This window comes from Pongo abelii, chromosome 4, assembly GCF_028885655.2.
Source record: "Pongo abelii isolate AG06213 chromosome 4, NHGRI_mPonAbe1-v2.0_pri, whole genome shotgun sequence".
NCBI classification, from domain to species: Eukaryota; Metazoa; Chordata; class Mammalia; order Primates; family Hominidae; genus Pongo; species Pongo abelii.
The window spans coordinates 185436677-185490855 of record NC_071989.2 but is presented as its reverse complement, the minus strand read 5'-3'; the positions used below and the strand labels follow the sequence as shown (position 1 = coordinate 185490855).

At 53.0% G+C, this 54179-nt stretch overlaps 2 protein-coding genes and 1 pseudogene across 5 annotated transcripts; 2 read left to right on the top strand and 1 right to left on the bottom strand.

The window, feature by feature from the left end:
- Positions 1 to 1633: 1633 nt before the first annotated feature.
- Positions 1634 to 21343, bottom strand: LMAN2 (lectin, mannose binding 2). 3 transcript variants are annotated; one of them, XM_024247153.3, is made up of 8 exons: positions 20906 to 21343; positions 20627 to 20745; positions 8381 to 8498; positions 7603 to 7682; positions 7260 to 7421; positions 7033 to 7147; positions 4346 to 4465; positions 1634 to 3785 (listed from the first exon to the last, which is right to left on the bottom strand). In XM_024247153.3, the coding sequence occupies exons 1-8, from the start codon at positions 21099 to 21101 to the stop codon at positions 3781 to 3783; spliced, it is 915 nt and encodes a 304-aa protein (XP_024102921.1). In that variant the 5' UTR covers positions 21102 to 21343; the 3' UTR covers positions 1634 to 3780. The 3 variants fall into 3 exon arrangements, with proteins under 3 accessions (XP_024102921.1, XP_024102919.1, XP_009239597.2); XM_024247151.3 differs by having other exon boundaries at positions 1634 to 2339; XM_009241322.4 differs by having other exon boundaries at positions 1634 to 2316.
- On the top strand, positions 15522 to 15870 carry LOC112133410 (small ribosomal subunit protein uS10-like; annotated as a pseudogene).
- Positions 21344 to 27821: 6478 nt separating the features above from the next.
- On the top strand, positions 27822 to 42570 carry RGS14 (regulator of G protein signaling 14). Of its 2 annotated transcripts, XM_024247663.3 has the most exons (15): positions 27822 to 27967; positions 35896 to 35917; positions 36112 to 36290; positions 36639 to 36731; positions 36822 to 36965; positions 37345 to 37488; positions 37645 to 37756; positions 38088 to 38197; positions 38653 to 38856; positions 40539 to 40615; positions 40858 to 40984; positions 41140 to 41221; positions 41325 to 41371; positions 41450 to 41564; positions 41848 to 42570. In XM_024247663.3, exons 1-15 carry the CDS (start codon positions 27923 to 27925, stop codon positions 42048 to 42050), a joined length of 1704 nt encoding a protein of 567 aa, XP_024103431.3. In that variant the 5' UTR covers positions 27822 to 27922; the 3' UTR covers positions 42051 to 42570. The 2 variants fall into 2 exon arrangements, with proteins under 2 accessions (XP_024103431.3, XP_054412263.1); XM_054556288.1 differs by lacking the exons at positions 27822 to 27967; positions 35896 to 35917; positions 36112 to 36290 and having other exon boundaries at positions 36345 to 36731.
- The last annotated feature ends 11609 nt before the right edge of the window (positions 42571 to 54179 follow it).

Below are 54179 nucleotides of genomic sequence, written 5' to 3'. Positions count from 1 at the left end.
ACAGATTATGGCATCACGGTCCTGCGTGTGTGAAATGCGGATGTAAGAATACATATCGATTGTTCTAGGGAAGCACCTCTAGGTATGAATTTTGAAACAATCAACTTTTCTTGGGTACAACAAGGCTACGTTCCAATGGAAAGGGGTGCCCACCGTGACAGCCAAGTAGAGACCGGCATGATCACTTTAACACCTGCTGCCACAGCATGGGGCCTAACTCCGTCTTGTGCTCAAGCTTGGGTACCTGTTAAAACCACTGCAGGGGCTTTTGAAACCACCCTTGCCCCGGCTCAACCTGACTTACTCAGCCAGAACTGGAGAACAAGGCAGGCTCTTTTCAGTTCTCCAGGGAACTCCAATACACAGCCAAGGCTAAGAACCATCTAGTACTGGACACTAATTTGCCTAGTAATTCAGGAATTCGGTGAAGACCAAGTTAGAGCCAAAAATTAAAGGTGAAGCCTGGCGAGTGTGGTGCCGATGACGTGATTGTAGCAGCTGTGGAGAGCTCGTCTCTGGGCCTCGGCCCTACACACCTGGCGAAAAGCCCTCCAGCACCTGAGAGGTGAGCGTTGTGGATGAAATGAGTTACGTGTCTCAATCGCTCCAAAGCAGGGCCTGTCATAAACACACGATCTGCTACCTTTTCAAGGAAAGGAACTGTTTTGGGGAAAGTGTTAATAAAATACTTCAATAAGGAGGATCATGATTACTCTTCAGGCTTCATGAACAGGATCCCAAACCCATGAGGGAAGCACAAACTCGAACCTCTCAGTCACTGTGTGGAATCTCTAGATGTCTAACCTGTTGAAGGAGGAAACACAGAGGACACGAGAGGTGGGTGACAGTGGACCAGTGAAGAGCTCTGGAGAATGAGAGACAGAGGGTAAAATCCTTACTCTCACTCATGTCTCTCTATATTTTTTGCAATGACAATCTATTTGATAGTGTTAATTACCAAAAGCCTGGCTGCTGAAGGATGGGAGGGCTAGCTTTTAAGGTAGGAGATTCAAATGCAACTGAATGGGGAGTGGGAAGGGGACGAGGAAGACAAGATCATCGGCTCAGCAAGGTGTCCAAGGAGGGCTAGAGTTGGGATCAGAGCCAGAGGGGTGGCTTGGGAGGGGACGGGACACGCTGCTCCACGGCGCAAGGTGGAGGCAGCCACAGCCAGGGGCGGTGCCATGCCTTCAGCTGCTGCCTTTCCTCCACTCCCCGTTACCATCTTTTTCCCCCGAGGTGCCCCAAAGGGACTGCCGCAACCACCCCCACCATCCTCCAGCCCCTTGCACATCATCCCAAAGCCCCCCAGAGTTCCCCGTCAGTGTACCCGCCTGCCCAGCCAAGCCTCCACGTGGTGCCCCTTGCCACCCATCCTTTTACCCAGAGGCCCAGAGCATGTGGGAGACAGCACAGGGCCCCATCCCCAAAACATCACTTGCCAGGTGACACTGGGCAAGTTGTACTTGACCTCTGAGAGCCGTGTGTCCCCAGCTGGGAAACAGGGCAACCCATCCCATCCTCCTGGGCCTCTGCAGGCCAGAGCAGACGAGCTGAAAGCTCTAAAGCACTGGCGGGCTGGAAATCATTAGAAAAGAAAGTAAAGCAAGCCCCTCAAGGACAGTCACACGGCTGAGGTTGGGTATTTCACTTTATTTAGCAAACGGTCACACTCGGCCCCCCCACACCGCCCCTGCAGCCTCACTTGAGCATGTGTCTCAGGAAGCAGCTCAGGGTGAACAGGAAGGCCTGGGATTCCCAGTTCAGGCCTTATCCGTCGCCACACGTGCCACACACCACAAAACAAAATCACTTCCCCACGTCCTCAGGAGCCCACCCCAGTGTGGTCCGGGGGACCCTCCAGTGTTCAACAGCTGCCTGCTGGGGCCACAGCCCAGCTCTAGGCACAGACCCCTGCTCCTGAGACACCAGCCCCAGGAGAGCCTCCGTCTCCAGCTGTGGGGGTGCCAGACCCTAAGCCTCAGCCCTGCCACCTGTCCCTGCTGGGCAAGAAGCAAAATGTATGAAAATACTTTAATCATTTATTTGAAACAGTTAAGAAATAAGGTCATCTTGTTGTTCTTTTATAATCCCAGTAAAAAAAAAGTTCACATTGGCTCCTGGGCCGAGGGGCAGGCCCCGCCGGCGGCACCGCTCAGTAGAAGCGCTTGTTCCGCTCCTGCCGCTTCTGGAACACCACGGCCCCCACCACGGCGCAGACAACGATGCCCAGGAGAGCGCACAGCAGCAGCAGGAAGACCCGCCACCCCGTCAGGGGCCCGCTGCGGAAGTTCCCCGTGGGGTCGTCCACGTTGTCTGGGGGAGAAGAAACGGGGGAGCTGAAACGGCAGCGCGGGCCGGGGATCAGGGGGCTGCAGGAGGGCAGTGGGGATGGAATAGGACAGCCGGCCACGGTGGGCAGGCCGGTCGCACTCACCCCCCTCACCAGGGAGGGGCAGAGGTCAGGTGAAGCCCATCCCAGCCAGCTCTGCAGTCCCCAGGGCAGGGCAGGGCAGAGAGAGGATCAAGCCCACTGGGCCCTGGGACCCCAGCGACAAGCCTGGGCTGCCTTCTGCTGCAGGAAGCTGGTTAAAACCAGACTCCTGGCCTCCCGAGTCCAACTCTGGATAAGGGGAGGCCCAGGAGGCCGCATATCCAAGCCCCACCCCCACGCTGGGGTCTGAGGGCCCTATCTGGAGCAGCGCGGCCCTGGTCACAGGCTCTCCTAGCCCACAGCCAGATGCTCTCGGCAGCCCCCCAGGAGGGTCTCCCAGGACCTGAGTCCCACACTCCACCCCGGCCCACAGCCTCTCTCCTCCACACAAGGTTCTCACAGGTCCTGCCCATCCTGGGATGGGACCCTCTGGTGCATTCCATTATACAGGCTGAGAGAAGACACTGACTTTCCCAAGCTCTCCAGGCTGTGGGTGGAGGAGCTGGGGTCTGGCTGGGCCGTTTCTGCCACTCTGCCTCCCTCCGACCGCGGCCCCCTGACTCCACATGTGCAGTCTCCTCAGGGGTCCCCACACCCAGGCCTCGGGCCCAGGCCCTGCCTTTCAGCGATGCGCATGCCGCCCTCTTGCCAGCCACAAGGCAACCTCCATCCTCCCTTCCTGCACAAGCTACCACCGGCAGGCCTGCTGAGCACTCTCGCCCCAGCCTCTGCTCTGCGCACCGACAGCAGCGGCCACTGACTGAACGGGGAGGTCCCTAGGGATGGCGCTTCCCCAGAAAGCCACTCAGCCTCCAGGCACCCACGGCTCCCTCTGTCTCCCTGTCTGCCTCAGCCCCTAGAATGAGCCCCAGGGACAGGGCCTGCCTGATCTCCGTGTCTGTGGCACCCAGCCCATAGCTAGGCACAGAGGGCAGCTTCGGTCACATCTGAAGGAACAAATGGATTGAATCTAATAACGAGTTCATCCTGCCTCGCCAGCTGCACGGGATGCTGGGTGGGCAAGGCAGGTGTCACCTCTGAAAACACCCAGTGGCTGGCAGTCCTCTGACCAAAGGTTGCAGCAAGGTTTGTGTGGCCCCCAAAACATTTCAAAATAATCTGAATCTTTAAAAAGTGAATTGTCACATGAAACACTGGATCCTGGCCTCTCCTGAAAAGCAGAAACCCGCAGCCAAACTGGCCACGGGGCATGGGGACCCAGGGCTGGGCTAGGACAGAGCCCGCGCTGCGCACTTCCATCACTGGCTGGACCCCCAGGCACGCATCTGTGGCTCTTAGGGTGGACTTCTCCACACACAGATGCCTCATTCCTCCAACCACAACGTTCACTCTGTGAGGGAAGGGGTAGCTAATTAGTGCCATGGAAAGAACCCAGGCTTCAGGTTTTGTAGAAACCCAATTTCCAATCTTGCCTTCTCTCTCCTTCTAGCTAAGGAATCCACCCCCTTGGCCAGCAGCACGACTTCTTCCAGGTGGCTCACAGAAGGGACACGGGGGCCAACATACCCAGCCCCCTGGCTCTGCTGGCCACTGCCCCAGCACCTAGTGAGGGAGGATGCTGGCCCACCACTCACATGTTTGTTGATCAGCCACTGCTTGCTGCCACAGCACTCACGTGGCTAGGATGTCCTCAGGGACTGACTCTCTGCAGACTTCTCTTCCGCCTCATTCATTTACTCAAAAACTTGCCAGAGTTGACATGACCCAAGCCCAATCCTCTAGGAGCTCGGGCAGGGCCAGCCAGTGCCGCTTGCCAAGACAGGGCTGATCCAAGAGCCCAGACCACAACCACCACAACCACGACTGGACCACAAGACCCGCCAGGCTGGCTTCACCCCATTCTGGGTCAGGCCGCCCAGGCGCAGGCAGGGCGGGGCTGTGCACACACACCTTTAGGCGACTTGAGGAAGTTGACGCTGGGCTCGATCTTGGTCCAGTCGATGCTCTCCTCGTCAGGCGTGTGCTCCACCATCAGCTGGAACAGCTTCATGGAGATGATGTCATGATTGTCTGTAGGACCAAGAATAAACCTGTGACAGCCTGCAGGCCAGCCTCAGGGCATGTGGCCCAAGACCCTCCCACAAAGAAAGCTGCTGCTGCAGCCAGTAAACCTGCCAGGCCCCCGGGGAAGAGCGCTGCCCCGCCCGTCTAGGGCCTGTTTTCTTCCCAGCTCCCTCCAGTCACCAGCAATCAAAAACAGAGAGGAGGCAGAGTGGAGAGAAAACAGTAAGGGCTTCACAAGCAGAATCATCTGGGTCTGAATCCTGAGGTCTGCTGCCCTCTTTGAGGCTCAGGTTCCTCACATGTAAAGGAGTGATGATCTCCATCTATATGGTTGCCATGGCAAGTACATGAGAAGGTCTACACCACACAGAAGATGGCCTGCCTGCAGAGTATGTGCTCAAAAACAGACCCGGGAAGGACCAACAGTCGCTGTGTAACTGGCTGAGAAGCCTGAGGCTCCCAAAGGCAGGAGCCACCAGACATTCTTGTCACAGAGACCCACATACAGGCTGCAGGGGAACAACTCGGCAACCAGCTAAGAGCCTGAGCCTAACGCAGGTCAGCGGCTGTGCCTGAGGAGACGGGAAAGGCTCTGTCCAACGGCATGGGCAAGGAAGAGCGCCAGCTTGACGCTGATGGATCACCCCATTGTAGAGATGAGGAGGCTGAGGCTCAAAGACGACACATGGGTCCTGGCCAGCCTGGGACTAGAATCTGAGGAAAGGCCTTGTTGAAGGGAGCAGGAATCTCTGGAGCCAAGGGAGGACCTACTGAGCAAGAGCTCGGCCAGGCACACAGTGTGAGAGCCGAGCACGCACAGCCCTTGGAGACGGCGAGCGGCCCTGCAGGACAAGGACCGGCCCTGGAGTCAGGCCCCAGTTCCCATCTGGGCTCTGCTGCTTCCTGCTCGTATCTTAGGAAAAATCCTTTCAGTTCTCAAACTCCCAATGGTTGAGTAAAAAGGGAACGAGACGGTCATCTGCCTAAAAATACATCAGGTGACATCACCCATAAGGTGCCTGGCACTGATGACCCCCGACCAGCGGTCAGACACGGCTCCCCTCATGGCGCCTCCTCCACTCTGTGCTGGGCTCTCCTAACAGCTGTGAGAGCTGCCACTGGCCACAGCCCTGGTGCTGCTCTGCTCCTATCAAAAACCCTCTGAAGACAAGGGCTGAAACAGTGTGATGAAGTTCCAGGCAACCCGGGGCAGGAGGGGAACCGGCCAGGCGCTAGCTGGAAATGATGAAAGCTGGTTGGCAGGAGGGGTGCTTACTAGACCTCTCTCCTCTGCTGGGTATATGACTGAAAAACCCCCAAACAATGGATGTCCTGGAGTCTGAGTGGACCCAAGCACTTCCATGCTGAGAGGGGAGGCTCCTGGGCAGTGGGCAGACTACAGGCCCTGGAATGGGTCATCCTGAGGATAAACCATCCATGTCAGGTCCCCCATGTCACATGCCAGTTCTGGTCAGGAGCTGGCCCTGGGCCTGGCACCTGCTCAGGGCCCCAAAGAGAGACCGAGAACCACAGCCAAGGGCCACCACGGCCTAGTGATCAGTGAGGCCTCAGCAGGTTAGAGGCACCCCAGTGCTCGCTGAGCACCTGCCCTGGGCCAAACAGCCATTTATAGAGCTTACAATTGAGCAGGAGGGCCAGAGACAATAAAATTAATTACTCGGTAGATTCAAAGATGGTAAATATTATGACGAAAAATAAGGCCAGCAAAGGTGATGGGGAGTGGGCTGGGGGCTACAGGAGGGGGCACAACATTCCACGAGGGAATCAGGGAAGGCCGCACTGAGGAGGTAACATCTGAGCAAGGTCCTAGGAGACAAGGGTGAAACAGCCGGGGCAGGAGGGCACAGGTGCACCCAGGGAGCAGCTGGAAGCCACAGTAGGCAGGGGGAGCAGTAAGCGAGGAGCCAGAGGGGGCAGGGCTGGCACAGAGGCCCTGGTGCCCCCTGGAGAGCTCTGAGCAGAGCAGCAGGAGGCCTCACACGGGCTGAAGGCGATTACTCGGCTGCTGTGCTCAGGAGACTGTTGGGGGCTGGTGAAGGAGGGACCACCTGGGAGGCTCCTGTGAGAGACACGGGTGGCCTGAAGCCGCCAGGTAGTCAGGGAAGGGTGGGAAGTGGTGGGACGTGCTGTGAAAATAAAGCCACAGGGACTGTTGATGGACCAGAGGTGCCATGTGAGAGAAAGAAGGGTCCAGAAAGACAGCAAGCAAATAGAGGGGCAGAGATGCCACTGACATCCCGATGGGCAAGATGTGGCCTCAGCTGTGGGCACAAGGGCTGAGCAGGTCCAGAGCGGTCTGGGCTGGAGATAAATCTGGGAATCTACATTGCCCAAATCTAATTGACCCGCTGCCTCCTGTTGATGGGGAAGGTTGCCAAGGGACTGTTCAAGGACTGAGGAGCAGACAGGCCATGTACAGAAGAAAGGAAGAGGAGGGACACAGCCAGCTGAGTCCAGAAACCACATGAAGGCAGGCAATCAACTGCATGGAAAGCTCCCAGTCCCTCAGGGTGAGTCGGGCTGGGAACCAACGCCTGGCCCGGCCCACTCACCAGACAGGTCGCCAGTGCCGGCGGAGGCCCCGAAGTAGTAGCCGGTGGGCAGGCGCACTCCCGTGATATCAATGCAGTTCTTCCACTCGTTCTTGTCCTCCAGGTCGGTCATCACCTGTGGGGCCCAGCATGCTAAGCACCTGGCAGGACGGCAGCCTGCCCTCCTAAGCCTCTGTGGGACTGGCACAGGCCCACCAGCTGCCACCCCCACCGCCCAGCCTGCTCACCGTCAGACGGCCCCGGGAGTAGCGCACAGCCAGGAAGGTGTCGTGATCGCGGTTGCGGAAGTCAGCCGTGCAGCCCGCCAGCTCGGTCCAGCGCCCATCCTTGCTGTGGTCGTAGGACAGGGAGCCATTGTTCACCATCACCGAGATGTACGGGAACACGCGCTGGGACCAAGACACCAGTTACTCCACAAGCAGCCCAGCCTGTGGAGTGAGCAGGGACACCCACCACCCCAATCCCTGGAGGCTCCTCTTGTGCTGGGACCATGGAAGTCCCAGGGCCCCCTCCTCTAGCCGACTGCCCAGTCCTTCCTTTCCTGCTCAGCAGGAGAGAGCAGGGGCCTACCTCAGTGGTCTCATCATTGGGGTAGGTGTCCAAGAAGATGGCTAAGCCGTGGAAGTTATCTTTGCTTCCAAACACAGGCCCTAGAATTATAAGGAGATGCTCTCAGAATGGGAGAAACGGGAGCTGTCCCATGGGTACCTAAAAGGCAAGCAATGCCAACATGGGTGGGGGCAAGAGAGCCCAACCCACTGGCCATTCACCGAGAGAGAAGGGATCGTGAAAGGAGAAAGCTGAGGCTTTCTCCTCAGAAGTGGGGGGTCTAGGCATATGACAGAGGACTCAAGTTTGAAGGCTGAACTGTGAGGGGACTGAGGCAGGTGGCAGGTGTCAAGGGGGTACCTGGCCTACAAAAAACAGTGGGCTGCAGGATAGCCCTACCCAGGAGGCTCTACCCTCTATACCAGGGGCAGCAAACATTCTGCGAAGAGCTACCGAGGAAACGCCTCAGGGTCTGTGGGCCACATGTAGTCACAGCCACACAGCCTTCATGTTTTGGCTTTTTTACAACAATAACTGTTTAAAATGATAAAACCAGGCCAATGAGGGTGTAGGGCTGAGCTGCAGGACCCAGCTGCTCCTCTCCCCTCAGTGACCTTCCTTCCAGAGCCAGGCTCCTTCCGGAGGCGCAGGACTTTATCCATGGAGCAGCACTTTCCGAACAGGAGAGGAGACGCTGGGCCCCACGAGCCACAGGCAGCCCCACCCCACCTCCCTAGGGGGCCAGCAGCCATGCCCGCGCCCACCCCCACAGGGCTCAGCGGAGCGAGTGCCGGCCCACCTGGCACGAGGCGGTCCCGGGTGTACCACAGGGCGATGCCGTCTCCATGGAGGTTCTTCTTCCCCGTGCCGTGGACTTTGAAGTGGACGTGCATTTCCCAGTCCTTGAGGAAGCAGGGCTGGAGGGAGAGCAGAATGGGCTGCTCCGAGCTCCCCGGGGCCTTCCGGCAAGCTGGAGGCAACCCCAGCACGGCCCTGCCCCACAGACCTCTCTTCCCTCCTCAGCTAAGACTGGGCACTCCTTGGCACAGGGCCACAAGTGCCACTGACCACAGACCCCTAAATGTTCTGGGTGTGAAGGGAAGAGACAGTTGGACACCAGGTGAGGTGGGGGAGGCCAGTGTCCCAAGGCTGCCTGAGGCCCAGACCCTGTCAGCAGACCTCAGGCAGCTCCTGAGTAGGTTTAGGTGGCTGCCACACTGTTCACCCTCATTACCAGCCAAGCCCACCAGCCATTTCCTCTCCATCCACTGCTCTTGCCCTGGAACCTTGCGCAGAGGTTACGACTCCTATTTGAGTGACGTATTTTACAGGAAAACAAATTCAGAGGTGTAACAACTTGTCCAGAGCAGCTCAGTGGACTGTCTGGATTCAGGCGCAGGGCTTTCTGACTCCGAGAGCTCTGCTCAGCAGACTGTCTGGATTCACGCGAGGGGCTTTCTGACTCCGAGAGCTCTGCTCTGCCTTCGGTACTTCCCGCGGCCTGCAGGCCTTTCACATAAATTGCACCAGCCCCTTTCTAGTCACCCACATCCACTGCCACATCCACCCTGCTAACCAACCTTCCCAAGTGAGGAAAATCACGCCGGGTCAGTGCTGCTGGACCTCAAGCCCAGGTCTGGCTGACTCCAAAACCCAGCCCTTCACCAGTTCACCTCCCTAGCCCAGCCTAAGTGTGGTACCAGCGCTGGGGATGACAGCTGGTCAGGGTCGTGCTCTGGGACTCAAGGGCACCACCATGTGAGCTGGGGCAGGGATGGGCACCGCCTACGGCAAGGAAGAAAGCCTGGCCTTACCCATCAGGAAGTCACTTGTGAAAACTAAGGTGTCAACACACATGGTGACACAAATCCACTTGCAGGAAGTCTGCAGATGGGTATGTAAGCGATTAAACAAAGACCCATCAGAAAGGCAAACCCAAACAGGATGTCGACCTGTCAGACTGGCAACTGTGAAAAAGACCATTAATGTCCAATGCAGATGAGGATGAAGAGAAATGAATACAGGAGTAAAGGAACATGAACCAGTATTAATGATGGGTAATTCTGGGAGGGGGATTATGGCGACTGTTTACCATGTTTGAATAATGTATAATAAACATATTACTTCTGTGATCACACAAAAATAAAAAACACTGTACCCCAATGTGAACAATATGCTTCATGCATTCATTGATGCCACAGACTCACTGCTCCCACTCTGGGCACCAGGAACCCAGGTAACAAAACCTAGGCCAAGTCCCCGAGAGCACAAAAGAATGGAAGATATAGAATTGTGGGTAAGAGACACAGCAAACAGTGAGAGAGGCTAAGACTCATATAATTGGGATTTCCGAGTAAGATGTGAGAGATTAGGGCAAAGGAATATTTAAAGACGTCTAAGCACTTACTAAAACTGATTCAAAACATGCCACAAACTTTAAAAGTCCTACAAACCAAAGGAGATGACTAAAAAGAAAACCATATTTAGGCACAAAAAAAGAAGGGAGGGATAGAGGAAACAACAACAACAACAAAAACAGTTTTTTTTAACATGAAACTATTTTTTTATAATTTTTTTCCCTGTGGTACAGCCCCAGGCAATCCTGAGAACGTGTGCCACAAAAGCTTTTTTTCTTTCAATTTCAACTTTTATTTTAGATACAGGGGCTACATGTGCAGGTTACATGGGTATACTGCACCCAGGCAGGGAGAACAGTACCCAATAGGTAGTTTTTCAACCCACGTCCTCCCCCATCTAGTCTGGAGTGTCTATTGTTCTCCTTAAAAACAGATAATCTTGGCCGGGTGCAGTGGCTCATCCCTGTAATCTCAGCACTTTGGGAGGCTGAGGCAGGTGGATCACTTGAGGTTGAGACCAGCTTGGCCAACATGGTGAAACCTCATCTCTACTAAAAATACAAAAATTAGCTAGGCGTGGTGGTGCGTGCCTGTAATCCCAGCTACTTGGGAGGCTGAGGCGGGAGAACTGCTTGAATCTGGGAGGTGGAGGTTGCAATGAGCCGAGAGTGTGCCACTGCACTCCAGCCTGGGAAATAGAGTGAGACTCTGTCTCAAAAAAAATCACAGTCTCACTCTGTTGCCCAGGCTGGAGTGCAGTGGCACAATCTTGGCTCACTGCCAGCTCTGCCTCCCAGGCTCACGCCATTCTACTGCCTCAGCCTCCCCAGTAGCTGGGACTACAGGCGCCCGCCACCACGCCCAGCTAATTTTATTGTATTTTTAGTAGAGACGGGGTTTCACCGTGTTAGCCAGGATGGTCTCGATTTCCTGACCTCGTGATCTGCCCACCTCAGCCTCCCAAGGTACTGAGATTACAGATGTGAGCCACCATGCCCAGCCCCTTTTTTTTTTTTTTTTTTTTTTTTTTTTTGAGATGGAGTTTCGCTCTTGTTGCCCAGGCTGGAGTGCAATGGCATGATCTTGGCTCACTGCAACCTCTGCCTCCCAGGTTCAAGCGATTCTCCTGCCTCAGCCTCCTGAGGAGCTGGGATTACAGGCATGCACCATCACGCCCGGCCAATTTTGTATTTTTAGTAGAGATGGGGTTTCTCCATGTTGGTCAGGCTGGTCTTGAACTCCCGACCTGAGGTGATCCGCCCGTCTCGGCCTCCCAAAGTGCTGGGATTACAGGCGTGAGCCACCGCACCCAGCCATAAAAAAAATAATAATCTTAAAGAAAAAGGAACCAGAGGGAAAAAAGAGATGACTCTCAAAAGAGCAATAATTAGCCTGATACCTGGCTTCACAGCGGAAACAGTGGGAGCAAGAAGGCAGATGACTGATATGTCTGGAGATACAGGAAGGTAACAGCCAGCATGGGATTCTCTACTCAGCAAATGTATCCTTCAAGAATGAAGGTAAAATAAAGATATTTTGAGACACACAAAAACCAAAAGAATTCATTAGCAGACTCACGCTTTCATTCTTCAGGGAGAAAGAAAATGATCCCCATCCAGATGTAAAGTCAGATTCCAGAAGGAATGAAGAACAACAAATACAGTGACTAAAAGGGTGAAAATCTAAATATCTGACTGCACAAAACAATGGGTTGTGTGATTTAAAACAGAAATAATTAAAACAAATGACAACAATAAATGGAGTTAAAGTGTGTTAGGATCCTTGCACTGTCCAGGAAGAAGGTAAAGTATACATTATCATTAGTCTTTGGTACAACATGAATGCCTGCTTTAAATTCTAGGGTGACCACTTAAAACTGAGAAAAGAGCATATAACTTTCAAGCTAATAGAAGAGGAAAAATAGGATAATAAAAATTAACCTAAAAGAAGACTAGAGAGAAAAATGAACAGAGAATAGGCAATTTGAATGTAAAGAGTAAGATAGCAGATTAAACCCAAATGTATCATATTTCATTAAATGTAAATGGACTAAATGCTAAATAAAAAAACAAAACCTAAGGGCACCTAGGATCTCTGTATTATTTCCTGCAACTGCATGTGAATTTATAATTATGTCAAAATAAAAAGTTTAATTTGAAAAGTAAAGAGGCCAGGTGCAGTAGCTCATACCTGTAGTCCCAGCACCTTGGGAGGCCATCATGGGAGGTTTGCTTGAGCCAAGGAGTTCAAGACCAGCCTGGGCAACACAGCAAGACTCCATCTCTATAAAAAAAATAATAATAAGTATATAAAGATCAGAGATCTAAAACTTAAGAGCTAAAACCTGGCCGGTTGCGGTGGCTCACACCTGTAATCTGAAACACTTTGGGAGGCTGAGGCAGGTGGATCACCAGAGCGCAGAAGTTCAAGACAAGCCCAGGCAACATGGTGAAAACCCATCTCTACAAAAAAATACGAAAATTAGCTGGGCCTGACTGCGTGTGCCTGTAGTCCCAGCTACTTGTGGGGCTGAGGCAGGAGGATCACTTGAGCTGGAGAGGTCAAGGCTGCAGTGAGCCGTGTTCACGCCACTGCACTCCAGCCTGGGCAACAAAGTGAGACCCTGCCTCAAAAAACAATAAACAAACCAACAAAAAAACCCTTTAAAACTCTTAGAAGAAAATCTAGGGAAAAAATGTTCATGACACTGGATTTAGTAATGATTTCTTGGATATAGCACCAAAAGCACAGACAAAAAAAAAAAAAAAAAGATAAATTGTACTTCATCAAAACTAAAATTTTTGTACATCAAAGAGCATGATAAAGAGGGTGAAAAACAACCCACAGAATAGGAGAAAATATTTGCAAATCACATATCTGATAAGGGATTAATATCTAGAATATATAAAGAAACCCTAGGCCGGGCGCGGTGGCTCATGCCTGTAGTCCCAGCACTTTGGGAGGCCAAGGCGGGCAGATCACGAGGTCAAGAGATGGAGACCGTCCTGGCTAACATGGTGAAACCCCGTCTCTACTAAAAATACAAAAAAAAATTAGCTGGGCATGGTGGCGGGCACCTGTAGTCCCAGCTACTCGGGAGGCTGAGGCAGGAGAATCACGTGAACCCGGGAGGCAGAGGTTCCAGTGAGCCGAGATCGCGCCACTGCACTCCAGCCTGGTGACAGGGCGAGACTTCATCTCAATAAATAAATAAATAATAACAAATGTTGGCAAGGATGTGGAGAAATTGGAATCCTTGTGCATTGCCGGTGGGAATATAAAATGGTGCAGTTGCTATAGAAGACAGTTTGGTAGTCCTCAAAAAATTAAAAATAGAATGACCATATGATCCAGAGATTGTACTTCCTCGGTATATACCCAAAAGAACTGAAAGTAGGATTCAAACAGATACTTGTACACCAATGTTCACTGCAGCACTGTTCACAATGGCAACAGAGGTAAACAACCCAAGTGTCCATTACAAACAGATGAATACATGGAATGTGGTCTAGACACACACACACACACACACACACACACACACACACACACACACACGAATATTACTCAGCAACAAAAAGGAATGCAGTACTGATATATACTACAGTATGGAGGAACCTTCAAGATATGCTCAGTAAAATAAGTCAGCCAAAGAAGACAAATACTGTATGCCTGCATTTATATGAGATGCCTAGAATAGTCAAATTTACAGAGATGAGGTAGAATGGTGGTTACCAGGGACTGTGGGGATGGGAGTGATTGTTAAATGGGTAGAGAGTTTCAGTTGGGATGAGGAAAGAGTTCTGGAGACGGACGGTGGTGATGGCTACACAGCAATGTGAATGCACTTAATGCCACTGACCTGTACGTTTAAAAATGGTTAAAATGGGCCAGGCGCAGTAGCTCACGCCTGTAATCCCAGCACTTTGGGAGGCCAAGGCAGGAGGATTGCTTGAGGCCAGGAGTTCGAGACCAGCCCGGGGCAGCATAGTGAGACCCCAGCTCTACAAAAAATTAAAAAAAAAAAAAAATTAGTCAGGCACGGTAGCACATGCCTTGTAATCCCAGCTACTCAGGACACTAAGCAGGAGGATCACTGGAGTCCAGGAGTTCGAGGCTGCAATGAGCTAGGATTGCGCCACTGCACTCCAACCTCAGTGACAAAGTGAGACCCACCCTGTCTCTAAAAAAAAAATTTTTTTTTAATTTTAAAAACTGGTTAAAATGGTACACTTTGTTACATACTCTTTTTTTTTTTTTTTGCGAGACAGAGTCTTGCTCTGTCGCCAGGCTGGAGTGCAGTGGCGTGATCTCAGCTCACTGCAACCTCTGCCTCCCTGGTTCAACAGATTCCCCTGCCTCAGCCTCCTGAGTAGCTGGGACTACAGGCACACGCCACCACGGCCAGCTAATTTTTTGTATTTTTAGCAGAGACGGGGTTTCACCATGTTGGCCAGGATGGTCTTGATCTCCTGACCTCGTGATCCACCAACCTCGGCCTCCCAAAGTGCTGGGATTATAGGCGTGAGCCACTGCACCCAGCCTGTGTTACATACATTTTATCACAATAGAAATATTTGAGAAATTTGACCGGATGCAGTGGCTCACACCTGTAATCCCAGCACTTTGGGGGGCCGAGGCAGGCGGATCACCTGAGGTCAGGAGCTCAAGACCAAGCCTGGCCAACATGGTGAAACCTCGTCCTACTAAAAATACAAAAATTAGCCGGGTGCGGTGGCGGGCACCTGTAGTCCCAGCTACTAGGGAGGCTGAGGCAGGAGAATCACTTGAACCCGGGAGGCAGAGCTTGTGGTGAGCTGAGATCACGCCACTGCACTCCAGCCTGGGTAACAGAGTGAGACCCTGTCTCAAAAAAAAAAAAAAAAAAAGAAGCCACTGTTTCAATGTCAATGTGTAGCCTACTGAAGAAAACAGTTTCATAAATTAATGGATGTAAAGGTAAAAAGGGTTAAAATGGTAAATTTTATGTTATATGTATTTACAACAATAAAAATAACACCCCTGAAGCCTAGTAATATACTATTTATAAGAGAAAACACTAAAACATAAAGAAATGGGAAAAAGTAAAAGGACAGAAAAAATGTATTATGCAAACACTAACCAAAAGCAAGTTTCTGCTCCTTGAGGAAGACACGGTCACAGGTGGTGCAGAGCTGTGGTCCACCCGCTCCTGCTCCTGCCTCACCACTGTTTGCTCTGGCTGAGGAACAAGTTGATCAGGAAGCCTCGCAGCAGCCATGGCATTTATTTGTTTATTTATGTTTAAATTTTTTTTTTTGAGACAGTCTCGCTCTGTCACCAAGGCTGGAGTGCAGTGGCATAATCTCAGCTCACTGCTACTTCTGCCTCCCAGGTTCAAGCAATTCTCCTGCCTCAGCCTCCAGAGTAACTGGAACTACAAGCACCCGCCACCACACCCAGCTAATTTTTGTATTTTTAATAGAGACAGGGTTTCATCATGTTGGCCAGGATGGTCTCGAACTCCTGACCTCAGGTAATCTGCCTGCTCTGGCCTCCCAAAGTGCTGAGATTACAGGCGTGAGCCACAGCACCTGGCCTACCCATGGCTTTAAAGATACCGGAAGAAAATCTGTGGAGCCAGAGGTGACAATTCACTGAATCTGAATCACTTTAATGAGCTGCAATGTAAAATCCCCAGAAAAGGTGTGTCCTGACTTGATCAGAGAAGCAAAGGAAAAGAATCTCAAAGTGAAAGGACCAGCTGGAATGCCTACCAAGGCTTCGAGAATCACAAGAAAAACTCCTTGTGAAGGTCCTAACACACGGGATCATTTCCAGATGAGAACACAAGCGGCTCACTGACCTGCACAGTCCTTCTGAGATTAAGCAGATTACTTCCATCAGTATTGAGCCAGGAGTTGAGGTGGAAGTCGCCATTGCAGATATTTAAAGTTGATTATTTTAATAAATTGATTACCGGTTGTTTTTGTTTTTTTTTTTAAAAAAAGCAAGCTTCTATAGCTATACCCATAACAAAATGTAAAAAGGGGTTCTTCTTAATGATAAAAGATTCCATTTACCTACAGATATAATAAATCTAAGTTTTTATATGTACCTAATTTGGCCTCAAAACATATAAAACAGAAACTGACAGAACTACAAAGATGCAGACAAATCCATACGCAGAAATTTTTTTAACACTTTTTTTTTTTTTTTTGAGATGCGGTCTTACTATGTTGCCTGGGCTGGTTTTGAACTCCTTGACTCAAGCAATCCTCTGCCTCAGCCTCCCCAGTAGCTGAGACTTATAGGCACATGTCACCTTGCCCAGCCATACACAGAAATTTTTAACAAAGCTCTCTTAGTAACTTATAAAAGCGAGCAGACAAAAACGTGAGGAAAGCTAGAGAAGATCTGAACTCAATCTTAACCCTGGCTGCACAGCAGACCCACCTGGGAAGCTCAGAAAGCAAGTTTGACCTAAAGAACCTACGTGGCACACTGTAGTCAACAAGTAGAGAATCCACATTCATAAGCACAAACAGAACGCGTCCAAAAAATCTGACCATGATGCAATTCCATCAGCTATCTAACAATAATAAACAATTTTAAAAGATAACTAAAACAGCCCTCATATATTTGAAAACTTTAAAAAAATAAATCTCACATGTACAAAAGTCAGCCCAGAAACCAGATTTCAAATGGTCTCTTTGGTGCCCAGGAGTTTTCTGCACCTGGGGACAACACCCTGAAGACCAGGCTGCTGGGAGGCTGACCTCAGAGCAGAAGGGCAACTGAGTGAGGGAGGTGGGAAAGGAAAACCCACACAACCATTCCCAGCATGTTCACGGGGAGGCTGGTTTCAGGAATGAGCACATGAGACAGTGGAGGACCTGGAAACTGACTCCTCCAGGACTACGCAGGCCTTAGAAAGTCTCCATGACCCCAGATTAAAACTGCAGATTAGTAGAGACATACTATGATACAGACAACAGAAGGCCTCTGGAGGATCTTAAGCAGGCAAGGCACAGGCTGGAAATGATTCAGAAGCTGCTTTTGGGGACAAACATGACATGACCACAGTTCTTAACCCACAGCAAACCCACCTGGGCAGCTCAGAAAGATTAATGCCTTGGTCCTACACCAGGCCAACTATATCAGAATCACCTGGCAATAAGAGGCTATTTTACAGTTAAGCAGTTTCCACATCTCTGCTTGCAACAAAACGGAATGCAGATGTAATCAACAGTCAGCCGAAACATCATCAAAAATTTTGATAAAAGATCACTGCATGACGTTGGGTTTATAAACCAAAAGAAGATCAAAGTATTCAGTGATGCTGCCCTACCAAAACTCTCTCTGTGCCAGGCACAGTGGTGGTGAGCACCTGTGTCCCAGATACTCAGAGGCTGAGGTGGGAAGATTGTTTGAGTCCAAGAGTTCAATATAAGACTGGGCAACACAGTAAGATCCCATCTCTAATAGAAATTTAAAATTTTAAAAATAACCCCATCTCCAACCACTATTTAAAGAAAACACAGTTTCTCAGAATTCATGTACATAAAAACAAAAAGTAGAAGTGGTACTGAACTTGTCTTATTCTGACAGTAGTATCCATCCAGATGGGGGTGGGGGGTGACATCCTACTAAGAGCTCATGTTTCAAAAAATGTTTACTTTTGTATAATAATTATTCAAAAACTGTAATGCATTTACTTTTATCAAGTGTGTACAGATAATTATAATAATCTCAAATAAAATATTAAAAGTTTCAGTCTCAACAAAATTAAAAAGTTTAAGTTATTATATTTATTTTACTTGCAGAAGAATATGGTAGGCTAATGAATAACATTTTCAAGCATTAAATATATTGCATTAGGATAATATTCTGTGTGGAAATGAAAATACAAGTTCAATTAAAAAACTGACATAATGGCCAGGCACAGTGGCTCACACCTGTAATCCTAGCACTTTGGGAGGCCAAGGTGGGCAGATCACTTGAGGCCAGGAGTTGGAGACCAGCCTCACAAACGTGGCAAAACCTCATCTCTACTAAAAATACAAAAAATTAGCTGGACATTGCAGTGCATGCCTGTAATCCCAGCTACTGGGGAGGCTGAGGCAGAAGAATCGCTTGAACTCGTGAGGTGGAGGTTGCAGTGAGCTGAGATCGCACCACTACACTCCAGCCTGGGCGACAGAGCATGACTCTGTCTCAAAAAAACAAAACAAAACAAAACAAAAAACCTCTACTAAAAATACAAAAACTAGCTGGGCGTGGTGGTGCACACCTGTAATTCCAGCTACTCAGGGGGCTGAGGCAGGAGAATCACTTGAATCAGGGAGACGGAGGTTGCAGTGAGCCAAGACTGCGACACTGCCCTCCAGCCTGGGTGACAGAACAAGACTCCATCTCAAAAAAAAAAAAAAAAAGTGGATATCAAATTGCAATATTTAGATTCTACTGAATGTTTAAAATACTGAAGTTTTATTTTAAAATGTCAATATTTAAACTATGCTGTCATCCTTTGCAAATACTTAAACCTAATGACAAACAATTTTTGATGCCAACTTTAAAAAAGGTTGCTACAACAGCAAAAAAAAGCTTAAAGACCATTGCCACAGCCTCCGCACAAGACCCCCAAAAGGATAGGGCCTGAGCAGCCTCCCCAGGTCCCATGCTGCAGCCACCAGGCACTTAAGAGTTCTAGTCACCTCTGAGCCACTCCTTCACCTAGACCACCCCACCCCCGCACCACAGCAGGAGCTATTTTATGGCTGCTCGGAAGACAGCAGGTGTTCAGGGAATGTTCACCTGAGTGCGTGCCTCTCCCAGATGGAGTGAACGAAGGAGATAAAAAAGGGAAAAGTTTAGGAAGCATCTCTCCAGCTCATTAAAGGAAGAGGCAGTTCTTGGGAAACACTGAACAGAAAATTCTGATTTCCAAGCAATTTCTTTCTGGAATTTATAGGAAGTACTCCAAATGTTTCAGGAATATCAGCAGAGCCAAATAGAAAGGTGAAGGAAGGAAGGCAAAACAATTGTACTCCAGACTGAAAATTCGATGAAGGCAAGTGCAGAAGCCTCTCAGTCCTGTGACATCCTCAAGCCACTGATGATGCCAACTATCAGCTATCTACAACCAAAATTTAAGCCACTGTCTTAGATGTGTCTATTACTTGTGGCTAATCCTGATTTCTACAGTTCCAGCACTATTTGGACCTTGCTTAAAAAATAATAATAATAATGCTATACTGAACTCATTTCCATGAAAAATATAAGGCTGCATTATCATTTCTTTAAAATATCTAAAAGCCCTAAGACAGAATAATGTGACAGAATGTGACTCGGGGGAGATAGGGTGGTTAATGAAGAAATGTCTGCGTGGGTGGCACTTGAATTGAGACTTAACAGATGAGAAGGAACCAAGCAGGTATGAGGAGCCAGGAGGCAGTGTCCCAGACAGAGGGAACAACAGACGCAAAGGTCCTGAGGCAAGAAGGCAGCCAGGGAGGCTGGAACAAAATTAACACAGAGAATGACTGGAGATGCACCAGGGGCCAGATTGTGCAGACATAATGCATGCTTACCCCTTCACAGGGGACTCCACGCTCTGAGGATCGGAGTGAAAGCTGAAGAAAGTATCCCCAGATGCCACTAACAGCAGTGTGGAGGCTCGGGGCAGGAAGGGGAGGAGGAGCTGAGGGGACGGGCAGACCAGGCAACACAAGGACAGTGTGGGTTCCCAGAACTAAACAAGAAGGTCAACCAGCAGGGACCAGAGAACAGGGTGATGGAGAAAACTAGAACACTGGCCAACAGCTTTGGCCATGGGAAGGGCTGAGATCAGGCAAGCTGGGGCAGGGGCAGGTCCCGCTCCAAGCTGTAACCCAGCCCCAAATTATTCTTCTTTCCCCTTTTTCCTCACCTTGACTGCCTCAGCGTGGATTCTGTGTAGCAGCTGTTATTGGCCACTGCTCACATACTACATACTACATACTCTGAGGCAAAGGTCGCAGACACTAAAACTGCCCACAGGTCCAGTCCCTCCACACTACTGATGACAAGACCCTCAACCAAGCATTGGAAAAAGGGTTCTAAGGGGTTCCTCCACTGTCCAGGTGAAAAGAGTCAAGTACATCGAGTGAACTGCTGGGCTTAGAGATCAGACAAATCAGAGTTTAAATACTGTTTATGCCATTTGCTAGCTGTGTTATCTTTGTATAGTCATGAAAGCCATCTATTTCAAACAGCTTGTTTGAAAATCAAATGCAATAAGGCATGGCAAGGTCAGTGCCTAATACACAGCAAAACACCCAATAAAGATCCAGTTCGCTCGGTTCTTCCCACTATTGAGGGGGTTCAAGTCAGACAGCCTGACAGTTCCACTACTTTCTGGCTATGTAACTTTGGGTAAGGCACTTTCAAACCTGAGTCTTAGCTTCTCAGTGGGTAAAATAGAGATAACATTACTCATCTCGCATGGCTTTTAAAGTGAGGAGGATGTAAAGTGTCAAGCGCAGCTCGTGACACATAGTAAGTACCCAATACACATCGCCTCTTATTATTGGTGGGTGTGACCAAGATGAGGAAAAGGCCAGGGACGGAGGTGCAAACCTATAAACCAAGCTCGGGTCTCAGCTGCTCGGGAGGCAGGGACTAGCAGCCAAAGGAACAGTACGCCTATCCTCTTGAGAACCACTCACCTGGTGGTTCCAGATAGAGCCCTCTTTGCTGCGCTCGTCAGGGGTCAGACGTACGTACTGGCTCGTAAGCATAGTGCTGCCCTGGAAGTCCCAGAGGGGCATAGAGCTGGAACCGACCCCTGTGGGAAGAGACAGGTGCTAAGAGGCCACGCCAGGACTGGCCTCACCGGAGGCAGGAAACCCACAGAAGTGCTCTGCTCAGGAGAAAGGGCACGCCTTCCCCCAGCCCTGTTCAGCCTCGCCCTCACCCTTCACTCATTCCCTCCCCAAGGGCTTCACCTTGGTAGGGCTTAATGAGCGAATGCTCCCGCTTGAGATGTTCACTGTTGCCGTCAGTTATATCCGCAGTCACAGACCCCAACAACAAAAGAAGAAAGAGAGGTGTAGTGGGGCCAGGGCCGGGGCCGGGAAGCCCAGGCCTTCCCAGGCACCGCCGGCCCCAGCCCCAACGGCAAATCCAGCCTTCCGCCGCCATTCTCCTCTCCTCTCGGCCACTTCCGCCCTAGAATTTCCGCCTTCCGGGTCTCCCATATAATGGCCTCCGGCCGGAAGCTCTTCAACTTTAGTGTCGCCAGGGAGTCAAAAAGGAAAGCCTCCGCAGCAGACGGGGTGGCAGCTGCATTGGCCGGGCAGCCTCTCATCCTGGTTGAGTGCAGTTCCATCTCCTTAGAGGCTCCAAGGCACACGCCGGCCAGCCCCAGCAATGGGTTCTTTCGAGCGACAAGAGCTGTAACCAGTCACGGAACAGCACGTTAGGCTTGCGAGCCAATGAGGAGCAGAGGGATGGTTGGAGCCGGCGGGAGCGCGAGGGCCGTCCGCGACTCGGGGCATGCTGGAATTTGTAGTTTTTGTCGGTCGCTCTAATGGGGCGGATTCGCGAAGACTAGGATGTCTTGGGCTTCTGGCCGCAAGTCCCGTCTCTGGAATAACCTTTTCTAGTCCTGGAGAAAGGAGATCTGAATTGAAGGCGGAGTCCTGAATTCCAACCCTTGTCCTCCCCGGGCCCTGGGTAAGCCTTTAAGCGGTGCCTGCCGTCAGGCGCCCCAGCTTCGCGCCTTTGGAGACTCAGAATTACCAGTTATTTGAGGGCCTCCACTACCCTCAACTCCTCAGGCCTAGTCGGGTTGAAGCAAGAGGAACAGACACAGATCCTGGCCTGGGACCCCAGTGATGTCTGGAACGCATCCCTATGCAAAAGAGCTCAGTGCCTGGTACAGCAAGTAGTGTCCATGGAAGGCCCAGGAAAGCTGTGAATCAGAGGTCGAAAACTGGTGGCCTGCAGCTGAACAGAGCTCTGTTTTACCTGCTAATATTCTAATAAATGGCTTAACTACCAGTATTTTAAAGTCAGAATATAGAGGCTGGGAGCGGTGGCTCACGCCTGTAATCCCAGAACTTTGGGAGGCTGAGGCCGGCAGATCACGAGATCGGGAGATCGAGACCATCCTGGCTAGCACGGTGAAACCCCGTCTCTAGTAAAAAATACAAAAAATTAGCCGGGCGTGGTGGCAGGTGTGTGTAGTCCCAGCTACTCGGGAGGCTGAGACAGGAGAATGGCTTGAACCCGGGAGGCGGAGCTTGCAGTGAGCCGAAATCGCGCCACTGCACTCCAGCCTGGGCGACAGAGCGAGACTCTGTCACAAAAAAAAAAAAAAAAAAAAAGTCGGAATATGTACATTCACATCAGAAATCCAGACTTCCGGCTGAGCTCAGTGGCTCAGGCCTGTAATCCTAGCACTTTGGGAGGCTGAGGCGGGCAGATTACCTGAACTCGGGAGTTTCAGACCAGCCTGGGCAACACGGTGAGACCCCGTCTCTACTAAAATACGAAAGAAATTAACGGCGTGGTGGCGGGCGCCTGTAGTCCCAGCTACTCTGGAGGCTGAGGCAGGAGAATTGCTTGAACCCGGGAGGCAGAGGTTGCAGTGAGCAGAGATCGCGCCATTGCATTCCAGCCGGGGCGACAGAGCAAGACTCCGTCTCTACCAAAAAAAAAAAAAAAAAAAGAAGAAGAAGAAGAAGAAAAGAAATCCAGACTTCCGGTTTTTTACTCCCCCTCCAAAAAAGAGAAGCAAAAGATCTAGGCACACATTCCCACAACAGAACAATAGGCTGGAGCTGAATGGGACTGCCCCTCCACCAGTGCCTTCCTCTTCTAAGCTGGTCCCCACCTGGTCACTCATTTACAGCACTTGCCTGGCTCCTCTAGACATTTGAATTAATGACTCCTTTTGTAGATCACAGGGAGGGATGTTGGTTGCTTGCTCCTTTTAGAAACTGCCCTCTTGAATGAATGGATTTATTCAGGATTGAGTGCTGAATCTTTTCTTGGTCATATATTTTTAATTCACTTTTTTATTATTAAAGTCACACATTCTGGTCAGGCGCGGTGGCTCACACCTGTAATCCCAGTACTTTGGGAGGCCGAGGTGGGCGGATCACTTGAGGCTAGGAGTTCGAGACCAGCCTGGCCAACACAGCGAAACCCTGTCTCTACAAAAAATTAGCTGGGTGTGGTGGTGCACACTTGTAATCCCAGCTACTCAGGAGGCTGAGGCACGAGCATCACTTGAACCTGGGAGATGGAGGTTGCAGTGAGCCAAGATCTTGCCACTGCACTCCAGCCCGAGTGACAGAGTGAGACTCTGTCTCAAAAAAGTCACACATTCTTGTGGTGTGTATGGAGACAGAGAGAGAACAGACATACAAGACACAACAAGCCAGGCATGGTGGCTCACGCCTGTAATCCCAGCACTTTGGGAGGCCAAGGCAGGTGGATCATTTTGAGGTCAGGAGTTCGAGACTACCCTGGCCAACATTGTGAAACCGTGTCTCTACTAAAAATACAAAAAATTAGCCGACCATGGTGGCTGGCACCTATAATCCCAGCTACTCAGGAGGCTGAGGCAGGAGAATCACTCGAACCCAGGAAGCGGAGTTTGCAGCGAGGCAAAATTGCGCCATTGCACTCCAGCCTGGGCAACAAGAGTGAAACTCCATCTCAAAAAAAAAAAAAAAGAAAAAAGAAAAGACACAACAGAAGTCTTCTGCCATTCCCCTCGCAAGGAGTGTCCCCTTCCAGAGATTTATCTGCACCCATACAAACAAAAATATGCACATTCCATGGGACCTCCATGGGGACTGGGATTTTTGTCAGCTATGGTCACTGCTGAATCCCTGGCATCTAGAATAGTGTTTGTCACATAGGAGGTGATTAATAAGTAATTGGTGAAAGAATGAATATTTGTTCTAGAACCTGGAATTGGGTCATGAAGAATGAGTAGGAGTTTTCCAGGAAAGGTAAAGGCATTCTCAGCAGAGAGAAGAGGAGCCGCAATCTAGGGAGGGATGTGTGAGAGCAGATGAAATACAAGCAGTTTGGAATGGCTGAGAAGTTGGAGTTGGGGGCTGCGGGGGAGCTGAAGCCAAAACTCAAAGGGCCTTCAATTCTTAAGTAAGGAACATGGCCTTTTCCCAGAACTCAATGGGATATTTCTAAGTATGGGAGTGACCAATGTGGATTCCTCTAGCTATGGTGAGGAGAAGAGACTGGAGGGAGGATAATAGGGAGACTGAATTCATCATGATTGGGGGAGAGAGGGTGAGGCCTAGGCCAAGGAGGTCTTCACAGAGAAGAAGGATCAGAGACTAAATCGGGAACTGATGCCCTGTGGGCAGCCAGGAAGGGAGAAGTTGGGGATGGTGCTCTGTGGGTGGAGGTACTCCACCACTCTCGTGGCATGGAGAAGACTAGATAAGGGCTAAGCGATGGGAAGAGCCAGGGCTAGCTGTGGTGAAGATGTGGTCAGAGCTAGAACTGGCATCCATGGTGGAGAGGAGGGAAGAGGTGTCTCTGCAGGAGAGTACGAACTTCAAAGGGGGTCCCAGGCAGAGCCTGTGACTGTCTTTGGCAGGAAAAAGATGAGCTGTGGGCATCTGTGGTGGCCAAAGCCCAGCTCCAGGCACCCCAAGCACGCTCACAGCTTAGCAGATCTCTAAGAGGATGTATAGCCTTGGGCAACTCACTTCTCTCTGAGCCTCAGTTTCCTGATCTGTGAAATGGGAATAATAAGCACCACTCACAAAGTGGTTGTGAGGACTAGGACTGTAAAGCCACCTAGGAAACGGTCCAGATCCATGGCACGGCAGACAGGAAGTCTTCACCCATATCACACACCCGACAACCCCCATAGGCACACTGAAACAGTCACACACCTTATTAAGACCACCATTGGCAATGGTCCAGGCCCAAAAGCAACACCCACCCTAACCCCTTTCACTCATCAAGTCTGACTGAATCTCTCCGTCTGTGTGGCCTGAAGCAAGGTGTCTGGAAAGAGGTGAGGCAGTGCTAGGAGAAGTGTATTAACTAGGGCAGTGCTAGCTGCTATAACAAATAGGCCCTAATGTATATAATGACCTGAAATTTTTTTTGATGATTCTTTTTTTTTCAACTATTTTTACAAGGTTTGTGCATCTGTCAGGAGGCTCAAAAAATTTTACTTCCTGCTTACATAATGGTCTGAAGCTGGTTTCCAGGTTGGTGGGTGGCTTGCCTTCAGGCACTGATACACAGACCCTGCTTTTTCCTTCTTGTGGTTCCACAGTCCCCTGAGCCTCCTCATCTTCTCTATCCATCCAGCTGAAGGGGAAAGAGGGAGGGTGGAGGGCACACACTTACTTCTTCAAAGCCTTGGCTCAAAAATGACACATGTCATCCTATGGTATGAGGCCACCACTTCTCCTGTTGTCCTTCCCAGTTTCTCCCCAACCTCCCCTTTTCCCTAGTTTATAAGACAGGAGAAAAGGGAGAAAGCAAAAAGTTGGAAAGAAACAGAAGTAAGATAAATAGCTAGACGGCCTTGGTGCCACCACCTGGCCCTGGTGGTTAAAATAATAATAATATTAACCCCTGACCAAAACTACTGATGTTATCTGTAAATTCCAGACATTGTATGAGAAAGCACTGTAAAACTTTTTGTTCTGTTAGCTGATGTATGTAGCCCCCAGTCACGTTCCTCATGCTTACTTGATCTATTATGACTTGTTCATGTAGACCCCTTAAAAGGGCTAGGAATTTCTTTTTCAGGGAGCTCGGCTCTTAAGACACGAGTCTGCTGACGCTCCCGGCCGAATAAAAAAACCTCTTCCTTCTTTAATCTGGTGTCGGAGGAGTTTTGTCTGCGACTCGTCCTTGCTACAATCCTACACATTTTCAATTGGCGGGAAGTAGTCACATGTCCACATCTGACTGCAAGGGAACCTGGGAAAGTAAAGTTACCCATGTGCCGAGGAAAAAAGGACATGAATTTGTGGTGAAGAGCTATTCAGTTTCTGCCACTGAAGAGTTCGGGTCACAGCCCTAGAAGGGGGCAGTGGGGCAGAGGGTGGAATATGGAGAAGTGGGTATCACCTTGTCCCTACAGAAAGACTAGCTGAGGCTGGGCACGATGGCTCAGACTTGTAATCCCAGCACTTTGGGAGGCTAAGGTGGGTGGATTGCTTGAGCCCAGGAGTTTGAGACCAGCCTGGGCAACATAGGAGACATCTCTACCAAAAAAAAAAAATTACGCAGTCATGTTGACATGCACCTGTGGTCCCAGCTACTTGGAAGGCTGGGGTGGGAGGATTGCTTGAGCCCAGGAGGTCAAGGCTGCAGTGAGCCTAGATCTTGCCACTACACTCCAGCCTGGGTGAGTAACAGAGCAAGACTCTGTCTCAAAAAAAAAAAAAAAAAGACAGAAACAAAAGAAAAGAAAGAAAAAGAAAGAGAAAGAGTAGCTCAAATCAGAATGGTGGGCAACTTGAGGGGTCTTAGTAAACCCACGCTTAGAAGCAAATGTAAGTCCTTGCAGTGGGGACACGCATGTGTGAGAAAGAGGCAAACCAAGGACCCTAGCTAAAATTTTAAAAACTAGAGTTCATCTGGGGCCAGGTCAGGGCCGAGGGCAGGATGCCCACCCTTCAGCCAACACTACATGCTATCAAATAAAGTTTATATCCCCCAAAATTCATGCGTTGAAACACTAACCTGAAAGGTGTTCTTTGGAGACAGGGCCTTTGAGAGGTAATTGGGTCATGAAAGAGAACCCCTTAGGGTGGGATTAGGAATTAGTGTCCTTATAAAGAGAGACAGGAGGGAGCTGGCTTCCTTTACCTCCACTTGCTATCGTGAGGACACAGCAAAAAGACGGCTGTCTGCAAACCAGGAAGAAGGCTCTCTCTAGACACCAGATGTGCCAGCGGCTTGCCCTTGGTCATCTCAGCCTCCAGAAGTGTGAGAAATACATATTTGTTGTTTAACTCACCTGGTCTATGGTATTTTTGCTATAGCAGCCTGAGTTGACTAAGACAGGATTTCTGAGTGAGTATGAATGTGCTCAAGTCTTTGGCCACAGATATACCTGATCCAGTCCCCTACCTAGGTAGGTGAGCATGTGCATCATACCTGGTTATGCATATGTCACTGGAGTGTCGGAATACATATGTCCTATGTTCAGGTGTGCCTGTCACATGCACCTGTTCAGGGGACTGTGCATGCGCATGACTATACACCCAAGTCCCCCTTGCAAGGGAGAGCCCATGTGTTTATGACACGCATACCTGAATGTCTGTGTATGCACAGCCATGCGCGCAAGTTATCCATCTGTCTGCAGACCTGGCTACATGCATGGAAGGAGGCTGTAGGTGTCCGGAGCTAGAGGTACCCTACAGCTGTGGAGGAGAGGGGTACTGAGCACATGTTTGTCTGGCACACAGTAGGTATGAGATAAGTGTGTGCCGAGTAAAGTACATGTTTGGATACACAGGTCCCAGTGCACGTGTGTACATGTCCACAGGAATGCCCCCAGGGTGGATGAAGGTGCCTAGGTATGTTTACTCGTGTGCTGTGAGCCCAGGCATGAACTTAGAGCTCCCTGGTCCTGGCCAGACCAGGCTGGGCTCCTTGCTGGGCACACGGAAGCCTCTGCCTTGTGTTGGTGCCTGTGCGGGATGCTGCCAGGAGTGTGTTGGTGGCGTGTGTGTGCGTGAACGTGTGTGTGTGCGCGCGTGTGTGTGTAGGAAGAGGCGTTCGCTCTCTTAGACCTTGCTTCTTTCTGTGGTTTGGTTTCTATAGAGACACTTCCTGTGGCAGAGAAAAGAGGTAGTGAGCGGTGTTTCAGGATGTGAGGGCCCGCAGGAGCCGAGTCGGGCTCTCTCCGCTGCCTGCCCGCCACCGTGCAAGCTCTGGCCGGCGCTGCCCACAGTCCCCATGGTGGGCAGCCCCCGCGGCGGGGACCCGTGATCGGCAGCGGCATGCCAGGGAAGCCCAAGCACCTGGGCGTCCCCAACGGGCGCATGGTGAGTGTGGGCTCTGGGCCAGGGCCACGAGGAGGGGGTGGGCACACCCAGGGTGGAGCCCAGGAGGCACACCCGGCAGGGCCAGGCAAGAGCCCACGGGCTGCCAGCAGGCGAGAGAAGTTGGGTACAGACAGCAGCAGGTGGTGGGACCTGGTGCTCTCACCCCTAGATGGGAGCCTGGGACAACCAGCTGGGAGCCTGGTACAACCCTGGCAATGAGGCCAGAGCAGAGTGGGCACAGGCTTCTGGTCCAGCCCCCACCACTCCCTCAGCTGCTGCATCTGGGGCTGGGGCTGCATCCCAGGGTCTCAGGGACAGTTGATGTGCTCCTTGCCCCCTGCACATCCCCACAGTGGCTCAAGCCCCTACATCCCGCTCAGCCTGAGTCCTCCCCTCCTCACCCCCTGCTCCAGGTGCCCAAGGTCATCTTAGTGGCAGCTCTTGCTGGGTCAGTGTCCTCCAGCCAGAGCTACTCCAGAGGCTTCCTGCCAGCGCTAGCATTGTTTGGGCAGCCCGGGATGGGGCAGCAGGGTCAGACCAGGTTGATGCAGCTTCTGCCTGTTCTATTCCTGAGCTTCCAGGAAGGGCTGAGCACTAGGATCCCCCTGGCTGCAGCTGCCCCACCCCCTAACCCTCTCCCTGGCTGCTTAACCCCAGATCAGAGCTGCCCTCAGAGGATGTGGCTCTTCTCATTCATTCAGCAGATGGGGCAAGCTGTGCTGGGCCTCCCTTCTCTCCCTAGGGTTTCCCCCTCACTTGGAAGAGTCCCTCTTAACAACCTCGGGAAGGCCAGTGTCCTGGCCAACCACCAGGCCCCAGCCTAGTATCATGGGCTGAAGCCAGTGGCTCTAGAGAGACCTGGGTTCCAGTCCTGGTTCTGTTCTCTCTTACTGGAGGGAGGGTCCTCGCCAGCTCTCAGTTTCCTCATCCATAAAATGAAGAGGTTGGAATGAATTTCAAGGCTTGTTGAGATGATAGAGTGAAATAATGCATATGAGGCCTTTGACCCATTGTGGGGGCTGCATAATTGTCAGCCCAGTGCCCCCTACATTTTCAGCCCCAATTCAAAGATCTCCTGCCTCACCAAGAAGCTGAGGCACCCTCATCACCACTCCTGCCCCTTAGTTCCCAAAACCTGCCTCTACCTCTTCTTCTTCCAGCATCTCTTTCCTGCCCAGCCCCGGGCTGGCCGGCTGGGAGACAGGCCACCCTTCAAAGCCAGCTCAGCCCCCCATCTCACTGTCTGCAGTACCGACCCCACCATGAAAGTGCAAAAAGAAAACCCACCTCCCTTGCATTCCCACGCCACAGGCATGACACTTGGCTCGTCCTTCCCTAGGCGACCGGGCCAGGAAGCCAAGGAGGCTAACCTCAGGCCCACCCCGGGAGGGCAACTGGATTTATACTTCTGGGACAGTGCCTAGAACTACAGGGCAGCACAGGGGGCCCAGAGACAGACCCAGCCGCTGCCCCTTCTGTGTCAGCCTGTGACTTCTCTACTCAAAAGTCACCCAGAGCGGGGAGGGTGCCCCCAAGGTCTGCCCCCAGTTCCATCAAGCCCACAGACGCCCCGGCTCCTCTCAGAACTGTCACACACAGGTTTATCTTTGCCCTTCCTGGGCCTGTTCCGAACTCTCTGTGCCACTTCTTAGAATCCCGAGGGTCACAGATTGGCTGCCTGCTGGTCACTGAGTAGCTTCCCGCGGCCCTGCACAGCTAGGGCAGGAAGGGCTAAACAGGCACTGGTATCTGAGGTGGGGATGTGGATGGAGGGGCGCCTGGGGGACTGGTATGTCTGGTCCCTCCATGAGTTACCTCCCAAGGGAGGCTCAGAGAAGTAAATGCTGTGCCAAGGTCAGCCGAAGAGTAGAGCGTCAGCATCCGAACCCCCAGAACTGCCTGGCCCCGGTCCTCCCCTACCTCTCCTCCCGCCACCATCATTCCCTGCTGTGGAAGCTTCAGTTGTCAGCCTTGCCTCTCTGCCATTCAGCTTGTCAGGCAGTTGCAAGGAAACCTGTCACTTGGAGACATCTCCCAGCCCCCTTCCTAGGGATGTCTTCACACAGCCTCTTTACCATTTCATTTGTTCATGTACTTATTCACTCATTCATTCAACAACCCCTCCTTACTGCCTACTTGGTGCTGCCACTGCCCCTATCCTAGACACTCCCAACCCAGGCCCATCAGCCCTAGTCCCTGCCCCCTAGTCTGGCAAGGCACAAAAGACACAGGTGAAAATACCAGGCAGTGGCTCAAGCCTGGAATCCCAGCGCTTTGGAAGGCCAATGCAGGAGGATCGCTTGAGCCCAGGAGTTTGAGACCAGCCTGGGCAACATAGTAAGGACCCATCTTCTTTTTAATCAGCTGGGCATGGTGGTATGCACCTGTAGTCCCAGCTACTGGGAAACTGAGCTGGGAGGATTGTTTGACCCCAGGAGGTAAAGGCTGCAGTGAGCTGTGATCACACTCAGACTGCACTGCAGTCTGGGTGAAAGAGCAAGATCCTATATATATATTAAAAAAAAAAAAAAAAAAAAAAAAAAAAAAAGATGGAAGGAAGGAAGGGAGGGAGGGAGAGAGGAGGCAGGCGCAGTTGCTCACACCTGTAATCCCAGCACTTTAGGAGGCCGAGGCAGGCAGATCATGAGGTCAAGAGATTGAGACCATCCTGGCCAATATGGTGAAACCCCTTCTCTACTAAAAATACAAAAAATTAGCCAGGTGTGGTGGTGGGTGCCTGTAGTCCCAGCTACTTGGGAGGCTGAGGCAGGAGAATGGCTTGAACCTGGGAGGCAGAGGTTGCAGTGAGCTGAGATCGTGCTACTGCACTCCAGCCTGGCGACAGAGCGAGACTCTCCACTAGCTCCATGCACCGTGTTGTAGGAGATGGTCCCTAAAGGGTCTGCAAGCTGGAGGAGGGAGGGCACGGCATAGGCCTGGTTGTGGGCAAACACAGGGACAGGGCCCTAGGGGAGGCTGAGAGTTAAGCCTGGAGGGGCAGTTAGCCTGGCCTGTCCTGTCGGAGGGCCTAGTCTTCCCCTCCTGGCAGGAAGACCTGCAAGGCAAAGCCCATGTAGCTCTCTCTTTGTCCCTGGCGTCCAGCTCAGGGCACTTGAGTTCAGGGTGGCCTTATACAGGGGCAAGGCCAGGGGTCATCTCCACAGGCTGGTTCAAGTTGAAGGGATCAGACACCCAGGTTCTGTGTGGACATCTCCAGTCAGGGTCTTGCAGCCCCTCAAGCTAGGATGAAATCCTCAAGAGGATGGTAGAGGGTGCCCAGCATAGAAGATGCTCAGAAAATTGGCCCTCCTTCAAGGTCTGATCCCTCTAGAGGGCACAGTTCAAGAGGAGCCCCTGGGCAGGTCATGCCAGATTAGACTTGCCCACCGGTGCCCCAAGGGCTGAGGTCCTGGGCCTCCAGGCTTCCTTGGTCCACAAAGGGAGTCAGCTTGGGTAGAGGGTGGGGAGGCCTCAGGCTCCAGAATCAGGCAAACTTGAGTTCTAATCTCAGTTCCGCCACATCTCAGCTGTGTGGCTTCTTTGGGCCTCAGTTGCCTCATCTGTAAACTGGGGGTAATAATACCTGCCACACAAGATACCTGTAAAGATGGAGTGAGGACATGAATGTGTGCTGCCAGAGGGTGCCTGCCACACAGTCAAAGCTCAGGAAATTGGGGCCTTACTCTCACCTTAGCATTTTCAGGTGCCAGCAGCTCCCCCAGGACCAAATTCCTAAGAAAAAAATATGACCAGCCGAGGTCCAAGCCTGGGTCCGTGTGTCACTGGCCACCACACCCTTCCTTGCCCTTTCTTCCCCTTTTCTCCATTCACTCACCACTTCTTCTCAAGCAGGCTGAAGCAGGGGAGGCCAGCCCTGCTCAACACAACTTCCCCAGGCCCTGCAGTGGCAGCCAGGGCAGGCCAGAGCCCCTGCAAGGCCCCTGCAAGGCCCCTGCACGCCTGCACCTCACTCTGCTGTGGGGTGCTGCTCTGATTGTGGCATGCCTGGTGCTTTCACTCATGGGGCCTCATTCAAGCTTCACAGCAGCCTCAGGAAATTGGGAGTGCTGAGCCCCATGCTACCCAGGGAAAACTGAAGCTCAGAGAAGTTACTTGTTCCCAAATAGCAGGGCTGGAATTGGATTCCACCCCCACTCCCACCCATCTCCAGATTTCTGTCCCTACTCAATTTCAGCTCCAGCTATGCTATCAACAACTGTCAGGGCAAGAGAGGCTCAGGATGGAGAGCTACAGGTGGCATTCAGGGGCTGAGAATCCCTAGTGAAGGGGTGCCAAGGCCAGGGTCCTGATGGCTGCTTGGGAGCACAGGGCAAAGAGGGTGCTTCTTGAGGAGGGAGTTCAGATCTGACCCCTCCCACCAACCAGGCCAGGACTCCACGGGCCACCAGACTGGCAGGGGAGAGAGGCCGGGACATGGGTGGATAAGCACGTGGTGGGAAGGGGCATTCAAGGGGCCTGGTGTTTGGGGACGACTAATGTCAATGGGCAGAGATTGGGGAGCAATTCCAAGCGAAGAACAGGAGCAGATACCCAGGCACTGGTAATGGCAAAGCCGGAAGCAGGGGTGTGGGGAAAATAGAAAAGTTCGGTGAAGTGTAGGGTGGAGGTGAGGGGGAGGGAAATGGGTGAGGCTGAAGGGGGTTCATTAGTCAGGCCCAGGTAGGGTTTTAGTCGTAACCTGGCAACCGCAACGTGCCTCCGGGGGCAGGGAAAGGGCCCGGGTTGGCACCGTGGGGAGGGGTGGGGCCTGGGGAGGATCTGGCAGGCAGCCCCACTTAACGACATTCAGTTAAGCAGAATATGGAAAATAAACCTGTGAGGGCCAAACAAAATTGAAGTGCTGGCTGGCGCCAGCTCCAGCGCCTATCACCCCTGACTCGGGGTTAGAGGGCAGGACAGAGGCTCAGGGTGTGCGCGAGGAGGGCAGGGCCAGGCAGCCCAGCGGAGGAGGGCGAGTCCGTGTGATTCTCGGGGATCTGGGGGAGGGCGATGACTGCGTCTCCGAGGCTGGGAACACCGTGGCGGTACAGCCGGGGGAGGAGGAGCCCGGGCGCGGGCAGGTAGGTGCAGGCTGCAGAGGAACCTTGCGGCCGCGCGGGGAAAGGCTTCGTCCCGTCCCTCCTCGCAGCCCTCTGCCGCCCTCGGAGTGGGGACTTTCTCCTGTCGCCGTGGGAAGCACCGACTTTCGTTGGGGGATTTGACTCTGCGGGGAGGACAGAGCGGGGAGCACGAGAGCAGGGCCAGGAGGGGCGGGGCCGGAGACGGGGGCGGGGCGTGCTGGGCCCGACGCCCCGCCCAGCGCGCTCTGCGCTAACTCGCTGCCCTCCGCTGCAACTTCTTATCCCCGGGCTCCAGATGGGAAGCGCAGCTCAGGGAGGAGCCCGAAGTTGTAAAACTGGAAAAAGTCAGGGCTGGGGTTTGAGTCCGGGTCTGAGAGACCCCCCCAACACCTGTGGTCTTTCCTTCTATGGCGGGAGTGGCAAACTCGAATGTGTAGCGGGGTCAGGCATCAATACTGACACAAGAACAACATTAATACTAACGTTCCTTGAACATTTACTACACGCCCGATAGTGTTCTGAGTTCTTTATATATATTTCACTCATTTAATCGCACCAATCCTTCGAAGTCAGTACCATTATTTGCTCCATTTTTAGAGAGGAAAAAACTGAGGCGCAGAGAGGTTAAGTACCTCGTCCAAAGTCACACAGCACAAATTTGACCTCCCAAATTTGAGCCTGCCTCCCACTGCCTCCATAAGTAACATAAATGCATTAAACTGGCCCCAGAGGCCTCTGAGAAGAGTGTAAGCCCTTTTGGGGAAGGTGGTGGCTGCTCAATCCCGGACAAGGTTGTCCTGCTGGGAAGGAGCTGGAGCATTACAGTCTCATGGAGCAAGTGGAATTTAAAATCTCTTGCTTTTTAAATGTGGAAAATACCTTTAAATAAATAAATAAATTAATAATAATAATAATAATAATAAAACCTGAGAGGGCCAAGATCATAGTAATTTCCCACATATCTGCAGACCGGATCTGGCCCGCAGATGGCCACCCTGTGACCTGAATACTCTCAGGGTGAGAGTAGGAAACAGAGAGGGAGGTTCCATTCAGGAGGGTGGGGGTGGGGGGGCTTTCCAGGGGTGGAGATGTTTGCAGGCCTGTTTCCAGTTGGGAGGGAATAAGGGGCTGGTGGTAGGAACTTCTGTGACAGGGCATGGTGAAAATGTAGGAGGTAAGTGGGAAGTAGGAACTGGGGATGACTCAAGCCCTGATGTTGGAAGCCCAGGTGATGGGAAGAAAGATGGGGGCAAGGAAGCTGGTTTGGTACTGTGTTTTGGTGGAGGCAGAGGGAGCTTCCATTTGGGACTTCCATTTGGGAGCTTGAGGGCTTGTGGGACATTTGAGGGGGGACTCGCCCCCCTCCGCTGGGCTGCCTGGCCCTGCCCTCCTCTCACACACCCTGAGCCTCTGTCCTGCCCTCTAACCCAGAGTCAGGGGTGATAGGCACTGGAGCTGTTACCAGGAAGTTAGTTATGTGTGTCTGGAGCTGCGGATCTGTGGATGGGACAAAGTGCCCAGGACAGAGCCAGAGGGGGGTTGACGCCACATTGCATGAGTGGGAGATAGTGGGGAAGCTGGAGGAGCTGCTAGGAAGGTAAAAAGAGAAACAAGAGAAACCACCGCAAGAGTCATTTTGAGAGGAGAGTTTTTCTGTTTCACTAATGATTGGGATTCCCAGAGAAACCAGAGTTGTGCATTGGGGGCAAGGATGGAGTTAGCTACTGCAGCAGTGCTACTCACAGAGTAGTCCCTGAACCAGCAGCATCAGCATTGCCTGGGAGCTTGGTAGAAATGGACAGCCTCAGGCCCCATCTTGGACCTACTGAACCTGAATCTCCAGAGGTGGGGTCCTCCCACTCTGCACTGAAGTTTGAGAACCACTGCTCTGTACTATAGAACAGCATCCTGCGCCCTCCCAAGGTGGTAATGGGACCCTGGGCCCAATAGGAAACACATGCAATAAGAAGATTACTGGCTGCAGAGACACCTCTCCTTCCTCAAAGACAGCACATGTTTATACAGCCCATATCACATGCTGGCCCCTGTTCTAGATGCTGTGGATATATTTTTATTTGATTTTCTTTTATTGAGACAGAGTTTTGCTCTTGTCACCCAGGCTGGAGGGCAATGGCACGATCTCAGCTCACTGCAACCTCAGCCTCCTGGGTTCAAGTGATTCTCCCACCTCAGCCTCCTGAGTAGCTGGGATTACAGGCATCCACAACCACGCCCAGCTAATTTTTTTTTTTTTTTTTTGTATTTTTAGTAGAGACTGGGTTTCACCATGTTGGCCAGGCCGGTCTCGAACTCCTGACCTCAGGTGATCCACCCATCTCGGCCTCCCAAAGTGCTAGGATTACAGGTGTGAACTACCGTGTCCAGCCAATGCTGTGAATATATTAAACTGACTTGATCTTCACATCAAGATGGAGGCAAATGGTTTGCCTCCATTTGTAAATAGGCATTATCTCCTGTTTACAGATTACAGATGGAGGCAAACAAGTTAACTAACTTGCCCAAAGTTACACAGCTAGTAAGTGGCAGAGACTAAAGTCTGTTCCTACCCACCATGCTATGCACACCTGGCTCACCCAGCAGGGGCTGGGGGAGGAGGGAACCAGGGGCTGCTGGAAGGTACCTGGCATAAGTCCCAGTACTTAGTGGTTGGCACAGGATGGAAGGGGAGCCAGGGGCAGCCTGAGCAAAACCCTGACCAAGTAGAACCTGGCCGGGGATGCCCAGGTGGAGGAGAACACAGTTCCAGCTCCTGGGAGTTGGGCCCAGAACTGTCCCCTGGGAATCCTCACTGGGCTCGTCTGACTTTCTCTGTTGGGTCTCTTATAGGTTCTGGCTGTGTCAGATGGAGGTAAGTGACAGAATGTGTGGAGGAGAACTGGCTGAGTAGGAGGGAGGAGGGAGGTGGAGATGGGTGGGGACACCCCTGCCACCTGCTATCTTTCCAGGGAACATGGCTGCAGAGTGGATGACAGGGTAGGGTGGGTTGTGCCAGGGGCTGGGGAAGGCAACAAGGCTCACCCCGACTTGTCCATCCCCCTGCAGAGCTGAGCAGCACGACGGGGCCCCAGGGCCAGGGCGAGGGCCGCGGCAGCTCCCTCAGCATCCACAGCCTCCCCAGTGGTCCCAGCAGCCCCTTCCCAACCGAGGAGCAGCCTGTGGCCAGCTGGGCCCTGTCCTTCGAGCGGCTGCTGCAGGACCCGCTGGGCCTGGCTTACTTCACTGTAAGCCTGGGGTAGGGAAAGGGAAGGGGGGACGCGGGAGAGGGCAGGGCTTAGATGGAGCTTCAGGCTGGCCAGAGTGGGGTCCTCTGTCAGCTTCCTCATCTAGACTTCCTGCAGCACCCTCTTCCTCTTCTCCCAGCTGGGAACTTTTCTTCCTTCTCCCTGTCCTTGTCTCTGCCTCTCATTCTCTCTCCCTGTCTTCAGATCGATCTAGCTCCATCTGTCTGGCTCTGTCTGTCTGGCTTGGTCTCTTGGCCCTGTCTGTGTCCCAATCTCTTTGATCACATCCCCCAGTTTGGTCTCTGTGTCTCTGAGTCTCTGCCTGCCTCCCCCTCCTTCCCTTCCCAGGAGTTCCTGAAGAAGGAGTTCAGCGCGGAAAACGTGACTTTCTGGAAGGCCTGCGAGCGCTTCCAACAGATCCCGGCCAGCGATACCCAGCAGGTGGGGGAAGGGGGAGCTGGGGCCGAGGGCTGGGGAGAGGGGAACTGGGCCATGCTCCCTGACCAACTCCTCCTGTCCCTCCTCCTGCAGCTAGCTCAGGAGGCCCGCAACATCTACCAGGAGTTCCTGTCCAGCCAGGCGCTGAGCCCAGTGAACATCGACCGTCAGGCCTGGCTTGGCGAGGAGGTGCTGGCCGAGCCCCGGCCGGACATGTTTCGGGTACAGCAGCTTCAGGTGGGCGATCCCGGGGGGATTGGCCTTGAAAGGGAGACAAAAGGCGCAGGGGCGGGGTCGGACCCTGGCGGGGAGTCTGAACTACAAAGCGGAGGGGGCAAATTTGGAGGCGGAGACAGAGCCAAATGCCTGGGCAGGCAGGGCGGAGCTCAGAGGGCGGTATCAGAGGCATCCGGGAAGGACAGTTAGAGGCGGAGCCTAGCTGAGCTCGGGGCGGGCCTGGACCCCGGAGTGGGTATAGGAACCGAGGTCGGGGCGGGGCTTGGGAAATCCCGCCCTAGGTTTGGGGTGGGGCCAGCCCCAAGGACCCGGCCTGGGTGCAGGCAGCCCAGCGTCCCCACCCCAGCCCCTGCTCACCTGTTCCGGGGTCGCCCCGCAGATCTTCAACTTGATGAAGTTCGACAGCTATGCGCGCTTCGTCAAGTCCCCGCTGTACCGCGAGTGCCTGCTAGCCGAAGCCGAGGGGCGCCCTCTGCGGGAACCTGGCTCCTCGCGCCTCGGCAGCCCTGACGCCACGAGGAAGGTGCATGGGACTGGGCGAGGGACTGGGCGAGGCGGGGGGTCCTGCGGACCGCGTGCAAGAGGGGACGCCCCCGGGTGCATATCTGCGGGTCTGTGCCCACGGTCTGCATGCGGGCTGGGGCCCAGCCCGGTGCCAGCGCCTCCCCTGTACCCACAGAAGCCGAAGCTGAAGCCCGGGAAGTCGCTGCCGCTGGGTGTGGAGGAGTTGGGGCAGCTGCCACCCGTTGAGGGTCCTGGAGGCCGCCCTCTCCGCAAGTCCTTCCGCAGGGGTGAGGGCAGGAGCGAGCAACAGAGATGTGGGGAAGGCGGGAGTTTGGGCAAGTTTGGGGAGTGCCCCCTTCGTCCTACGTGGCCCACAGTCTGTAAGGCTGTGAAAATTGAAACGCAGGTCCCAGTGACCACCACACTCCCCTGGGTGGTTCGGGTCTTGAGCTAGACGACAGACGTTTGGAAATCTCCAACGGTGGTGTCGCTCCCAGGGGTTTACACCTGGGCCCCTGCAGGATGGCTCCAAACAAGGCCCACCAGTGGGGAACAGGCTTCCGCAGAGGATGGGTGAGGGCGGGGGGCTGTTCGCGTTCATCGCTCCCTCTTCACTAGAGCTGGGCGGGACTGCAAACGCCGCCTTGCGCCGAGAGTCTCAGGGCTCCCTCAACTCCTCCGCCAGCTTGGACCTTGGCTTCCTAGCCTTTGTCAGCAGCAAATCTGAGGTGAGACGACTGTTGGGAAAGACGAGATGCTCTATGGGCTAGGGTCACTACTCGGGCCCGTTTATGTGGTGGCCCTCATTCCAAGTTGCTGTCCTTACTGCGTCTCCCAGCTTGCTCCCAGCCAACCCTTCAGCCTCCTTACTTGTCTCCTGTCCTCACTATATTGGTCCCCATATATGTCATGGGTATACATCCTCAGTCGGCAGATGTGTGCACATGTGCAGCGCCCAGGTGTGTATACACAGCACGTGTGTGGGAATCAGCGAGTGGACCCGTCTCTAGGTGCACGTATGCCTGGGTGTGCATACATGTGTTCCTGCAGGAGGACGTATCTTTGCCTGCCTTGGGAGTGCGTGTGCATGCTTGAGCCCCAGCAAGCTTACCTGTCTCTGTGTACCTGTGTGCATGCCCTTGCATGTGTACACACAATCTCCCCCACTCCTTCCCTGAATCAGAGCCACCGGAAGAGCCTTGGGAGCACGGAGGGTGAAAGTGAAAGCCGGCCAGGCAAGTACTGCTGTGTGTACCTGCCCGATGGCACAGCCTCCTTGGCCCTGGCCAGACCTGGCCTCACCATCCGAGACATGCTGGCAGGGATCTGTGAGAAACGAGGCCTCTCTCTACCTGACATCAAGGTCTACCTGGTGGGCAATGAACAGGTGGGAACCTGACCTGGCTCCAACTCTAACCTCCTTCCTGATCCTGACCCCAACTCCATTTCTGTCTCTGCTCAGTCATGCCTCCAGCCCCAATTCAAGTTCTCAACCCAACTCCAAAGCAAGCTCAGCACCAACTTTCACTCACTCAGACATCCACCCACCCCCCACCTCATGTCCTTCCAGGTTTCCAGCTTCCTCTAGCATCCTACTGTGGTGATCTTAGGGAGGTAAAACTGGAGAGAACCACTGTTGGAGCTGGGGTTTGCCCCTCATCATTCCCAGAGTCCAGACTCCCATCCCCAGAGACCCATCCTGGAAATGGCCATCCGTGGGGTGCCCTCACCTCCTTAGCCTCTAGGGGCACCCAACTGCACCTAACCAATGAACTTTTTCCTTTAGGTGCAAACTAGCTTAAACTTTAAAGAAGACCTAGGGGAAAACTGGCTTTAAAGGAAACCATTCAGTCAGGGGAATCTCAAGGGAGAATGCTACCTTCCAGGGGGCCATCGGGATTTCATTTACCTGGTAGACAAGTCCTAAGGCCTTGCCAGGTGTGTGGGGGAGAGGAACCTAGATCTGGGGCTGTCCTCCTGGCCCACAGGCTGAAAGTAAGCCAAGCAGGGAGTGATCAGGGAGGAGGAAGAGTGAAAACTCCAGAGAAGGTCTCTTGGGAGAGGGTAGGCATTTCTGGCTGGTGTCCGGAAGGCTTCATGGAAGAAGCAGCAGTTGATGTGGATGGGGAGGAGTTTGCCTGGCAGAGCTGTGGGGGAGGATATTCCAGGCAGAGGGAACAGCTTAGGCAAAGGCCTGCAGGCGGGTACTTGCGGGCCATGTTCAGGGGCCTGGAGTGCAGGGGTGCGAGGGCAGTAGTGGGAGGCGTTCTGCCCACTCTTCTCAGGCCGCTAGGGCGGCTGCCAGCAGCCCAGATGGGCTTTCATACGTGCTAAATATAACTTCCTCACCCACACTCCACCTGCTCCTGCAGCACAGCATAAGCCTACTGCCTGGGAGATGCTGCCCCCAACCCCCACATCAGGCTGGAGCAGGCAGTGGGTCCTCTGAAGGTGGTCATCACGAGAGTTACTGTTTATGTACCTACTGTGTGCCAGGCATTGTGCCAGATGCTTCACATCCTCTGGTTTCACAGCAGTTTGAGAGTGGGCCCTTTTTGAATGAGGAAACAAGAAGTGTCCTTAGTAGCGGGGAACGGAGAGAAGTGGACAAATGTCAAAAATGGGACCAGGCCAGGGTGGTTGATCAAAGGTGGGTGGTGAGGGAGGAAATGCTTCCAGCTGGTCTGGTCGGATTTCACACACCTGAGGGACACGGGACAACTGTCCTGGAGGCAGAGCCTGTCCTGGCACAGAAAGAGTACGCCAGGGATCCCGGATCTAGGCCTGCCCCTTATCATTTCATGCCAGCAGCTACGTTTCTCGTAATTTCTGTCCTTCCCCAAGAATGTCCAGCATTCTTGCCACTTTTCTCCCTGGCCTTGGCTTTCCTGGGCTTGGACTCCAGCTTGGTACCTTAACCCATTTGCTCCCCTACAGCTCTTCCCCCCTCCATCCCTCCCTCTAGGAAGCCCCAGTGGTGGCCATGGGAGGGCGTGAAGTTGTTCTCAGACCCACAGGGATGGCTGGGGGTTGGGGGAGGGACTCTTAGACCCTGCCTGGCATCCACAGAAGGCCCTGGTCCTGGATCAGGACTGCACCGTGCTGGCGGATCAGGAAGTGCGGCTGGAAAACAGGATCACCTTCGAGTGAGTGTCCTGCCCCCAAGTCTGGGTCCCAGGTCCTGACGCTCCCTTCAGGCCCTGTTCTAGAGCTACCTGGCTCCCCAGGCCCCGCCCCTCGTGCTAGCCCCGCCCCTGGGACAAACCCCGCCCCCTACAAGCCAGTCCCACCTTCTGCAGTTCAAGCTCCATCCCCTCGCGTTTGTCCTGGGAAGGGTTTGGCGGGGGGCCGGCCCTCCGGCCCTCTGCTGCCCGAGGGTTCCGCGCAGGCTCGAGCTGACGGCGCTGGAGCGCGTGGTAAGAATCTCAGCCAAGCCCACCAAGCGGCTGCAGGAGGCGCTGCAGCCCATTCTGGAGAAGCACGGCTTGAGCGCGCTAGAGGTGGCGCTGCACCGGGTGAGCTGCCGGCCCGCGGGGCGAGGCGAGGAGGGGCGAGGCGGGGCGAGGCGGGGCGAGGCGGGGAGGGGAGGGGAGGGGAGGGGCGGGGCGGGGCGGGGCGGGGCGGGGCGGGGCGGAGGCCTGTACCGCGGGCTGCTGACCTCTCCCCACAGCCAGGCGAGAAGCAGCCTCTGGATCTGGGGACGCTAGTGAGCTCGGTGGCGGCCCAGAGACTGGTTTTGGACACTCTTCCAGGTAGGGGACGTTGGCCTCGGGGCTTGATCTGGAACAGCTGTGGCCCAGGAGGAAGGGGGTCCAGGTGGGAGGCAAACACTAACTATGGCGCTGTCTGCTGCAGGTGTGAAGATCTCCAAAGCCCGTGACAAATCTCCCTGCCGCAGCCAGGTGAGCAAAAGGCGAGTGGCCTCTTCCACCCTCTGCTTCTCCCCTCCCGATTTTGGCTCTGACCCCACATTCTCGCAGGGCTGCCCACCTAGAACTCAGGACAAGGCCACCCATCCCCCTCCAGCGTCCCCCAGTTCTCTGGTGAAGGTGCCCAGTAGTGCTACTGGAAAGCGGCAGACCTGTGACATCGAAGGTACATGGTGGATGAGCTGGGGATCAGAGAGACTAGGGCAGTGGGGTTGGGGACCATTCAGGGTGGCATCAGAGAGCCTTGGGCTAAGGCAGGGGGCTGGGTGCCATTGGGCGTGGAACAGGAAGGATGGGGGTTGGGGGGTCAAAGGGGCTGGAACAGGGGGCCACAGGCCATAGGTGCTGGGGCCAGGGAGGCAGTGGCCACAGTAAGGCAGCGGGACTATTGTGGGCTGGCATATAGGCAGGTCTGCCCGGGAGGCCCTCATGCTGTGGCTTGCCTCCAGGCCTGGTAGAGCTGCTGAACCGGGTGCAGAGCAGCGGGGCCCACGACCAGAGGGGCCTTCTGAGGAAAGAGGACCTGGTACTTCCAGAATTTCTGCAGCTGCCTACCCAAGGGCCCAGCTCCCAGGAGACCCCACCACAGACTGAATCAGCAGCCCAGCCCATCGGGGGATCCTTGAACTCCACCACCGACTCAGCCCTCTGACAGCTACCCAGCAGTCCAGGACAGCTGCATGGCACCCGGCGGGCCGAGCATGCCATGGGTCCGCTCTGCATGCCCTGTCTGTGCCATGAGTGTCCCTGGCCCCTTCCTGCCATGGGCAGGCCCGCAGGAAGAGCCGGTAGGGGTGGAGAGGGGACTCAGATGAGACACACCCCACAGCTGCCACTGCCTTGTCCCTCAACAAGCTCACCCCCAATCCCTTGCAGCCAGGCCACAGTCGGGGAGGTGGGTCCAGCCCCTTGGAACAGGCTTGCCCAACACGGAGGGATGGCGTTGGCAGTGCCAGCCTCCCCAGCCTGTGCCAAGCTTCAACAGGGGCAAGAGGAGGGGCCGGCCCCTCCTCAGGGAGCTGGTATGAGTAAGGCCTGAGGGTGCAGGCGGGCAGCCCTGTACCCTACCCACATAGACTATACTGTACATACAGATTTTGCAGTAGGCTTGGGGCAGCTGGGTTTGTCCTTGATGTATGATACTGTTATTATAATAATTATTATTATTCTGCCATGAGTTGTCTTCCTTGTGTGCCAGACTGTCCTGTGGCTTCCCCCACCCTCAAAACACACTGCTTCTGTCACCAAGGTCAGTGCCAGGAAACTCTTGGGGACCTCAGGATGTGCCTCCTGGCTTCCTGTTTTCAGAACCTCTCTTCCTGACTGCACAGTATATGGGGTGGTGTGTGAATATCTTACAGTTTTTTTTTTTTTTTTTTAAATATGGGAGGCTGGGTGAGGTGGCTCACGCCTGTAATCTCAGCACTTTGGGAGACCAAGGGGGGTGGGGGTGGATCACTTGAGCTCAGGAGTTTGAGACCAGCCTGGGCAACATGTCAAAACTCTGTCTCTACCAAAAATACAAAAAATTACCTGGGTGTGGTGGTGCATGCCTATGGTCCCAGCTACTCGGGAGACAGGTGGGAGAGGATCGCTTGAGCCCGGAAGGCAGAGGTTGCAGTGAGCTGAGATCATGCCACCGCACTCCAGCCTGGATGACAGAGTGAGACCTGTCATGGTGTGGAGGTGAGAGAAAGGGCAGGGAGAGGTGTGGGGGTGAAGAACCCTGTGGGGAGCTGTGCCTCTCCATCATGTTGCTGTTGTACTATGGTCTCTGTGAATCTGAGTACATCATTCTGGTCACTGTTCTCTGCTTCTATTGGGGACTGAGTGTCTCTGCACACATAACTGGGGAATCCTTCGAGGGCACCAAAGGTCTATAAGGGGGACACTGTTGTAGCAGGGGCAGGTTCTCTTTTTTTTTTTTTTTTGAGACGGAGTCTCGCTCTGTCGCCCAGGCTGGAGTACGGTGGCACGATCTCAGCTCACTGCAAGCTCCGCTTCCAGGGTTCACACCATTCTCCTGCCTCAGCCTCCTGAGTAGCTGGGACTACAGGCTCCCGCCACCGTGCCCAGCTAATTTTTTGTAATTTTAGTAGAGACGGGGTTTCACCGTGTTAGCCAGGATGGTCTCGATCTCCTGACCTTGTGAGCCACCCGCCTCGGCCTCCCATAGTGCTGGGATTACAGGCGTGACCACCGCGCCCGGCCCCTCAGGGGCAGGTTCTCACTTTTACCTGCTTTAGCTGGGTGGTCTAGCTGGAAGTCCAAACCCCTCACTGTGGGAGGCAAGGAGGACCTCCCAGAAGGAGGGCCCCAGACTGTGGGGAGAGAAGCCAGACTGGCTTCCAGCCCAGAGAGGTAAGTGCTGCAACAGGAAGCTAGGGGGCGTAGGGGCCAGGAGAAGGCACCTGAGAGAGTGAGGGGGGTCTCCTGACTGCCTCAAACAGGTCACATTGCCTTCCCCATTGGAATCTTTGCACTCGCTGTCTCCTCTGCCAGGAACTCCTCTTACCTGCCCCATGCTCAGTCAACTGGCTCCTCCTCCTCCTTGAAATCTGTGGGGTTTGCCAGCCACCCTGTCCCACTATGGGAGCTTCACACCTCTGCCCCCTCAACCCATTTTGTTTGGCTGGCATAACCGGATCCCTGGCAAGCCTGGCTAATCAGACTACTCCATTCCACTGGCCAATCAGAGTACTCCATTCCACCAGCCAATCAGAGTATTACATTTCCCTGGCCAGAATTTTGTTCAAACATAGTCCTCTGACCTCAGGTGTTCCAATCAGAGTCCCAATCCTGGTCATTTTCTACCATCTCCTGGGGTTTGTAGAAAGGACCCTTAGGGAGTGAACCTGCATGTGAATGCAGCCAACACTGGAGAGCAAGACTAAAAGATGGAGGAAGATTCCTGACGAAATCCAGCTATACCTGAAGTAAAACACTCCTTGCTTTTCTCCTTGTGCAAGCCAATAAATCCTTTTCGTGTGTGTGCTTGTTACTGTGAGAGGTTTTTAAGACCTGCAACCACAAAAGTCCTGCCTCATTGAAGATCTCTGTTTAAACACCTCAGAAGATCCTTCTCTAGTCACCCAGTATAACCAGGGAAGGGCTCCCTGACTCTGTTCTCTATCATTCTAGCCAGTTTTCTAAATTCGCGGTAGTTATCCCACTGTGCAATTACCTTGTTTACTGATTGATACTCATGTGCTGACAATATGATGATACTCATGCTGCGATGGTAGAAACCTTGTCCATCTTTTTTTTTTTTTTTTTTTTTTTTAGATGGAGTCTCACTCTGTTGCCTAGACTGGAGTGCAGTGGCTCGATCTCGGCTCACTGCAACCTCCACCTCCTGGGTTCAAGCGATTCTCCTGCCTCAGCCTTCTGAGTAGCTGGGATCATAGGCATGCACCACCACGCCCAGCTAATTTTTGTATTTTTAGTAGAGATGGGGTTTCATCATGTTGGCCAGACTGGTCTCGAACTCCTGACCTCTAGGGATCCACCCGCCTCAGCCTCCCAAAGTGCTGGGATTACAATCATGAGCCACTGCGCCTGGCCGACCTTGTCCATCTTAATCACCACTCTATCCCCTTGGCGTAGTGGGCTGATAAATGACCCTACAGTCTCACATAGTCTTAGCAAAGCATGCCTTGGCAGCCGGGCATTGGTGGTCCTGGCAGGGGACTGCATAGCACCATCACAGTGTGGGGCCAGAGGTGGGGGTAGGGAGACAAACCCGTGTCCCTTCTCCAACCAGCCACAGAACTTTCTCCCTTGTGGGAGGAGACACCCTTCCATGTTCTCCAGGATAGAGAGGTGAGAGATGGGCTGTCTCTCCAAAGTTAACAGATCCCGCAGGCCAAGCCCACCCTTCACCCAGTCCTGTACTTCTGTGGGCCCAGCAATGATGCCAGCTACTGTTAGGGACCAATGGGATTGCCCCATGATAAAGGGTTAGGGGCCAGGGAGAAGAGTATGCACAGAGGTCAGCCCTGCAGGTGCAGGAATTCACCAAGTTAGACTTGCTCCATCCTTTATCTCATGTTTTGCCTTCACAACAAAACAACCTGGTGAAGATGAACTCAGGCTGCAAGAGGGTAAGTGACTAGCCCAGGAACCTGGAAGGAGTTGTCACGGGAGCTTCACCAGCACCCAGGCTGTCCGATGGGGACACAGCCCAGGGGGCCTAGATGCTGCAGAAATCCCCGATGGGGAGCCAGGTCCTCTCCCAGGAGAGCACTTTGTGGTTTTTTGTTTGTTTGTTTTATGTGTGTGTTTGTTTGTTTTGTTTTGTTTTTTGAGATGGAGTCTCACCCTGTTGCCCAGGCTAGAGTGCAATGGTGCAATCTCGGCTCACTGCAACCTCCACCTCCTGGATTCAAGCGATTCTCCTGCCTCAGCCTCCTGAGTAGCTGGGATTACAGGCACGTGCCACCACACCCAGCTAATTTTTTTTTTTGTATCTTTAGTAGAGATGGGGTTTCACCACGTTGGCCATGCTGGTCTCGAACTCCTGACCTCATGATCCACCTGCCTCAGCCTTCCAAAGTGCTGGGATTACAGGAGTGAGCCACCATGCCTGGCCCCAGGAGAGTACTTTGATATGTCCAGGGGGACAGTTTGGGAGTTTCTGCCAAAAATTAACAACAGTGTGTGACCCCAGTGATGCCACTAGAGAATCACTCACTCCCAGGCACGAAGAGGCCTATCCCCGCAGGGTTATCTGTGACCCGAAAACAAACAACTCTATGTGGCTGGGGGCGGGCATAATAAAATACACTGTAGCGTGTCCATGTTCTGCAGTACCACACAGCAGATAAAGAACTGGGTACAGCGTGTTCTAATGTGGAAAATCCTCCAAGATGTGCTGTTGTTCTGTGAAATAAAGCACGGCAATACACATGGCATAACTTTATATAAACCACAAGCACACAGGCACTTACAAGTGTAGGGAAAGGAGAGAGAATGTTCACCAAGGATGCAGAGAAGTCAACAAACAACAGTGTGTGGGCCGGGCGCCGTGGATCATGCCTGTAATCCCAGCACTTTGGGAGGGCGAGGCGGGTGGATCACCTGAGGTCAGGAGTTCGAGACCAGCCTGGCCAACCCCATCTCTACTAGAAATAGAGAAATTAGCCGGGCATGGTAAAAATTAGCCAGGCATGATAAAAAATTAGCGGACACCTATAATCTCAGCTACCTGGGAGGCTGAGGCAGGAGAATCGCCAAACTAACAAGGAGACGGGAAGGGGACCAGGACTGGGGGTAGTGGTCAAAAGAGACTTTCATCTTAGCTTTAATCTTTTTAAGGATACAATTTTTAATCATTACAATAATGCGAAGGACTCCCCAAGATCCCCTCTTTGTCCCTGATGGGCCATCATTCTTTGGTAGAGCCCAGTCCTTCCTTCGGGGGCTGGAGCCCACCACCCCTCTCGGCCCATTTTAGTTGGTGGAGTGTGCCCCTCTGCCATGACTTCCTCTGAGACTCTTTTCCCAACACACTCCCTGAAGCAGCCCTGGGCTGAGGAGGACCTGCTTCCTTCCTCCCAGTTTCTGTGCTCCCAGAATCCTCACCTCCTTGCCCGGCCAGGCCCCATCTGCTGGGAGAGAGGCCCAGGCCCATGGCCTCCTCCTTCAGACCTGCAGCAGCGGTAAGGAGCACCAGCTGGTCAGCTCATGGGCCTGTTTCACAGCCACTGCTCTCAGCTGACTTCTGGGTGGTCAGAAAAGATGGTGGAGCCACTCCCCAACCCCACCAGGTGGGAAGCCAGGAGGGGCCAGTCCACCCAGTGTGCAGCGTGAAGGAAGGGAGAACACACACAGTCGCTGTTTTTGTTTGTTTGTTTGTTTTGCTTTTTGTTTTTTTGAGACGGAATCTCACTCTGTCACCCAGGCTGGAGTGCAGTGGTGCAATCTCGGCTCACTGCAACCTGTGCCTCACAGGTTCAAGCAATTCTCCTGCCTCAGCCTCCCGAGTAGCTAGGATTACAGGCGCCCACTAATTTTTACCATGTCCAGCTAATTTTTACCATGCTCGGCTAATTTTTCTATTTTTAGAGACGGGGTTTCACCATGTTGGTCTGGCTGGTCTCGAACTCCTGACCTCAGGTGATCCACCCGCCTCGCCCTCCCAAAGTGCTGGGATTACAGGCATGAGCCACCCCGCCTGGCCCACACACTGTTGTTTGTTGACCTCTCTGCATCTTTGCAACACCCCATTTAGCAGAGGGCACTGGCTAATAGCACAGGCATGACCTTCTTGAGGACACGCAGGGCACCCAAGCCCATGTGGCTCCAAGTCCTCAAGAGACAATCTTGCTACTTGTCTCTGCTTCCCCCCACCTTCACCAAGTCTTGGGGTTAGGGAAGAGGATGGCACAAAATGGGCACAGGGCAAGCACAGGGCACAGTGTCCTGGGTCCTGGGCCACGGTTCCAGGGGTCAGAAATAGGCGCTGGCTGCTCATCTGGAGCCCCTGCTGGAAGTGCTGAGGCAACAGCCCCAACCCCCAGGGGAGTGATCACAAGATGCACCCCGCAGGGTGTCTAGCCTGGTAGTCAGGTGACCCGGGCTTCTGAGGGGGTGTAGAAGAAGCTGGAAGTCAGCTACCATGGGGAAACAAAGGCCCAGGTTGCGGGGAACACACTTGGCTGGTTACATTGAATCAGATGCAGCTCAGGCTGAGCACAGGACCACGAACTGCCCAACTCCAGGGGGCACCATTCACATCCTTGATGGTCCTGGTGGGCGCAGGAAGAGCTGGGAACATGAACGTGTCCATGTGGACAGTGAAAACTGCAGGGTCTGGGCAAGGGGTGCTCAGTGACAATCTTAGCACCTGTCTCCAGAGAACTGGCTTGGGGTTAGACCAGGGACAGAAAGCAAAGGGAGGACTGCCATAGAACCAGCATCACCCCTCAGGCTGGCCTAGGGCGCTGGCTGCCAGCATGAAGTCCCAGTCAACTAAGAAGGGTAGGTGGGGATAACCCCACTAGCCAGGGAAGTCACTGTGTTCCTGACCCAGTGCTGGGGAGCTGAAGGAACCTGGAACCCAGACCACAACCTGGAGCCAGGAGTGTGGAACTGGAACTTGGAGCCCAGAACCCAGAAGCTGGAGCCAAGAGCCTGAAGCTCAGAACCTGCAGTGTGGAATATGGAATCGGAGCCTGGAGCCCGGAATTTGGAGCCCAGTGTCTAGAACCAGAGCCCCAAGCTTGACATCCGAACCCAGAAACTAGGGCCAGGGGACTGGGTGTCAGAGCCCAGAGCCCAGAACCCAGAGCTTGAACCTGAGAATTTAGAGTGCAGGGCCTGGAGTTCCCAGCCAGGAGAAGATCCCAGAACCTGGAGATAAGCTCCAGGCCTGAAATACAGAGCCTAAGACCTGAAGTCTAAAGCCAGACCTCAGAGCTTCAGGTCAGGAACCGGACACCAGAGCCGGGGCCCACCTTGGTAGCATGCTGTCAGCCTCCCTCTCTGGCCTGGTCCTAAGGCCAGTGTGATAGGCTAGAGCCATATGAGGAAGCGAGCTGCAGGGGAAGAGGTGACTTCTGAGAAAAGCCCAAAGCAGCCTCAGCTCTTTTGGCCACAGACTTTGGCCTTATCAGTAAATGAGTGACCAGTGCCTTGGCCACCAAGATTAATAATTCACGCAGGGCACTTATCCCCTAAACAGGCACGAGGCATTCTCAGGTCAGCCAACCCTGCCCTGGACCCATAGCATTTATTTTAGCCTTGGGCCCCTATCTGGAAAATAGAACTTGGAAGAGACAATGTTTCAGGGCCTTGCCTGCTCTGTGCTGGGGCCAGGCAGCTCTGATTGAAGTCCAGGCTCTCCAAGAGAGGACAAAGTCAAGGAGGCCAGGAAAGCCATTGCTTTGTTCCCCAAAGGGAACCCACCGGTGAGAACCACTTTTTTGACAAGAGATTTAGAGGGGATGTGCCCCTGATGTGTGCAGTGCACACTCGTGACTGTGTGCATGGCAATTGTGCTGGTCTGAATGCCGGGATGAGACGTTCACTGCCATACACCCAACGTACAGCACTGTGCTGACTCATCGTGGAGCTTAGATGCTTGTTGAATACATAACATGCTTGTGAGAAGAGGTAGGAGCTCTCAAACTACGCTGATGGGAAAGCCTGTTATGCTGTTATGAGGTTATGCTGGTTATTAGTCAGTTTCCCATCCCCCCAGAACGAAAATCCAGGTCATGGACAGAATGCTCTTTTTCTCTTTCTTTTCTTTTCTTTCTTTCTTTCTTCCTTCTTTCTTTCTTTCCTTCTTTCTTTCTTTCTTTCTTTCTTTCTTTCTTTCTTTCTTTCTTTCTTTCTTTCTTTCTTTCTTTCTCTTCTTTCTCTCTCTTTCCTTTCCTTCTTTCCTTCTTTCTTTCATTCTTTTCGTTATTTTCATTCTTTCTCTTTCTCTCTCTTTCTTTCTTTCCTTCTTTTTTTTTTTTTTTGAGACGGAGTCTTGCTCTATCACCCAGGCTGGAGTGCAATGGCGCGATCTCAGCTCACCACAATCTCCGCCTCCCGGGTTCAAGCGATTCTCCTGCCTCAGCCTCCCAAGTAGCTGTAATTACAGGCATGGGCCACCATGCCCGGCTAAGTTTTTGTATTTTTAATAGAGACGGGGTTTCTCCATGTTGGTCAGGCTGGTCTCAAACTCCCGACCTCAGGTGATCCACCCGCCTCGGCCTCCTAAATTGCTGGGATTACAGGCATGAGCCACCGCACCCGGTCTCTCTCTCTCTCTCTCTCCCTTCCTTCCTTCCTTTCTTCTTTCTTTCCTTTCTCTCTTTCTCTCTTTCTCTCTCTCCTCTTTCTTGTTTCTTTCCTTTTTTTCTTCTTTCCTTTCTTTTTTTTTCCTCTTCCTTCCTTCTTTCCTTCCTTCCTTTCTTCTTTCTCTCTCTCACTCTTTTTTTTTTGATGGAGTTTCACTCTTGTCACCCAGGCTGGAGTGCAGTGGCGTGATCTTGGCTCACTGCAACCTACACCTCCTGAGTTCAAGCAATTCTCTTGCCTCAGTCTCCCAAGTAGCTGGGATTACAGGTGCGTGGCACCACGCCTGGCTAATGTTTGTATTTTTAGTAGAGACGGGGTTTCACCATGTTGGTCAGGCTGGTCTCGAACTCCTGACCTCAGGTGATCTGCCTGCCTTAGCCTCCCAAAGTGCTGGGATTACAGGCGTGAGCCACCGCACCCAGCCTCTTTTATTTATTTATTTATTTGTTTGTTTATTTATTTATTTATTTTTTGACACAGGGTCTCGCTCTGTCACCCAGGCTGGAGGGCAATGGTGCAATCACAGCTCACTGTAGCCTTGAGTTCCCAGATTTCAGCAATCCTCCCACCTCAGCCTCCCCAGCTACAGATGCGTGCCGCCACACCTGGCTATTTATTAATTTTTTTAGAGGCAGGGTCTTGCTGTGTTGCCCAGGCTGGTCTTGGACTCCTGGGCTCAAGTGACCCTCCCACCTCAGCCTCCAAGTGCTGGGATTACAGGCCTGAGATTTAGAGGGGATGCGCCCCGATATGTGCAGTGCACACTCGTGACTGTGTGCATGGCAGTTGTGCTGGTCTGAATGCCGGCAGGAGATGCTCAAGGGTTTTTCTTCCCTTGACCGTCTTCAACTTTAGGTCCTGCGGAAAACCCACATGCAGCAAACTGTGCATTTAAGGAGCACATGGCTCTGAAGAACTGCAGAAACGGCTGGTTGTGCCAGCCTCCACAGCTTGCTCAGTTCCTGGATGTGCACATTTGTTCTTGGGATCGTTCTCTCTCTCTCCGTTCAGCAGTTATGCCTCTCCCGGAGAAATGGTTTTCATTGGTGTGATGAAATTTAATATATGTCAGCGTCTCATATTCACGCTGGCGATGCTTCCTCCACTCCCCCACCTCCCACTCCTTCCCACACCATCACAAGCTGACTCCTACCCCAACATGCCCTCCCAGGTAGCTGACAGCCCTTGGTTGTTAAAGCCTCTCTGGTCTCAGATTACCTGACATCTCAGCGGCACTTGACTCAGCCAACCAGGGTGTCTCTCTCAAAATGTGGTCCAGCCTGGCTTCTGAGGCGGCTTCCTCCTGGTCCCTGGCTGCTCTTCTCAGTCTCCCTTAAATGTGGGTGCCAGCCGGGTGCTGTGGCTCACGCCTGTAATCCCAGCACATTAGGAGGCTGAGGTGGGTGGATCACAAGGTCAGGAGATCGAGACCATCCTGGCCAACATGGTGAAACCCTGTCTCTACTAAAAATACAAAAATTAGCTGGGCGTGGTGGCGGGTGCCTGCAGTCCCAGCTACTCAGAAGGCTGAACCAGGAGAATCGCTTGAACCTGGGAGACAGAGGTTTCAGTAAGCCGAGATCGCGCCACTGCACTCCACCCTGGGCGACAGAGCGAGACTCTGTCTCAAAAAAAAAGTGCGTGCTCCTCTGGGCTTGGCCCTGGCCCTGGCCCCTTCTCTCCTGCTGTACATGCCCTCCCTGGGGTACAGTTTCTCAGGCACGGGCTGAGGCTGGCAAAGCAGGTAGGAAGCCAAGTCGCCCTGGTCCTTCCAGGCTACTATAGGATCCTGGGCTTTATGCTAAGTGGTTAGCAGAGGCAGGTTTCAAAAGGAAGAGGAGGCGACATGATTAACTTGGCCTTTTTTTTTCCTTTCTTTTTGAGACAGAGTTTTGCTCTCATTGCCCAGGCTGGAGTGCAATGGTGTGATCTCAGCTCACTGCAACCTCTGCCTCCTGAGTTCAAGTGATTCTCCTGCCTTAGCCTCCCGAGTAACTGGGATTACAGGTGCCCACCACCATGCCCGGCTAATTTGTTTGTATTTTTAGTAGACATGGGGTTTCACCATGTTGGCCAGGCTGGTCTCGAACTCCTGACCTCAGGTGATCCACCTGCCTTGGCTTCCCAAAGTGCTGGGATTACAGGCGTGAGCCACCGCACCTGGCCTAGTTTGGCATTTTGAAAAGATTGCTGTCTGCTGCTTTGGAGCGTGGATCGGGGCAGCAAGGGCAGAAATGGACAGAGCACTTGGGAAGCGACCGCAATGACCCAGGGGAGATGACAGGCCCAGTCCAGGGAGGTGGCCACAGAGATGGCTAACAGCAAAAGGATCGGGGAGCTCCTGGAGCAATACAATTGGGAGAATTGAGGAATGAGTTGGAAACGAGGAAGTGGAGGGGAAGGAAACAGCAAGGATGTCTGCTTGGTGCCCGACCCAGATGGATGGACGGTGTGCTGCTCACCAAGATCAGGAAGAAGGAGGAGGCCCAGGTTTGGGGTGAGAAGCACAGTGTGTGCTTCTGGCTTGCAGAGCCAACTGCTCGTGCCAGAGGCCGCTCAGAAAGCCTGAGCAGACGGAGCTTGGCACCTTCCCTCCAAAACAGCTCCTCCTGCTGGGTTCCTTTTCTTAACGCGAGACACCCCCAACCAGGCAGGCTCTCAGCCCAGAAGAGGTCTGGGGAGGCCATGGCCAGAGCCCAGGTGCACAGACAAGGTGGGGGTCACCCCCCAGGGGGACACACAGACTCTGTCACCGGCCAGGGAGGAGGCAGGCAGTAGGCAGGGAGGTGCTGAAATGGTAGAGAGGCTGGCAAGAGATACTTTGGTGCTGGAATGGAGCTGCCTTCCCTGCTGCTTTTATGAGTCCCAACAACAGCTCTGGTCAGATCCAGCATTTTCTCACTTTCACTAGGGCTGTAGCCCCAAAATAAATTTTTAGAAGTGGTGGCTATGTAAATCCGCAGCATTTTGGAATTATATCTCTTGATGGATTTGATCGATAGCTAACTGCCTCCCCCACTGAACCCAGAGCTCCGTGACAGCAGGGAAGGCAAACTTCAAAAATATCAAAAAGCACAACCTTATTAAAGAGGAGAAACACCCCCAGTTCACCAGGAGCACCTTGGATTCAGCTGCTCCTGCCAAGGGTCTGAACTGTGCGGGGGAGGGGAGAGAAACAGGTCACGTGGGCCGGGGTCTCTGGGCCCACTGTGGGGGTGTCAGTTTGCTCATAGGTGGAGACACTCGATGTGACATTAACAGCACCTTCAAGCCCAAGGACCCAGAGATTCTGACACAAGAACTGAGAACTGATTGCATTTCCATGACTCAGTGACACCCTCCTACCTGGGCATGAACCCAGCCCTAGCCAAAGATCCAGAGACCCGACTCCCATCTATTTCCTTTTCCTCTCTCCCTCCCCGTCACCAGTTCTACTGGTCAGATGTCCCCGGGATGCACCTGTCCTCCCCAGCTCCTCCGTTCCCATCTTAGTTCAGGCCTCATCATCTCTCACCTGGACCATTTCGTCAGCCTCTTAACTGGCCTCTCCGCTTCCAGGCTCCCTTCCACATGTCCGGGCTCCACCCCACGGGGGCCATTCTAAAAGGCAGATCAGGCCCTTCCCAGTCTGGCCAGCGGCTCCACATTCACTCAGACTCACATCCTGGACCCCTGGTCGGGCATTAGAGACCTGCTACGATTCAACATTCCACAGCCTCTCCAGCTGAGGTCCTCATCTCACACTCCCTCTCCTCTGAGCTCCCCCTGGGAGACTTACAGACACCCCGATGCTTGGCAAGGCCATAGGATGTTTTTGTTTGGTTTGGTTTGGTTTTTCTGAGACACTCTCTGTCTGTCACCCAGGCTGGAGTACAGTGGCACGATCTTGGCTCACCGCAACCTCCGAAGGCCATAGGATGTTTGGGTCATTCCCTGGGGAGTCCTGTCAGGCCAGGAATGAGGGGACCCTGGGAACAAGGTGCTGAGT

What these genes read in the sequence shown, in the direction of transcription:
- LMAN2 (XM_009241322.4), bottom strand. Translation starts at nt 21,101, where the DNA reads ATGGCGGCGGAAGGCTGGATTTGCCGTTGGGGCTGGGGCCGGCGGTGC. An exon ending in CCGGGACCGCCTCGTGCCAG is followed by an intron (nt 7,683 to 8,380) that starts GTGGGCCGGCAC and finishes TTATAATTCTAG; the next exon opens with GGCCTGTGTTTGGAAGCAAA. An exon ending in ACTCCCGGGGCCGTCTGACG is followed by an intron (nt 7,148 to 7,259) that starts GTGAGCAGGCTG and finishes TGGGCCCCACAG; the next exon opens with GTGATGACCGACCTGGAGGA.
- RGS14 (XM_054556288.1), top strand. Translation starts at nt 36,345, where the DNA reads ATGGAGCTTCAGGCTGGCCAGAGTGGGGTCCTCTGTCAGCTTCCTCAT. An exon ending in GAAAACAGGATCACCTTCGA is followed by an intron (nt 40,616 to 40,857) that starts GTGAGTGTCCTG and finishes GGTTCCGCGCAG; the next exon opens with GCTCGAGCTGACGGCGCTGG. An exon ending in TAGAGGTGGCGCTGCACCGG is followed by an intron (nt 40,985 to 41,139) that starts GTGAGCTGCCGG and finishes CTCTCCCCACAG; the next exon opens with CCAGGCGAGAAGCAGCCTCT.